Here is a 70,704-nt window from a genome sequence, read left to right as displayed (position 1 = left end):
GTTCTTGCTCCAAGCAGAAGTTAGGAGTGAACTCATAGGATCTCTATAAACTGACATGTAATCAAACTGAAATCAGCAACTGATTTGTCTGAACATAGAAAGGGAAAATGTGAAATATCTTTAATATATGGGTGGTTGGGTAGACTAAACGACTGTCACAGAAAGCTTATCTGTAAACACTGCAGAAAGTCTGACGATTTTACAATAAATGACTGGTTTCAATCAAACTATAAAAGTAAAAGGCTTGGCCCACAGAAGTAATTTCCAGTCCCAGACTGAAACAAAGGGAAGTTACAGCAAGCTCGAGTATGCTTACAAGAGCTGAACATTTGATTCTAGAGCACTGCAGCAGCCAGCAGGAAAGGGCTGCAGGAGGCTGGGTGCTTGTGCCTCTGTGCCTTGCTTGACAGCACTGCCTAAGGAGGGGTGGGCTGCCATAGAGCCCATGAAATGCAAGTCTTCAGGGAATTTTAAGCATAGAAGACAAAAAAAAAAAAAGAAATTTGCAAGGCAGCAGAGGACTGGGAGAGAAGTCAGTGTGGTCTTGTCTACATCTAGTTGTAACTGTGTAAAAAGCTGTAGAATTCCTGCTGCAGACACTAATACCACATGGCAGAGCTGCAGTATAAGAACTATGCCTACAGTCATTCTCTTCATTATTTTCAGGTTTCTTCTTGGTGGCACAGAGCTGAAGCAAGGCTAGCAGCCCTACATTAGTGCACTGAACTACAGAGCACTGGAGGTATTTTCACAAAAAGCAACTTTTAAAGCCAAACAAGATTTGGCATAGCACCTTACACATTAAAAATCAGGATTTCAAAAATTTCTGTCACCTCATTAAAATCTCCACTGTGGCAAGACTAGGGAAGAAAACGACGAAGCTGACAGAGAGATCTTTTTTGGGTAACCTGCAATATGCAGCTACCTGGGGAATGAGTATGTGCCATTCTCAGCACAGGGCTTTGCTGGAGCACCTGTGGTGATTCCAGAGGCTTGCAAGAGCATTTCAAGTGCTCACAAACAGTACCACACAGCTCCTTCAAGTTCAAATTCCACCAACTAGCTTATACTATATTAGTTATACTTTGCAGAACTCATCTTCAGTCTCAGCAACATTTTCTTCAAAGCACCACTCAAACATTCAGACTCACCATTGTCAGGAAAATCCACCAGCACCAGAGGTTTAGGTGCAAAAAGGAGACAGGAGAGTTCTTCAGCTTTATTTGAATAAGGGAGAGTCCACCAGGGCACACACCCGAGGGTTTTCTCTCAGGGTTTTGGAGGGCTCAGCCTCCTTTTATCCCAAACTCCCGGCCCCAGGCTGCCCTCTGCCTTTCCCCATTGCTGAGGCACTGGGAAGGTTCAGCCTTCCCAAACCTCCTGCCCCACATTCCAGCCCTGAAGCCACAGTTTTACCCCAAAGCTCACAATTAGAAGATGTACCAGGGACTCCAGTCACAGCTCCACAGAATGTTCAGTAATTTATGCAAAGTTGAGCAAAGTCAACTGAAGGGACTGAAAATCGTTTCCCAAATGACTTGGCCAGTCCAGGACATTCCCTCATAGATGTGGTCTCTAAAACATTTATGGCTGTGCAAGTTACTGTAACCCCTTCCCTCTCCTACAGGGTATAAGATAAAACATTTAATGTATTTTTCTCCTTTGCTTCCTTCAACTTGTGTTCATTTTACTTCAATCAATTCTATATAAGCAAGGAGTCATTCCATCTCCACTAGAGCAAATAGAGCCACAAAGATTGAAGTCCCCCATCCCATGAGCCACAACCTTTAACTATGAAACTTAGCAAGAAAGAAAAATGGTAGGAAAAAAAAAAAATCTGATTTATTGTTCGTGGCACCAGACATGAGCCTTGTCAAACAGCAAGCCTAAATGTCCAAATCAGGTTGGAGACTACCATATTTAACATTATCAACCTTCACAACCTTTTCAAATGCCTTCCCTGTAAATCCTCAGAGAATATAAATTATTTTAGTTACTTAATTCATTTTGGAAAATAACAACAAAAAGTAAGTAGGAAGGATAAAAAAATATATATATAAGACATAAAACATAGTACTAAACTAAACAACCTAAAAAATGATAGCAAAGTAAGAAAGTAAAAAGAAAAAAGAAAGAAAAAAATCAAGAAAAATATGGTTTTATGATGCTGAATTCAGATTTGTTTAAACTCAAGATTACAACAGGGCAACTAAACAGTGAACAGGTAAAGACAGAGTATGGCACAAAGCAAGTGGCATTGAAGTTGAAATTAAAAATATCATTCTTCATCAAACTGTTTTATTCTTACTGCATGTGCTGCTCAATTTCTCTAGCTCATCATCTTGAAAATCTACCCAAGAAATCAATACATGCCAACACATCACAAAACAAAATGAGCTAAAAATGAAAGAGCAAGTTATTCACAGGTGGTTCTCCTGCTGTGGCCTACGTTTTTCTCTCTCTTATTGCAGACATACAAAACAATACACGTCTTTTTAAAATACAGACAGGAAGACATGCACATACACAGACAAAAATACTGAAGTGTCAAGTTCTCATCTCTTAAAAAGCAAATGTAGGCAACAAGACACTTCTCAGCTTTTTCACTTCACAAAATGCTGAAGGTATGCTGAACAAACTCTGGATATATTTTCAACCTATTTTCTTGAGCTCAACCCAAGTACTGAACCTTTGCAGACCTGGCCATTGCTTGCCTACCTTTTTTATTTTTTAATTTCAGTAATTTCTTGTGCATCAGTATAAAGACATTTGAATTTACATAAGGATATCATAAATTGGATACAGCAAGAAGAGATTCCTTCCTATACCTGGGTAGTGTCCGTGTGGCTCGTTCATTAGAAAGCTTGATTGATTTAACCTGTTTCTGGGCATTTATACACAAAGGATATCTGGTCATATTAAATCCATGACTTTTATACACAAATACATCGTTTTTTTGCCTGAACTAAGAGATCAGAACAGTTATCCTGGAAGGCAGTAAGAGTCTCTTTCAGCAGTCCAGGAACAAGGGGAACAAAGTCCTGCAGCAGCTCAAAATGGATGGTATTTATTGCATGGGTAGGGCTGACATTTTCCCAGCTGCCTGAGGAATCTGAATGTCCAGTTCACATAGTGCAAACAACAATTTTAAGAGTAAAGCAGAAACTCAAGGCTCAATCAATCTTGCTTATTCAGGCAAAACTCCTCATGAAATTGAGAAAATATGAATAAGCTTCCATACAAATCCATTTGCTGAATTAACCTCTGAAAAGTTTTCACTAATCCGTCTGTTGATTCATTCTGCTCTCAACTGCCTTTGAGTACTCCTGCAGTTGAATATCTGCTTACTAATGCTTAGCCCAGGTTTAGCCTTACCATCCCTCTCTTCTTCTGTGGGTAGCACACTTTCACAATTTCCCCTCATGTTCACTGACATGACCTTTTCCTTCATTTGAACAACCCTGTCCTACAGTGTCATCACACCTGCACTGAACAGCAGGATAGTGCTAGGCAGGCCCAGTCATGTGAGCTGTGAGACAAGTACACTCAAAAAGGTTTTTGTTTTTTAACTGTTGGAAAAAGGCAGCAGAAAGAGAATATGAAAGTTCTCCAGAATCCAAAAGATAGATGCAGCCCAGGCAAGGATGGTGTCAGCTTCAGATGCTGCCCCCTCAGCCTGCCTGGATGGCTCAGTGGATGGGCCGTGTCCAGAGGAGCAGAAACACCTTGAGCATGTGAACAGCAGCAGTTTGAGAGCTCTGCTGAGTCTGCTGACAGATCTACATGGTGTGGATCCAGTGCTGGCTCTGAATCAAATGCACCTTTCTTGTGCAGCTGAAGAGCAGTAAGACAGGCAATTTTATTTGGTCTGAACACTGACACCCACCTTGAAAGAACTTGATCAGTATTTCCAGTTATCTGCCTCGAGGCTTTTGTGCTTTTCTGAACAAGAAGAGTAACTAAACTTTCAGAGAAGGTTGCTCTCAGGCTAAGAAAAGGGATTAGTTGTTATGGACCGTAATTAAATGAAAGGCAGAGGAGGAGGATACGTCTGTGTTTGTTTGTGTCAGACAAGGAAATGTAAATAGGAGTCCAACACCACACAAAATTAGCATGGTCACTAGAACACCAATTAATCACTTCAGACACCTTCTCTGTCTCCCACACCTCCCTGCCTCAGCAGTGTCATCATTTACACTGTGAAATGTTGCTAACTAAAAACAATCTGGAGGCTTAATGGCCCACAGATCAAGAATCTTGACGTGTTGGTGTTGTTTTCTTGCCCACTGCCCCTTTTACACAACATGTAAATAATGCTGGTCCATCACCAAACACTTGGTAAGGGTTTGGCTTTTCACTGGAGGACACAAAACACACATGTGGCCAGCTACTAAAGGGGACCAGGAGAAAAATGGTTTGTGAGGCTGCAGACACAGAAAGGGCACTTCAGTTGGTTGGCAGTAAGGGAGAGACCCAACCTGATTTCACATTGCACTTCTGTCTGCACCTTTTTAACACAAAGGCACTCTGAGGGCAAATTCAACAGTCAAGAAGCACATCTGTAGTTCTGCTGATAGCAAGGGTATAGAAACAAAGATTAGAGCTCTCTTTGTCAGCTAAAGCTTCAGAATTAAAATTCTCCTTTGCAAGGAGCCTAATAGGCCCAAAAGCTGCTACAAACACCTCTCTGAAGCTGATCAGTATGCAGGAGCAGAACAAATTCACATAGGCAAGTTTTGCTGTAATCAGACCATTAAGCTTTTACCTTGCATCCATAGTCAGGCATCAACTCATCTATAGCCAGAGAGATGTTTCTTCAAGGGTAACAAGACTGTGTAAGAGGTTTATTCTTGTACCCAAGAGATACACATACTTTAGATAATGAAGTGGCCACCTGGAAGGACAGATAAGTGATCTGGAAATCCTTGAAAGGTCCTATATTTTTTGACACTGGTAGGAATTTCACAAATCTTAATGGATAATATAATTATTTTTCTTATTATTGAAAATTGGCTCTATGTATAAATACCTCTGAAAGCAATGAGAACCAGTCACTCTGCAGATGGCAGCTGTTCATCTGGAAATCTTTAAGTTCCAGTATCATTCAGAAGGAAAAAAGAGAAAACAACAAAAAACCATCACCCTCTCCACTATGCTGTACATATGAACTGCTAAAATAATCAATAATCCAGTTTCCTATTTTTATTAAAACACTGTCCAGCTGAGCCGTGTAAATCATGTCTTTGATTTGTCTGTTTCTTTGTTCAGACTGACTAAAATACTTTAAGTTGGCAAAACCCAGCTCTCAGAAGAACAGAAAACAAGTTCATTGAATTATAATTTGTTCACAGACAATTCACATGCTACCCCTTCAACTCAACTGAAAATCAATATTATGAAAAAGTAAAGCCAGATGTTTGTTTTATTGCCACATGCTACAGACCAGGAGATTTATTTTACCTAGTTTGGACTACGTAACTCTAGGGATGAATCTGAAGAAGGTACAACCTCTGATGCACTGTCCAGCTAAGCAGTGTTTGGATTCAGTTTATGTTAGAATTGGGTTTAACCGTTTACTTAATTATTTAGTTATAAACCCACTTAAGAGCTTCTACATCAGCAGGCAGCTGTAGGGGTGGGACCCGAGGTTACAGGATCCACCTTTCCCTGCTCAGCGTGCTCAGCCTCAAGCATGGAAATTTTCATTCCACATATGAGGATATTTGACTTAGCACTGCTTGAAATAATTTTGACTGTGCTACCTCAGAGCACAATGGGTTACTTCTGCTTGGTCTAGTATCTACAATATTATAGGTCTGAAAGACTAAAGAAGAAGAGAGAAAGACTTTGATATGTTTTTCCCATGATCCTCATCTCAGTAATATTCTTATGGGTAAAATTGCCTAAGGTTTTCCTGAGCAGAACTGTCTTAGATTAAATCTTTTCTCTGCTCACTCTGTTCCAGCAATGGCATCATTATGGTTCTGATAAGCTCATGTGTGGTTTAATCCCAGCTGGCAACTCAGCCCCAGCAGTCACTCACAGCCTCCCCTGACTGGTGGGATGGAGGAGAGAACCAGAGCAGGAACTCTGAGAAAACTTGGGGATTGAAATAAAGGAAGTTTAATAGGCAAAGCAGAAGCCATGCACACAAGCAAAGCAAAGCAAAGCAAGGAATTTATTCACTGCTTCCTATGGCCAGGCTGAAATTCAGCCTTCCCCAGGAGAGCAGGGCTCTAACCTGTGGAACAGTGATTTTAAAGATAAATGTCACCATCCCAAACATCCCCCCTCTCCTTCCTCCCTGTTTCCCTGGCTTTATATGCTGAATATAACACTTTATGGTCTGGGATATCCCTTTGGTCACTTGAGGTCAGCTGTCCTGGCCATGTCCCCTCCCAGCCCCTGGTGCACCCAGCCTCCTCCCTGGTGGGGTGATGCAAGAAACAGCAAAGCTCCTGACTCTGTGCAAGCCCTGCTCAGCAATAACTGAAATATCCCTGTGTTATCAGTACCTTTCCCACCACAAATCCAAAACCCAGCACATACCAGACAATGTGAGGAAAATTAACTCCACCCAGCCCAAACCAGCACAGTTGGTATCTCACTTCACAATCCCTTTTGAATATGCATTTATCATGGAAGAATTTTTCCCCTCCTTCACTGTCACACAAGATTGAGCTGTTAAGACAAAGTCCAAATAATTAAAATAATAATTAATATAATAATATAATATGTATAGTTTATAATTAATATGATATAGTAATAAAAATAAGGTGTGGAAAAGATTATTTGTGCAACAGAAAAAATATTTGCAGAAACTTGAATCAGTCCTAACTAAAAGAAGTATTCTCCTCCTCCATCCACATAGAATGACACACTACTATCTGTCTTCCAGAATAATATGATTTAGATGTTTCTGTTCAGGATCATACAATCACAAATGTCAGAAGCAATGACCTGATATGGCCTTTACTGTTTTTCTTTCTTTAGGCCTGGATTTCTAATCTCTTTAAAACATCCAGAATTCCCAGCATTGTATTAGAGTGTGAGTTTCAATCTCAGAATTGAAATGAAAGCAATATTCTTTATACCTTTATTCTAAAGGAATAAATTATTCAGACCATACTCCAAAGCACCAGCTTTCCTTTGATACTCTCAGTCAAGCATTTGATAAGAGGCAGGACTTGCACATGGGGCAATTGTCCCACAAGGCCCAAATTCTCTTCCCAACCACCACTTTTTCTGCATGCCCTCCCTCAAATCACCTCCTGAGTTTCTGCAGCATCACACATGGAACAGTTAGACCTCCTGAGTCATGGAATAAGTATCAGTCTTTGTACTGTTACCCTATAAGATGGGTATGGAAGAGCACAAAACCACCAGGTTTTCCTCCCAGCTTCCCACTCACTACCCCTTAGAACAGCAGCTGCTGATTACTTTTGCTGCTCTACACATCAGCTCATCCAATATGACTTGACCAACCTTTACAGACAGGCCAAGTGAAAATGAAGTCCCAGCTGTCCCTTTTTTTCTGAGAGTAGCTTCCCAGTCCTAATGAGGAATATTTTAAACGTGCTGGTAGAATGGTACAGTAAAAACCCCAGACCATCACTGCTTGCTCCATGGCTAATGAAGCCATCCACTTGCACTGCTGTCAGTTTAGGAGCCACCCACTAGAATAAAAAAGGGAAGACTAAGAGATTACCCATGGTTTTAAAGGCATTTCATTAGAGCACATCTTTGGTTATAAATTACTGTTTACTTGTCAACTGGTTTCAGAACACCCACAAGGTGTTCTTTGAAGTTAACCTCTTGGATTTATAGGCTTTTATGCAGCTGTTGAGAAACTGTTTGATCTGAAAATCTGAGTCTTTTGAAGTTGAGAGCTAATGAAAGATTATTCTTTTTTTGACACTGATCAAGTAGTTAATGAGATAAAGTGATGGAAAGACGGGCTTAATAGAATATGCAGGTGCATCAGTGTGAGTTTTTTTTGGTACAGATTAACAGCAAACCTGGCCACACTCAGGGCCACATGAGTCAAAATCATAACGAAGAAGAAAATTAACTGTAGTCAGACACAGGTCTTAACCAGAATTAAAGGCATTTTGGGACTCTACTCTTAAACTCCCTCACCAATGCATACAGAATAGAAAATTGAGCTGTTAGGGATTTGTCCTGTGCTGGTTGTGTGTGCCAGGGTAGCTGGTCCCTGATACAGGGCTGATACACCAAGAAAAGGGCATGGCTGAACAAAATGAAGATCTAATATAAATGAACTCTACACATGCTCTTAATGTTCTCAAAACCTATCACAGAGCTTTTATAATGCCACTAACACTCCAAGTAGTGACTTTTGAAACCAAGGAGTGAACATTTTGAACTTTTTTATTAAAATATACTGCTTCCCAACAGTAAAGCTAATACTAAGTATTTGAGATACAGAAACATCCTGCTATTTTCAAGCAAAATCCTCTGACAATGGAGTGCCCTAGTTCTATGTACCACTGGCAGAAGTTAGCTCTTCCAATTCACATGGGATACAGCACCAGAAATGTCAAGACACAGGAAGAAAAGTCATGCAGTTACAGGGCAAATTTTAAGTGGTTGACAATAAGCCTAAGAAGTAAAAATCTAGGTAGAAGATTAACTTCTTTTATTAAAATACAAATAGTCAAAAAATCATAGCTTTATTTACTATGAAATGAAATGAATTCACTTTCCAGCTGTGTCTATCTTGTCTTCATTAGGTTTTGTACAAGTCACCTGTCTAAGTGAAAAAAAGATATCTAAAAATACAGAAAATACTTTTAATGCCTTTTTAAATAGGGTCATATTCTACAAAGGATGAATAACAGTATTGTATGTTTATAGAAAAAAACCCAACAACTCAACTTGTTTTCCTCTTAATTCTTGCAAAAGGATACTCAGACTACTTTGAGCCTTAAATATAAAAAGCTATTGATACAATCCTCATTTATTTGTGTTGTTCTTCAGCTCAAGCACAGTGTTTCCCTTAAATCAGCACCTGAAGATGATGAATCAGTCAAAACATTTGGTGAGCAAATAAAATGCTGAGAGGTAAGGAAAACAGCCCTATAAAAAAGCTTGCAATCCAGCTTGATAACTTTTTGCAGTCTACTTTAGCCCTCCTGAGTCACAGTAAAATGGCAGAGGATTTCAGTTCTGCATCCTGTAAACCTGCAATGTAAGTGACAGAAATGGCAAACAGAAGCCATGGAGGGAAGAAGTAAGATACTTTAATTTCTTTTTATTAGTACATTCTTGTTGCAGCCTGCAACCTCAGGATCTTGTCCAGGGAAGCAGCAGGGTTCTGGGGACCAGCATGAAACACCAACGAGACGGGCTCCCGTTCATGAAACCATTTATTCAGCATGAGAACAAACTCAGGTCCAGAACAGAGAGCCCCGAACAGAGGCACAGCAGGGGTTTTTGAGGGACAGAACCCCCGAGGGTTTACACCTTTGAGGGTGGAGTTCAGGGTCAGGGACCATTAGAAACACAGCAAGGGAGAACCCCCCAGGGACTCAAACCCAATCAGAACTCCTGGGCCGCCCTTCACAAGGGGTTTGGGGTGGAACAATGTTAACTCTTTGCCTCCCTGAGGCCGCTGCAACATCTGCTCCTTTTTTATTTTTTTTTTTATTTTTTTTTTTTTTTTTTCAAATTTTAATTAGGAGCTTAAAATGTTTCCAAACATACACCTTAAAATCTCACTTCTTCCACAGAGCACCCACTTTGCTTTGTGGGACACCAATAGCTCAATCACAAAACACATTAGGCAAACAGAAAAAAAACAAAATTAAAAAGAAACACTTAAACCTTGGACCACGCCGGGCAAATTAAACGGTGATGGTACTTAATACAAACATAATATTTTTTTTGTTCAGTCTCTTCCAGTTTAGGATTCTTTGTTAGGAAGGGTGCAGCACATTCTGTTCTGGGGCAGCAGTGCCAAGGACATTTGTAACAGAACTGTTACATGACCTCAGCAAACAAGATAAAATATAAACACCTACTAAAAATAACAATAAAAGAAGAGTAGGGGAAAAAGCACATCTAACATAATTTAGAAATCACAATACAAACTGTAAATGCAATCACCTTTAAAGAAAATAAATTAGTTTTTTGTAGTCATTCATTATTTCCCAGAAATAACCTAATAATTGCTAACTAGGTTTGTATGTGTTCTTACAAATGTTCCCCAATGTCATAGTTAATAAACTGAAACCTCAGCCCAATACACATTTCTACCCTTTGATAGACTTGCACAACCTATGCAGTACATTTGTTACCAATATATCCAGAAAGAGAAAAAACCTCCCAACCCCTCAACTATCCAGTGCCCATCTAATCCAGCACCTCATGTCTGATAGCAAACAATGCCAGCTGTTTCCAGAAATACAGGGAATCACAGGATATTCCCAGTCTGAGGGGCCCATGGGGTTCATTGACTTCAGCTCCAGTGAATGGCCCAGACAGGGATCCAGCCCAGGATCTCGGCATTATTAACACTGTGCTCCAACCAACCAAGATCATCGCAAGAAATCCCAAGGTGAACCCATCCTAAAACATAAGGAAAGAGATTTCCTTTTCTCCTTGAGATAAATACTGCTTTATGTTCAGCTTTCTCCAGCAACAATGGTTAACTTGAAGTACTGAGGATAGAGTAGTTGGATTATAAAATACCATGTTAATTACAATTTATTTCAGGGTTGCTGTGTCCAATACCTCACCTTGACTACAAAACAGCCAGTTCTGTATTCCCTGCACAGAGGAAATGTAAGACTGTTTGAGATGTGATGGAGAAGCAGGAATCGAGTTCAAAGTGCAAACTGGTACAAGTTGGTTGGCCTGATTTGCTTTAAGTGCTGGTGAAATCTGTTATTGCACTGACCTTTGGCAGTCTCACTCGTGCCTGTTGTCAGTGAGAAAGGAGGTGGTGAGAAGAAACATTCATGAATATGCATTCAAACTAAAGCTGAATTTTGATTTGGCTGCATTCATAATCCATTTGTATTCATTTCTGTGGATGATCAGATGCCAGAGATTTATTCATGAAAATGAACTAAGCACTCAGTCAACAAAAGGGAATTCTGAGAAGCATTTTCAGTGGCAAGGCCTACCAATGGCTGGTGACCTACACAAGTCACCTAATCAGGCAAGGAAATAAGCAAAAGGAAAAAAAAAAAGTGATTACCAATACTCATAGTGAGGTGTTTATAGAGGAGCTGCTAATCAGTACCAGTTCACTGAGGAGTGGAAGTTCAGTGGTCTGAGTTCTGTCCTGGATCTATCCTCAGGCAATGTAAAGCAGTAATAACCATTTCTGTGACAAAGCAGTTGAAAAGCTACAAGTAAGAGACATGGGACAGGAGATTTGGCTGTCAGAAATAAAACAGGAAACTGTGCAACTCTGTGCTGTCCTTTCACAAATGAAACATAACAAAAAGGGAAAAAACAGACAATTATTTGTTATGACAAGTTGCACAAAGCTAAAAGACATCTTAGGCAAGGACTCAAACACATTGTGATTTCAGGTTAACTGAATATCTGCACAGTGGTAAGGCACAACCTAACTGTCCTCAGCAAAGAGATTATCTCATATAAATACCCTCTTTGCATGCTAGACACTTTCTAAGCAATGCAGAATATCAGATTGCAGCAGGACAAATGGCAACTTGGCTTAGCCAGAAGCCATCAGGGGAGTTACATCACACCACTTTCTTCTCCAGATTATATGGAAATCCAAGGACTGTGCTACAGAAGATTTAAGTTAGAGCAGCACAGAGCTTCAACTGTAAGACTCTTACATTTCGGACTTTCAAATTCTTAAATTTGCCCTTTACTATAAAAAGTCAATGATTTCACCAAGAAAGTTTGATTAGTTTCTTTTACTTTCTGTAATGAAGTGCCATCCTTTTTACACTTGAAAGGATCTTTGTAATAATGCAACATTGATCTTTTGAATACAGATGAGCTAACCTAGATAATAGGATTTGGTACCCGAAAGAAAAGGCTCTCAGTATATATATCTAAGGCTTCAGTGCCATCAAGAGGATTTCAAAGATAAGGCACCTGTTCTTGAGCAAATGTTTAGGTGAGGCAACTTCACAATACCCTTACATTTCCATTATATTTGTAGGTGATCTTTCAGTGCAAGTGAAAAATTCCATGTTATAACTGAGAATGAAGTGAACACACCCACATAAGGGAGTGATGATGCAGAACCAACCAGCAAGAGGAAATGAAAAGGAAAAAGCAGCTGTCAGCAACTTCCATGGATATTAAGTTTGGAGCTTGTCTTCTGTTTGGTATCCTGACTACACCATGCTGCCAACTTCACTGACTGTAAAAACATCTTCTGGAAAGAGGAAACAGTTTGGGAAAAGTGTTTACAGCAATTTCGTGAACAGAAAGGAAAAAGAGGGATTTTTACTTCTTTTTAATGTATCTGTTTCTATATTTAAAATGGAGTTTCACACCAGAAACTGTAACAACAACAGTGCCCAGTGGAAACCTGACAAATTATCAGCAATCCTAACAAGTCACCTCCATGTACCACTTTCTTAGAGTGCCAAAATACAAATTAGTCATTGCCAGCAAACAGAGTGCAGAACTGGGCACCAAAATACTTGTGTTTTCTTCCCAATTACACTACACATTTACTGCATTTATTTTCTAGCCAGCATAACAAATCTACACATTTCCTCTTTCATCACTTTCTTTTTTCTGTGCATTAACTTTCGCAACCATCATGTGACAGGAACAATTTCTTGTCATGTTCTCATAACACACTTCCATTGCTAGGTCTGTTTCACAATCTATAATGATTTTATTTTAATTATTTATTCTATACTGATTTTATTTTAATTCTCTCCAAATACAGATTGAGTCTATTCTGAGAAGGAAAGCTCTGCAGACAACAGTCTTAAAAGCAATCCACAATGAATTTTGTGTCATCCATGACCTGTAATATAGAAAAATGTTTAGCACAAATCCAGTCATATTAAGGAAATAAATTTTTTAAAAAATTAAAAAAATAAAGCTACTTGTACCTCACAGCACCTTGTTAAATTCTAACAAAATTCAAAACCTTTTCCTCCTCCTCCAAGAAGAAAATGGAGGTTTTAACATCTCATCCAAGCTCTTGCCAGGCTGCTGATGGAACAGCTAGAGCCAAACTCAAACTGTGCCTCAACACCACTTTCAAACACAGCTCTATTCCAAGGGTGGGCAGAGCCTTTGAAGAAGGTAACATCAAGAGTGCTTTCAACTGACCTTTTAAAATCTTTTTATGATATAGCCCATTAATACACTTATTGGGAATACACTTTGCACCAGAAAGATTTGTATTGATCTGGGTAATTTCAGCTGGAGTTTTTCTACACAGAGCAATCATTTTGCTGGTGACAGCACACCTGTGTCTCCATTTCAGCATCAGCTCCCCAGGCTCTCAGACTACTGAAACACAATCATCCAGTATTCAGAACATCAAGTGCTTCTGTTAGACCATGATAGCAGCAGGATATCTCCTGATCTTTTCCTTTGCAAGTGCCTTCAGGCAGCACCTATAGATTGGTAGTTTAAGAAGAAAGACAGTCTGAGCCATGGCTTTAACTTGTAAACAGGATCTTTGAAAGAGCAAAGGTGTGAGTTTGTTTCCAGTAAAGCAAACTTGCTTTGTTATTTGCTTTCGGCATTTTTGTGATAAATCTACAGAGTAGGAATGGATTTCCTGTCTGCCTCTGCAAACTTCCCTTTACTGAATGCAGCAAAACTGCCAGAATTTAATTTTCAATGTCAACATGTGTCAGGGTCAAAGACAAGGGGTCAAAAGTGCATTTCAGGATTAGGTGCATTTCTTTTCAATACTTATGCAATCTGCTAAAGTAAGTGAAAACTAAACACTAGGATTTCCAGGGTGTCAAGAGACAGAACAAGAAGGCCCTGGGATTTTGTTCCTGACTGCTTTATTAATGCACTTCTGTCATCATGTATGAACAACTGACACTTCCAGACGAAGCAGATGAAGGATCCATTTAAAACAGAGAAATTTCACACATTATGAAAATGAGATTGTTTGTATTTAAGCTAGATAAAAAAAAATGAATCCTGTAGAGTTTTTCCCACAGTGTATTTTACAAGAAAACTCCCAAACGGATTGTGTTAAGGATTTTCTTACTAGTTGAGAAAACTACAGTGTATCATGCTTGATGGCACACAAACTTTCAGACTTTGGGCATTGTTATTGCTTCTCAGCCATCAAGCATAAAAGGAGCAAGTAAACTCATTACCACCCCCACCTGCCCCCCAAAAAATGATCCTATTGCCTCCAGACATTTCACTCTGCCTGTAATCTTAATCTTTACGCCTGAAATCCTAATGACGAGTTTGGCAGGTAGCATCCAGCAAGTGATGTGTGCTATCCACTAAACATCGCCTGTTTCACAAGCCCGGCATCTGCGGGGGAACGAGCGCCCTGCTCACGCAATCAGCACGTGTCCATCAAACCGACAAATGAAGATAATCAGCTACTGGCCGCTTGCATCAAGGTAAACACATGAAGAAATAACAAACAATATAAATTTTAAATCGCCCGTCTTTTTCCAGCGGCGACCGCGGAACTCCCGCGGCCTCAACAGCCGGAGACACCGCGCGGCAGCAGCGCCCTCGGGCGGCCGCGCTGCGCAACTGCACCGGGCTCCGCCAGGGGGGATTCGGCCCCTCCATCCCCCCGGGCTGTGCCCCTCGGATCGTCCCCCCAAAAAGGGAATTCATCCCCCCAAAAAGGGAATTCAGCCCCTCCATCCCCCCGGGACTGTGCCCCTCGGATCGTCCCCCCAAAAACGGAATTCATCCTCTCCATCCCCACCCCGGGACTGTGCCCCTCGGATCGTCCCCCCAAAAACGGAATTCATCCTCTCCATCCACCCCCCGGGACTGTGCCCCTCGGATCGTCCCCCCAAAAAGGGAATTCATCCTCTCCATCCACCCCGGGCTGTGCCCCTCGGATCGTCCCCCCAAAAAGGGAATTCATCCCCCCAAAAAGGGAATTCAGCCCCCCAAAAAGGGAATTCATCCTCTCCATCCGTCCCCCGGGACTGTGCCCCTCGGATCGTCCCCCCAAAAAGGGAATTCATCCCCCCAAAAAGGGAATTCAGCCCCCCAAAAAGGGAATTCAGCCCCTCCATCCCCCCGGACTGTGCCCCTCGGATCGTCCCCCAAAAAGGGAATTCAGCCCCTCCATCCCCCCGGGACTGTGCCCCTCGGATCGTCCCCCCAAAAAGGGAATTCATCCCCCCAAAAAGGGAATTCAGCCCCCCAAAAAGGGAATTCAGCCCCTCCATCCCCACCCCGGGACTGTGCCCCTCGGATCGTCCCCCCAAAAAGGGAATTCAGCCCCCCAAAAAGGGAATTCAGCCCCTCCATCCCCCCGGGACTGTGCCCCTCGGATCGTCCCCCCAAAAAGGGAATTCAGCCCCTCCATCCCCCCGGGACTGTGCCCCTCGGATCGTCCCCCCAAAAAGGGAATTCAGCCCCAAAAAAAGGGAATTCAGCCCCTCCATCCCCCCGGGACTGTGCCCCTCGGATCGTCCCCCCAAAAAGGGAATTCAGCCCCAAAAAAAGGGAATTCAGCCCCTCCGTCCCCCCGGGACTGTGCCCCTCGGATCGTCCCCCCAAAAAGGGAATTCAGCCCCCCAAAAAGGGAATTCAGCCCCCCAGAAAGGGAATTCGGCCCCTCCATCCCCCCCGGGACTGTGCCCCTCGGATCACCCCCCCAGAAAGGGAATTCATCCCCCCAAAAAGGGAATTCAGCCCCCCAAAAAGGGAATTCATCCCCCCCCAAAAAGGGAATTCAGCCCCTCCATCCCCCCGGGGCTCTGCCCCTCGGATCGTCCCCCCAAAAAGGGAATTCATCCCCCCAAAAAGGGAATTCAGCCCCTCCATCCCCCCCGGTGTCGAACACCCACGTGTTTGAATAACTGAGGCAAATACGGGACTTGTCCAATATCCCGTTCTTGTCCCTGGCCACCTGTGTGTTTGGTTTACGGCCGCAAAGACGGGGATTTTCCCATGTCCCGTCCTTATCGCTGACCTCTGGTGTGTTTGGCTAATGGCAATAGTGACGGGCATTGTCCCGCACACTCTGCTCATCACTGAGCGCTTGCAGCAAGCCCTGCTCACAGGCAGGGAGGGGCTCTCAGCCTCAGACAGGTTTGAAGTCAATGCAAACACTACCAGAGCTCCCAAACACTGATTCTTGAGCGAGTGGACAACTCGAGAAGGAAAGGTTGTTGGAAACCCTCTTTGATAACTTGCTTCAGTTTCAGTCTATTCCATCACCTTCACACTGCACAGGGACCTTCAATTAAACAAGATGACAACCCAAACAAAGCAAACGAAAACCCAGAAACGAACAGAAACAAAGAGAAAAAGAAAGCACCAGAATCAGGAATAACTCCCCCACCCCCCCACCCCAACACACATAAAAAAATACAGCTTTTTCATGAGAGAACTGTTCCAGATATTTGTGGAGATAACACATTTTCCAGGACAGGCTGGTGTGAAGAAGAGGCTTGGGGAGTTCCTCCAGGAATAGCTGTGCCTGCTGTTGCACTGGCGCTGGGCATTAGAGCAGGGCTCTCCCCCAGCCAGCATCTGGAGCTCACTTCTCTGGACAAAAACTTGCTTTACACAGATTCCACCCTGCTAAGATTCACAGGCTGTTTGCATCATTACCACGGGTTAACCTGCACCACTTAATGCGTTATCAGAAGACATTAACATCTGTCCTGTATCAATTCTTCCTTTTGTAAGGAGAAAGAGCACAAAGAACTCCTTCTGAAGGCTCTGAGCTAGCTGCTGGCTGTGCTTACCTTAGGGAACGAGGCCAAGCGAAAGGGGTGAGGCTTTTCCCCACGGGAAGGAAGAGGTTGAAAGGAAAGATGTGTGCTCATGTCCCTAGAAACAATTCCATGGGTGAAGGTGTGGGTTCAGCCACCTTTGGGATGGCTCTGAATGTCTCTGCTGCCTTTGGGCAGCAGCTTTGTTACCGGGCCCAGACAGCTTGGCTCCTGAAACAGGCAAGGTCTGCACGAGGCTCAACTTGTGACCTTTGGGGTAAAACTGTGGCTTCAGGGCTGGAATGTGGGGCAGGAGGTTTGGGAAGGCTGAACCTTCCCAGTGCCTCAGCAATGGGGAAAGGCAGAGGGCAGCCTGGGGCCGGAGTTTGGGATAAAAGGAGGCTGAGCCCTCCAAAACCCTGAGAGAAAACCCTTGGGTGTGTGCCCTGGTGGACTCTCCCTTATTCAAATAAAGCTGAAGAACTCTCCTGTCTCCTTTTTGGACCTAAACCTCTGGTGTTGGTGGATTTTCCTGACAAGGAATCACTCTCCACTCTGGAACCTGTTCCCAGCACAAAACCAAAACCAAAGCAGCTTCTGGACACTTGGCCTTCGACTGTAAAAGGGGTGAAACTGGCTCCTGGAAACTTCATCCACAGTTTCGTGCACATCACCCGAAGCACTAAGAGCTCTCACAGGTGTGGCTGAGTACCAACACCAATAATGACCCCGAGCCTGACCTGAAGTCTTGAGGAATGTTACTGGTTTTATTCACCTGATCTAATAGGGATAAATGGAGGGAGCAAGTAATGGGTGACTTCATTACTGCCAGGGTGCTTGATGCCAGGCTGAACCCCTTCCTGTATCCCCAGGTTCTGTGACAGTGGATATTCAAGCCTCTGCCACACAACCTGCTACCATGATTCAGGTTATATCAGGACAGTCCTAGAGCCAGTGGGGGTTACTTAAATGCAATTGAGAGAAACATAAAGCCTCAGGGGTTCACTGAACAGTCTCTGAAAATCAGATGGGGAATTTTTGTACAAGAGTTACATGATACTTATACCTGTTGTCTCTACCTGCTATAATCCAGTCCACCAGCTTTCTTTTCTCAAGCTATGTTTATGGGCTTTGAAAATGAGTCATCTTTCAGTTTATGTAGAATTAAAATTTTTCCCCTCCCTCCCCATAATCCAGATAAATGATATCCACTCTAGCTGTCCTGCCTGCACATTTATCTTGCCTAATCTTTTTTTCCAGGATCCATGCTGACTCCCCTTAAGCAATTACATATATCTAAATGTTCTGTGTGCATAATTGCTCCCCATGCATTTTCTGCCTGAGATCAGATTTACAAGCCCACAGTGTTCTCAATCTTCTTCTAGTCCTTCTGCTTCTATTATATGCTCACTGGTGCCCAATGCTGTGCTTTGTCCTTTAATAAATTATCAGTAAAATACTTTAGAATGAAAAAGTCAAAATAGCCACCATTAAGACTCAAGAAGGGAAGCATTTTAAGTTGTTTCTCTAATCTTACCCAGCCTAGAGTCTTTTTTATTCCTATAAGCCTTCTTACTTCCCTTGCCAGGGAGAAGCCAGAGGGGCTTCCCATGGGGCAGGCAGGCTGAGCTCCTCATCCTCTGGCCACAGCCTGTCCCCAGCTCTGGGGAGAAGGGGCCTGGCAGTGGCCACAGTCACATCTGGGGGCAAAGGCCCAGGGAGTTTTCCCCCAGCTCTTCCTCACTGAGCCTCCCCTGGCAGCCCCATCCTCGAGCTGAGCCCACAGTGCAGGCAAGCCCAGCCCCAGGGCCAGGGGAAGGGGCTGCAGGGCCCCCTCAGAGCCCTGACATGTATCTGCAGTGTACCCTGCTGATCTAAATCATGGCTCTGACCCTTCTCTCCACTGCGAAGAACATGACCTTGCATTTTTCATATCTCTTCAGTATTTGTTCTGTTTTCTGTGTCACCCCTTGCAGTCATTTCCATACTCTCAGCTTTCTGTGTTTTATCTCTTCCTACTGGAAATCCTCTTCAAAAATCAAACAAGAAAGAGACCAATCATAATGTAAATCATAATTTTATTTCATAAAATAGAAATAAAAGAAAGTCTGAATACGAAAGTATTTTGCTGAACTTCCATTCAACTCCACCTGTATTGCCCCAAAGAGAGGAGGAAATAAGTATTTACATCTTGTTCTCATGAAAATATAAGATTAATGTTACACATTTTAACATTTTAGTTACTGAGTTAAGCATATCTTCATTTACACTCATGTATTTGATTTCAGATGGAGAACTCTTGTTTATGGTTATCTTGTACTTTCAATGTGCCTCTATGCTTTTTTTTTTCTTCCAGTATTCATTGCCTTTGTGTATCGTTGTCATCAGTGAACATAATTGCATTTTTATTGGAATAACTATGCACTAAAGACTTGAAACAATCAGGCACAAACTTGGTCCCTGTTTTTTTTTTCCTTCAGCTAATTAGAGATTGTCCCCCAGGATATCTGGTGCTCTAGGTCCTCAGGGAGAAAACCAGAAACCACTTCACCTGTGGTTACCAAGCAGCTTTTCATATTGTCTCTTTGATATTCACACACCTGGGAGGGATAAAAAATACTCCTGCTGTTACCCACTGGGCTGTATTCCTGTATTGCCCTTTCCTGCAAGAAACAGTAAAACTATTGCAGGACCAATGATTTACAATTTAGATTAACTACTTTGAGGAAATATACCGAATATCACACAGAGGAATGTGCTCTGCTTTCATTTGGACTCTTCTATTAACAAATTCTTCCCTTCCTGCCATCTTCATTCACAAACTGAATTTGGGCAAAATAAAGCCTCTTTATATACAAGGTCATGTTAGTTAATTTTCAATTCTTTAGACCTACATTCATTTTTTGAACCTCTATTGTTGCAAAGCATTTGCTGCTCAAAATACTTTTCACCCTTGCTAGAATATAGAAATATATAATTCATCTTGACCTTGTGCCTTGTCAGCTTTTAATACTTATAATTGACCGTCTGCTCCAACATAGTCATAAAACCTTTTAACGTCTCACTTACTCCAGTTTCCAAAATTTGACCTTCTCCAGCCTTTCTCATGAATAATGGGCCAAATAAACTCACTTAGACTACTACCAGTGTCTGTTCCCCTGTTTAGATCTGTCTGAATGGCAGCCTTGTTCTTGAACATAACAACTGCTGCTCACAATTTGGTGCCATCTGCACACTTGCTGAGCTTGCATTCCATCACCTCTCCCAGGTTGTGGATTTGTTCCATTTGTTTCTTCCAGCTGTTACAGAGAAGGACTCAATTTTCTTCACAGTAGAAACGATGCAGTTGGCATTCTCCTTCTAATACTTCTCTCAGGTATTTTCCCTAGATATGAGTTCTTCAGAGCTGTTGTTGAACTAATTGAACTTCTATAGGATATTTGTGCTACCTCTTTATATCTCCTGGGTCAACAGAACTAAGTGGCTAGGACTGATATACAAATCCAAGCTTCTTGTTTAATGTATTCCTTAACTTCAATTCCTTTTAAACTTTTTTTTCCCCCAAACTTTATTATATATATTATATATATATTTATATCCATACTACATATTTACTTTATTTGTCCATCCATCACTCAGGACTTTCAAAAGTACTCTCTGATTTACCTATATTCTAATGACTCAGAATAGTGACTCTAATAGTGACCAAGATACTCGCTATTAGATAATGATCAGTAATTCTGAAAATTAGACCTTTTTCTTGTTGAGTTAAAAATAAAAACACACCAGTTGAATCAACTGGAAAGACAGGGAAGAACCTGGTATTTGAAATTGTTAAGTACTCGATTGTTTTGGAAATTTCCCACAAGACAGTGGCAACAAGTACAAGCAGTTGTGTATCAAACACACTAGGCAAATATAGCATGTCTATAAACGGAGGATCAGAAACTCCAAGCAATTAAAATTCCTACTGATGACTAAAACAGATTTGTGTGCTGGAGTGCTGGTAGAGGGAGGAAGAGGTGAGAAAATGTTTATATGTACAGCCAGGCGTTAAAAGTACATCAACCCCAAAATTTCAAAGAAGCTTTTCTTGGACATGTCTGCCAAGTGTGTCTTTTCTGTTTTCTGGAAGTTGGCCACCCTGGAGGACTCAGAGCCTGTTCCCACAACTGCTGTCCATGCAGGCTGTTCCCTTTGCTCAAACATCAGAGCTGTGGTGTTGGTCCAAGAGGACTTTTTCCCATACAGTGTTTCTTTAGTCTCTGCTTGACTTTTAGGCACTCTGATTTGTTTAAAGTAAAAACTACAAACTTAGTCCCTCCTTTGCCTTCTAACAATACAACAGCCCCATAAAATGCAGTGTAAGCCCTGTTTGCATGCATTGTTACTTGTACAACATTGTCACTGGGGCTGGAGTAGGAGCCATGGCTTTGAGGATCTCATCAGGTCCATCCCCTGTGATTGCACTCACTGCCATCACCAGTTCCTAGACTGCACTGAAAAGATTTGGAACTTAACTGCTGCACTCTTTGATACCAATTTGAATTACAGTATCCCCAGTATGGTACTATCAAAACTTAAAAATGCATGGAAGTCCATAATCTGTATCCTTATTCACCTCTCATCTAGGTACTCCCAAGCACTGATGCTTAGAAGTTTTATCCTGTACTTACATGTAAGCATGGTAAGGAACCCTACTGAAGTCAGTGGAGCATTAAGGACAGAGAGAAATCTTTTCTGCAATAGTTTTCTTAATGTAATTCTTAATCCCTGCTGTCTACATATTTTTTCTTTTTCCATACCTATTAATGACATTTTTTCATGCTGGCAAATGCCCTGTGACATTACACAGCAGTCATTATTTTGGAAGCCAGTGTCACTGAACAGCCAATCCTACCCAAGAGACCTTTTTCAGGTTATAAAGAAGCTATTTTAGACAGAAGCCTCACTTCTCTAAAGTTTTAATTAAATGCTAATTCAGGCAAGTAACTGAATAAAGTTGTTATAAAGTAAACAAGCAACACTGCAAAGCCACAAGTTCCCTGAGCTCAAAGCTGCAACTCAGGGACCCTCAAGACAGCACTAAGCTCACCATTGAATGTATTTCTTAAGTCAAAAATTTCATCAAAACCAGAGGGTATTATAGGAGGCTATATATTTTCATCTTGTGATACAAGATGTTGTTAATTTAAGTTCCTGTTACACTGCAATTGCTAGATGCACAAGCAGTTTCATGAGTGACTGGTTGTAAAGTTAACACATGAAGCAAATAAAGATGTGTCACTTAAAAGAACATCCAGCTTCAATTTAATTACAGAGTATGTGGGATCAGAATGGTTAAAACTTGAGTAATTTATGTCATTTGTGAGTTAATGTAAAACAGCCTCATGTACATTAGGGCAGAAATTACTGATGTCATTGGAGATTACGTTACCTGCTCTGCCAGGTGCCCAACAGGCACAGGTCACAGCTCTGCAGGTACCTCCTGCAGGTACATCTGGAATTTCTTAAAGTTGCTAAGACATAAGCTGTTGTAAAAGTAAGAAAGAAGAGGCTGAAAAGCAAGAAAACAAAACCACAAGAGCCAGATAACAAAGGGCAGTTAAACACCTAAACTGTAACCAACCCTGTGCCCTAAAGAGCGTGTGCAGAGCACATAGACAAAATAGAGGCACCAATGAAAAAATATTTTTGCATGAACAGTAGTTTTAAAATGCATAAATACGTGTATAATGTAAACAATAGCTAACTTCTGTGCAATCATATTAGTTCAATAGTCAAAACACATTTTCCTTCTTCAGTTTGTTTGCAGAAGCCTTAGCAAATTTGGAACTTGACTATTAGCAAACTGGAAATTTAGAATGCAAGGAGGCAGCTTAAACCCTAAAAGCAAAAATTAACAAAAACTGCAAAATGACCAAAAATTTGCAACAATTTGGTTTATAACTTTCATGAGCTTCAAAGTCCAGCTCTGCACAAAAGTCCTTGGAGATTACATCACTGGCACTTACACAGAGTTTCTATTGAAAAGCAAACATTTCTTACACTTGTGCTTCCCAAAACCACCAGGAGATTTCTTCAAATGACTCAAATATTGTAAAGAACAACGAAAGTCAGAGGGTCTACAAAAGCTTACAAAGTTTTATTAGTGAATTACACACTTGGCATGGAATTTGATACCAGTTAGTCCCTGACCTCCTACATAAGCACATGGCAGGGGGTTTTACATAAAGGAGAAGGGTGAAAGGGAAGAGAGAGAGAGAGAGAGAGGAAGAGATTAATTAAAGAGAGGGAAAGAAGAAAAAAGGGAGAAAAAGAGATCACCAGTCCTGGCTCCAGTGCTGATCCAGGTGATGGGGTACCCAGGGTCCTGGGCTTGGTCAGGGTACCTTTCCCTAGATAAGGTTTCCCTGCCCCAGAGAGAAGTTTATCACTTTCTATGCAAATTAGTTATCCTAAAGTCCCTTCTTCTAAATCAAGAAATAGGTCAGAAAGCTTTGGGATCTTTTTAAAAAATGTAAGCACTTCTGGACCACATTCCCATGCTTGTGCTGTATGTATTGTGCTTATGTTCAGCAGCCAGAACAAGGATGTTTGTCCCAGAAAAGTGCTGCCCAACCCCTATATGGCCTCTTCACCAGACACCAACAGTCCTTGGCCTGCTCCACAGCCATCCAGCTATCAGTGTTTGAGACACACATCAGCCCCTTCTCTGCTGGGCTTCTACTGCATTGTTGCAGCCTGAAACAGAAAATGAGACTTTAAAACCAGTGACTTTTCTTTCTTTATGCCCACTGCTGACAGACAGCAATGAATAAATGAATATAAACCTCCAACAACCCTCAAATGGATCGAGGACTGTGTATTGCCATACTTCCACAATCTCTAACCTGGCAGAAATTGGCACAGCTGCTGGAAAAAGAGGCCACTCCTTCCTCCCAACGCCAAGACTGTCTCATGCAATCAAAATTATTTTGACCCTTGAAAGTTCCTGGCCCCTGTGGATGCACACAAACACCTCCACTGTCACACAGTCAGAAACAAAGCCAGAGACACAAAGGAAAGAGTACGACAAGTTCTGTCAGCAGCGTATCTTTAAAGTGATTGGAAAATGACAGTGTTAGTTTCACTGCCTCTCACAATATTTATTGGTGCTGTCTTAGATTTCTATAACCAGAGGAGGGAAATGTCATCCAAGGTGTCTGTCCAGTAGCAAAATGCCTCAAGACTGCAGTCTCCAAGGGGGATGCTGAGGACATGGATCCCCTCTGACAGGCTATAACTGGACAGCGGGACTTACTTGCTCAGTGTGCGAAAAAAAGTTCAAATATTTCAATTTTGTCCTTCCAGTAAAATGCCCAACTCATCTCACTAAGGTCCTTTATCTTTGGGAGAGAAGTCATCCTTTTTTCCTTCCAAATTGCTCTCTGCAAGGGGAAGGGACATAGAATCTTCCTGATCCAGCCCTGAGGCCCAAGATGTTTCAGGGCTCATATTTCAACACCTTCTGTATCTTTTGTGTGTACATTTATCACATCTCCAAGGCAGTGACACTGACAGAGAAACTGATCCAATCTAATCCAAGCCTGAAAATAATTACTGAATTAAAGAGGGGAAAAGCCCCCAACACTGAAAGGGCACACAGATTTCAAGAAGTGCAAACAGTTATGATTCAGATAAATAAATCCTGATGGTAAAGAAAGAATCAACAACTGTTTCTCATGCTGGCAATATATATTTATTGTAATTTTGGAAATAGGTTACCATGTGTGTATCAGGACTTCAGACTAAAAACAAATTGGGATTATGAATGCTTAGCATATGCCAGTTGAAATGAAATGACTGAATGTGAAGCTGACCTTTACAAGACCTTCAATTGGTCTATTTTTGTGTGTCTCCCCCATACACTTAAAAAAAAATTAAATCTAAACATCTTTCCCTTCCCCTTCATTTCAGCCTCAGAAAAATAAATGATCATCCAATTGCACCTTTTACTAGCTCTACTAATAATCTGCTAGCAATATCAGAACATTTATATTGTTGATTCAACAACTTCAAAAGGAAGCAAAGCTTTACAATGTTCTTCCTCCACATGACCTGGCTATTGAGTCTAGCTTTAAAGACTGTCTTATATTAGACTATTGCAGTTTTATTATGCTTCAAACCTTCATCACATACACCTTGCTGTTCCAGAAGAAGCTGCAGTGGTGTTAGGTCTGACAATCTGTGCAAAAGCCGCTGCAGTGCTACAAACTATTTTTCTTTTTTTCTTTCCTCTCCATCTCCCATGTACTGACTAACAAAGATCTTCCATTAGTTTAACAAGTTGCAAATGCTGTCCCCACAAAGGGAAGGGAAGGATGAAGATATTTTGTGTTTTCATACAAAAAAACAAATAACCACCCAGTAAAAAATAAAAAAAAAATCCTTCAACTCCAATCCCCCACCCAAAAAAACCCCAGGTCAAAACTAATGGTTTCCCACCATCCTCACCCTCCCCCATAAGTCACCATGAAAACAAATGCATACAACTTACTGTACAAATACAAAGCTGCAGGCATTCAATTTACAGAACATTCTGAAAATATTTCAAGCATAAAAAGTACACTTGGTAATTGCAAAAATAAAGCCTCACTTTTTTAAAAAACATTTTGATCAGAGCTCAAGCAAAACAAACATTTAAGGATTCCTACTTCAGCTTAACTTCCTAAGAACACCACCTTCAGAAATTAAAAAAAAAAAACCCTCAGATTTTTGGTGATAAAGTAACTGACCATGTCTTTTAATGAAGAGAAATGGTATATACAACAATGGCACAGACCTTAAGCATCAACAATATATTTCAGCCAAAAGTAAGTCAGCAAGTGATCCGAGTCATTCTTAGCATCACACAGTACTCATTACTAAGAACCTCAATCCACCAAGAACAGATACTAAGTTAGACTGGTACAAATGGAGGGAAAAACCCATGACATCAAATAGGCTCAGTTTTTGTCACTGAACATTTTTTAGGCTAAGTTTCACTAGTGCAAGACCATTTGTTTACCCAATTAAATGAAAGCTCATAAATGTCACAATTTAAGAACACTCATACAAAACTATTTTTTCTTTTAAAAAAGTGCCACATACCATACTTTTACTAGAAAAGTTACAAACTAATGGAAGACTGTCTGTCTCCATCTCTTGTCAACAAGGAAAGGCCAAAGTGATTCTCTGATCCCAGCTCGAAATGGCGTTCTCTGACCTATCCCCAGCATCTCCAACTTGGAGCAGTCCAGCTGAGCATTCTTCGGACGAAGAGCACCCACAACTGGACTATCAGTAATCTAAAATCAGAAACAGGAGAAAAGCCCCACACCAGTAAGCAATCAGAAGTGACTGAAAAATACTTGTACATTAGAACTTTTTCTTCACAGCTTTCTGTACAGATATAGATTAACCCTCCCAACTATTTTGTGGGGTTTTTTGTAGTTTGGATTTTTTTGCTATTTACTTGTTTTATTGTTAACTTTATTTCAACACATCAGGCCATGTGAATTGTCTTAAGGGAAATTTTTCTCACTCTCTTTACTGCAACTATTTGTGTTTTTCAACATTTTATTCATATTTTCACTCTGTGATTATTGTCACAAGGTAAGGAATGCTCCAGAATGTAAATGGAACCATGTCTTGATCAATATACTCAAACAGAAAAAGAGTTGGACAGAAAAAATTAAGACTAAGTGTTCTCCATTGTTTTTCTTCCATCTTCCAAGTCACATTTGAGTTCCAGTGTTCAACAATTCTGAATCCTCAGAATTTATTTTGTACATAGATAAAATCTTCCTGACCTTTTATATGCCCACCACATTACAAGTACATCTTTAAGAGTAGTCTCAAGTGTCAATAAAACTGCAGGAGGTGTGTTTTAAGCAAAGCAAAAATAATTTGTAGCTCTTAAGTAAATGTATTCAGAAATAAATCTGGACATTGCACAGCCTTTACAGAGCCCTATCTTCAAGTTAATGTTCTATCAATCTTTAATATAAAAGTACAGATTTGCTTGTGACTAAGGGGAACTGATCTGCAGAAATATCATTACACTACAGACTGGAACACTGGTGACTGACCAACTGACTAATTTTCCTAATTCAGCAGGTCAAAGCAGCTCTTGTTCTCCTGAGCTTGATACCAGCAAATCCTCTCAGCAACAGAGCTGCTGTACTGGACACAGCCCATGCTGAAGAGGAAGCTCACTTGCACAGCCAGCAGGAGACCTGCTACTTGCAATGATCAGGCACATCTGTCTGCCTATATGTCCAACAACACATCACTTACTGGTCTCAAGTGGCTGCTGGGAAGGTTGAAAGCATCTGCAATTGCACAGGCCATCTCATACTTAGTCATCTGTTCATTGCCAGACCAGTGAAAGGTACCTTTTATTGATGGGTCCTAGAGAAGAAAGAGGAAACTCAGATGAAAGGAAGCAGCCAGCAGGCCCTCAGGCTAATTCCTGTGCAAGAACTGTGCAGAATTAGTATCCAGCAAGACCCTATCTCAAAAGGCATCTTACACTACCTCAGAGGTGTTCTAGAAACACATGTACCCTTTCAGAGAACACCCAAGCAGGGACTGAGATGGGAAAATGGTGTTTACTTCTATCTGACCTGACTTCACAAACAGCTTGTGTCCTGTACTGTAGAATGAACAGGAGGGAAAGGAGCTGCCCACCAACCAAGCAAGATCAAAGAGATGGGGAGGAGGAACTCAGCTGTTCTGTGATGTTCACTCACTCAAAAACAAAGGCAAAAGGCATTACACACATTCTGAATGTTAAGCTGCAAACCCTGTACAACTCCAGTCAAGCTGACTGCACCATGTCCACGGTCCATGTTTACAAAGTTACTGTATGAAAAAATAAAGGCGGTTGTTTACTGTTTGGTTCTGTTACCTTGTGAAGATGGTAATCTGAAGGTGCTGTGGTGAACAAATACAAGGAAGTAATTCAGGCCAGGGGCTTTGTTTTCCCACTTCAGTGTTAATACAATAAACAAAGGCATATTTGAGAATTACATTCAAACATATGATTTTGTTTAGTTCAAACTAGCAATTTGTAAAAGGCATATCAGAATGAATTCAACATTTCTAATTCTCTCTATACCAGAAGACACAAAACAATTTTCAGAAGGTTCTAGTCCCATCCCTTGAACCACTTTTGTTTCAAAGACCACAATACCCTTATAGTCATGCAAAGATGCTATAGTATTACAGCCAGTTCTTTCCTCCCTCCTAGCACTCCAGAAATGCAAATAATCCAGGTGATGTGCAGTTCTCAGTTGTTCAGAAGCAAAGCTGAGAACTCAAATGGTTTTCACCTTGCAGAGGCTCATTTCTTGCCACTCTTACCAGCATTCTCTTCTCTGCCAGTTGTCTGCAAACAGCTGCTACATCCTTGACATTGGTAGGAAATCTCTGTTGCCAGTGGTCCATGTTGGCAGATTTATTACTGAACTGTACTTTATCAAACATTACTGTCACAGCACTTTCCTCCAGTCTTTCCACCTCTCCATACAAGACAGGAATCCTAAGTACTGCAGTTTCTAAAAGAAATAATATTTTAGATCATGGGTGGGAACAAATGCTGCAGCATAATCTGAAAAGTGGAAGTGTTAAGAAATATGCTGATCATATTAAGCATCTACAAATCATAAATAAAATGCAAGTAGTATGTTGGCTCACAGAATAGAATTTTAATTTATATCAAAATCAGTTTATAAACACTAAAATTTTAGACATTATTATATTATTATTTATTTTCATTTATGCCATTATTTCCAGAAAGTTAATAAGCCTTAATTAATTGCATAAAGATGCCTGTTTGGATTAAAGCAAAAATTAAAAAATTTAAAAAAACAACTACTCCGTGCAGTTACTTCAGCACTTGCCATCCTCACTAGGTAAGAGCAAGGAGAAAAAATCCTACTAATCACAAGTCATCATATTCAGGCATCAATTATAAAGATTTTTCACCCACCATGCAGAAACCTCCTGAATAAAGGAGGATATTATTTAAAATAATATTAAGAAAATAATAAGGAAAAAAGATATGACTTTTGAAATAAATTAAAAGCTTGACAAACAATGAATAGGTTCACAGAATACAATAGTAAATAATGTAAATATTTAGTAATAATAAAGAGTAAAAAAATAGTAAATAATAAGATTCCAGGACAGTGATTTGAGAAATTAACAAAATGCAAAGAGAAGCATATTTCATGATGGAATATATCATACTAGTATATCTCTATCATGAAGACTCAAAAAGCCTCTGAGAAGAAATCCAAGGCTATGACAAATTACTTAAAAGTAATAGTTTTGCTGAAAGAGAAAACAAAAAAATCAGAACTGAAATTAGAAGTTGAAGTCACCAAAACATTGCCATTCTTAATACATTTGGAGGGAAATGCTATAGCTATTAGAGAGACAAACAGAAAAAGCTAATACAGAAATTATTCTCAGAGAAGTAAACCACAATAAGTACTTAGACAAGAAAAACAAATAGAAAACCCAACATGACACTGATTTCCTGCTGCTTCTAGAAGCAGTTATTTGGTCATTCAGCAGGTAAGTACTTTCTCTTTAAATACTAGTTGAAACATCTATTTTTTAATTGCTTTAAAAATATTCATTCTTTGAGAAGACAACTGCTTTCCTTTCATTCTCATCTCTCTGGGACATGGAGAGGATCAGCCTCAGGACTAACAGCTCTTAGGACCTCTTAACACTTTGTAGTTTTACAAGCATGACTATATACATATACATACATATATATACACACATACATACATACATATACACACACACACATATATATATGTGTGTATCCTGTTTTAACCAAGGTAAAGTATCTTTTTAAAAAAAATGTTAAACCCACTTACGGGAGATTTCTGCATTTTACAACAGAAATGGACAGGGCAGTTAACACAGCTACAGATTTGACCAAATGAATTCTACCTACACCATATCAGCAAATTAGTGGTTGGAACAGCAGTACATGGAAAATACATGTATTTGTATGAATCAAGAGAAGTCATATATTCTAACTCTTTACTCAGCACCATCTCGACACTCCTCCTGCTAATAACACCACTGCTGCCTGACAGATCCTGCTCCAAAAGTTTACAAAACCAAACTGCAGTGTTGAGCTGGGGGAAGTGTCTGGCAAGATACCCACACATACTTGGATTTGGTAAAGTCTTATCTTCATTAGCAATCTAGAAGAGGGAGCAAACAGCATCACAGTCAAATTCAGAGATGGTATTTAATCTAGAGGTGGAGGGAATAACTTGTCATTTAAATTTGTTTTTACTTAAACAAGACTTTTCTTATCAAAGTATTTTTTTACAAAGTTTCTTTCTTACTACTAATGCCACATCCATCATACACAGCATATTTACTTACTGGAAGACCATCACATTAATTTAACAATAGGTTGTTAAACTGGTTCTCTGGTTGGGAAGCACAAAACCAGAGTGTATCATACTGACATATCAGAAGCCTCTTCTGCATGTGTACTGAGATTATTTTCTTCAGATTTTTTGATTAAAAAAAACAAGCGCTTCTTTCCTTATAATCTTTGAATGGACACTAACAGTGTACTAACTAGAAACAGCCAAATCTCTCTTTATACAAGAAACAAATCTTTAATTAAAGGGAACATGCTCTTTTCCCTTAAGTAGAATTTTTAAAATTACGTTTGTATATTTTGTATGCCAAATTTTCATTAAGAAAAGACATAAACAAATTTTAAAAATCCTGTTGTTTAAAACAATAAATATGTTATTAACCCTTTAGAAACTATTACAAGAAGGAATCTGATGTGTGAAGGTGAGTAAAACCAACATGAGTGGCCTGTTGGCATATGTAATAGAGCAGAACCCAAAGAGAAACAATGCTTCATGTTGATTTGAGCTGTATTATTACTGAATCACATGTCTGGTTTTCCCTTTAAGCAAACATACACTGACAACACTTGCAATGCATCCCCATAAATAACTGCAGCTATCTATTGAATGAAGTATTTTATCTTTCTTTAGGAACTGCAGATTCACAACAGACAAAGGCTCTTGAATATCCATCAGAGAGAGACAATTAACATGAATAAAGACTGGAACAGGTAAGAAATAAAAGCTTTAGTCAAGATATAAGCAAGAGGGATTGCTCATGAGCAAGGAGACCAACTCCTAATCACATTCTTCTCTGAAATTCGTTTCCATGGTTTTGCAACTTCATCACTGGCTTAAGTCTACTAAGCTAATATATAAGTGAGTAAAAATAGAAAACCTATATTAAAAATAGTTGAGTGTCTTACCTTCATTGTTTTCCAGAACTGCCTTTTCGCCCTCCAGTTTGGTTTTACCATATAAATTCAGGGGATTTGGTACATCAGTCTCTTTATATGGAGGGCTTGTTCCATCAAATACATAGTCTGTACTAATGTAGATCAGAAATGCTCCAACTCCAGCTAAGAAGAAAATGTTTATAGATAATTTATACTAATTCATACCTTCTTTGAAATCCCAACAGACCCTTAAATCCTCCCAAGGATCTCATCTTTCATGCACATTCATTCCTGCTGTTTTGTCTGTTCCCTGATCCTTCAGAGTTGTGCACACCACTCTTACGGAAAACAGGTTGACAGCACACTGATGGCAGAAGTGACATTCACACTTGTACCATTTGCATTGATGCTCCTGTATAAATAGATGCAGGATTTTAATAAGACACCAAATCCATGAGATGGTCTCCTTACCTGCCTCCTTTGCTAAGTTTGCTGAAGCAGCCACATTGAGCTGAGAAGCAGCATCTGGTTGACTTTCTACAACATCTGGCCTTCTCTCAGCAGCACAGTGCACTATAACATGAGGCTGGAAATTAAAGACTAATTTTAAACAACCAACATATCAAGAGATGGCAGTTGCACCCTAACTCTAGCAATGACACCCCTCAGGCAAAACTAAGTAATAAAGTTATTTTTAATTACAGCATTCTGTAGGAATTCTGAGGAACACCTTTTCTTTAGTATCTTTTTACTAACAATACTAATAAAAGCATGCTGTTTCAAGATACGAAAAGCATTTATCATTAATTGTGCAATTATGGTCTCCAGTAGCTTCAATTTTACAGCAGCTTTGAAATGGTGGGGATTTTTTTCTTTTTAACTCAGTATAGTAAAATATATATTAATATAAGATACATCTCTCACACACACAAGGGTACTAAAAATTTTTAGGTATAATATTTACACATGGCTTACTTGATGTATGCAGATTATTAAGATAATATTTACTCTTCTACAGAATAGCACCCTGCATAATGTATTTCAGGTTTTATATATTCCTCTTGGCACTCAGTCTGAAAAACCAGTGAACACTGCCCACTACAGAGAATTACTGCTGTTGTATTCAAATATTCCTCCACTTCCCCAGAACTGCATGTTGACACATTATTGTGTCAATAAATGTATCTTCTCCTTTCCAGTCTGCTAGCACTTACAGCTGTGCCTAGAGCCTGCCTGTGGTGAGCACAGCAAAGAGCAGAGCCCTCTGTACCTACAGAGCAAACCTCTGCTCTGGGTGGGGCAGAACACACAGCTGCCCCTTGTCAGAGCCCTGCCAAAGCACCAGCCCCACTCACGCCCCAGAACTCAGCAGCACTATCTGGCAGCTGACTACTGGACACATAAAGTACCCCTCCCATCCACTTTACACTCCAAAAACTTACTTGAAAATCATGGATAATGTCATGAACTGCAATAGAGTCCAGAAGATTAATCTGTTCAAATCTGGGCTGAGCTCTCCTGTATCCACAACCAACTGCGTTCCAATTATTTTCATTGAATTCTTTAAATACAGCTCTGCCAAGAAGTCCCGTAGCACCAGTGATCAAAACTCGCCTACTGGGAACATCAACATCTTCCTAGGGAAATGACAACAGGAAAAGTTTTGTTTCTACTGTAGTTTTTACTATTTTTTCTTTAAAAGTATGCAAGACTACAGTCAGAGTACTAAAAAAGCTTCTCCTGAATCTTTTGGAGTGTCTCATGGAACACCAACATCTGGGAGGACCAATACTGAAGCAGTCATTTACTTAAACTTATGTTCAAAGGTAATGAAAACAAAACTTCAGTGAGCAACTCACTTACTTCTACAACAAAATTCTAGTAAAGACAAATTTTTAAGTTCATTCAAAAGCTGATAACTTTGTGCAATCTAAAAGGAGGGAAATAGCTTCTTTAGAAAATGGACCCAAAAGATGTAACATTTAGGGTCCAAATCCTACAACAAATAATTCTGGATACACTGTGCCTGTTAAAAGCTGTAGCAATACAATACAAGTTACTGTAGTAATTAAAATATTTTATATTATTATTAAATAGAAGAGTAATTAGTTGTTATTCAACACAATAGTCTATTAATAAGTAAAACCAAGATACGGATCTCTTGTCAGTTTTACAAAATGCATCTGGAAGTGATTTGACAATTTCAGTTCTCAAACTATTCAATAGACTAAAGCTGTACTTTAGCTCCTGCACATTTTGGTACTTGGGACAGCTTGTGAACATTAGTACACACAAACTTCATCCCACCTCTCACCAGAACATCAAGTTTTCAAGACACCAAACACAAGATCCATGTTTGTCTCTGAAATCTTTATTTTCCTTTGATGTTTTCCTTCTATATCTGCCATAAATAACCCCAAAATCTGCCTGCTAAAAACAAAAATGAAAGCATATCATTACCATGCCTGTGCAGAAAAAACTTTGGGTGTGCAGAATCCACAAATCTTGGATTTCCTGACCACTTTACACACAAGGACAATTTGTGACAAATTACTATAATTCCTGTAGAATTATACTATCATAGAATGTTTTCTGCTATGCAATCTCAATAGACCAGTAATTTCTAAGCACTGTACCAGACTGCTACTTTTTGACTGCAGCACAGGAAGCCACTTCCAAATTACTGTCTTTCACCCATGAAGTTACAAAGCTTTTGTTCCATAAGGGTATAGGCAGAACAGCATGATGGAAACAGCCTACATCAAAACAACTGTTTCAAGTTCCCAGCACAGGGCATGTATTTTTCTGAACTTTAAATCTCCAGATGAAGGCTGACTTATTCCCATTAGTAGGGGATGATAATTGATACTTTATTTCTGGACAATTGCCTGAAAATGACAGACTACAGCAAGTGATGTTCAAAAAGTTACTTAAATTTTACCTGAGAACACAAGCTCATTTACCATCTCTAAAGCATGAGCAAGACCATGCAACTACTATTTTATTCTGTACTTCCCTTAGCAAAGTCTGCACAGTGTCACAGGACCTATGATCAGGGCTTCCACAGCCAGAGGTGCCTGCTAAAAAATATCCACCAATTGCTGCAAAACAGAGTCAAAAGGTTCTCTAAAAACACAACTGAATATCTGCAGTAAGAAGGAAGTGACCAACACAAAACCAAGTGTCATTTGCAAATTTGATGTTTTAAAGCCTCATTCATCTAAGTTTGTTTATTTTACATATCATAAAGATGATGTTACATCAGCAGCACAGCTTGAACTGGACACAAACACAGCTTTCACCAAGCACATCTTGCATACTACTGCTGTTGTCTGCAAGACTAATTGATTCCTGCCCCTTGTTTCTGAAAGACAAATGACAGATGTTTCTCAAAAATCCAACACCAAGTAATTACCAGTTTGAACCTCTTCTTGACAGAAATTTGAACACTACTGTGATAAACAACCTGAACAGATGAACTCTTTCCCTGTATGCTGCTTTGCTCCTTCACAGGACACGACCAAGCTGCAACAGCATTTCTATAGTCTACCAACACTACTGAAACATACAGTTTTGAGGTTTCTAATGCAGCTACCCATTTATTGTCATCTGATGTCCATATTAACCAAAAATAGCAAAAAGGCATTGTGTTTAGAAGTCTCATGCACATAAACAAGTTACATCATTATCAGATTAAAAAATAGCATTTATGAGGCACCAGATCACTTTGTAGACATTACTAAACTATAAAATAACAGTATAATTTATAAAAAGAACAAAACACGATGCATTTCAAGCTGAAAACCAGAAACAAGTGCTTTTAAAGTTTTTTATAAAGCTTTTCAAGTTCTGTATTTTTCTTTAGAAAATCATGATGAATTCAAACCACCAGTTTAAGGAATGGCCACTAAAAGCCGGAAGCTACTGGTGTAACAGATTTACAACATAACACAATGAGATCCAAGTCACTACAGGGAAGGAAACGTGAGACTGAGCTCTCTCAGCTCTGACATTCCCTGCAGCCACAGAAAACAAAAGGCAAAGCCTGTGGCTTTCCAAAGGCTCAGAACGACAGGTGAATCTACAGTCGCGTTACCTGGACTTGTTCTGTCTTTCCCTACACGCCCAACCTCACTGTCGCGGCAACTCACGTACACCTGTGGGGCACCACCGACCCCGCCCGGGACAGCAGCAGGGACGCTCCTGCCAGAGGAATCCTGTGTGCAATTCCCGCTCACAGCCGCTACCGCCGAGCCCTTCCCTGGGCCACGGGCTCACCGAGAGCGGCACGGCGGGCTGCCGAGCACCGCAGGCTGCCGAGCACGGCGGGCTGCCGAGCCCCGCGGGCTCACCGAGAGCGGCACGGCGGGCTGCCGAGCCCCGCGGGCTGCCGAGCACGGCGGGCTGCCGAGCCCCGCGGGCTGCCGAGCGAGCACAGCGTCCCCATGAGGACACAAAACAACCCAACTCGCGGAGCCCGCGGGCGCTCCCAGCTGCAGTTCTCAGGTAGCTGCGGCCCCTCAAGGCGCAGCCCCAGCGGCCGCGGCCCCGCGGCGAACGCGTCAGCGCTCCGGGCCTGCCCGCCCGGCCCCGCGCTGCACAGCGGCACAGCCGCCCCGCGGCGGGCTGCCGGCCCCGCCGCCCTCACCTCCACGAGCTCGCAGCGTCCCGGCGCGAAGCGGATCCTGAGCTCCTTCTCCCGGCCGACCATGGCGGGGCCCGGCGCTGCGCGAGGGAGGCTCCGCGCCCGTGCTGAGCGCCGCACGGCAGGGGGCGCCCTCTCCGCGCCACGGGCCCGACGCACGCGCCTCCCGACGCCGCGCACTCATTGGCCGGGGAGCGCCGAGGGGGCGGGGCCAGGACGGGTATTAAAGGGACAGGGAGGGCGCACGTGCGGGCCGGGAGCGGGCGGGGTGGGCGCGCGAGCTGTCAGTGCCCACAGGCAGCCCCGCCCCGCGGCACAGCGCCTCACACCAACAGCGCCTCACACCAACCGCGCCTCACACCAACAGCGCCTTACAGCAACAGCGCCTCACAACAACCGCGCCTCACACCAACAGCGCCTCACACCAACAGCGCCTCACACAGCGCCTCACAGCAACCGCGCCCCGCAGCGTGCCTCGTACAGCGCCTCACAGCAACAGCGCCTCACACAGCGGCCTCAGAGCAACCGCTCCTTGCAGCGCCTCACAGAGCGCCTCACAGCAACAGCGCCTCACACAGCGCGCTCAGAGCGCCTCACAGCAGCAGCGCCGTACCGAGCGCCTCACAGCGCCTCACACAGCGCCTCACAGCAGCAGCGCCGTACCGAGCGCCTCACAGCAGCAGCGCCCGCGGCTGGGAAAAGCGGCCGCTGTGGCCCCGTAACGCTCCCGGCCTCAGCGCGGCGAAGGGAAGCAGAGGGGCCCTGTGGTCCCGGGGCACCGCAAACGCTGGGGCTGCCGTACCTGCAGGGCTGGCTCCGCTTTTCATGGTCATGGTGTTTTAAACAGTAATAAAAGTTACTGCAATATGTACTGTGTGGCGCTGCGTTTTAATATTTGACCACATTTCGCCTATTGAAACTGTGAACTTTTCTATTGTGATTTCTCATTTGTAAAAAACAAAGGGGAAGTTCAGAATTAGACCAAAATATCATAGTATCCTGCATATAGCTCTGTCACGTATTCACTATAAATCACTTTATTCCTCCTTTAAGAATGGAGAAAAATAAGCATTTTCAATTTGCCTTTTTCCAGAGTTCAATGTAAAAGCAACTGGTAAATCCCACAGAGGGGGTTGTTTTTGAGAGCACAATTACTGCTTACAGTACTCATCCGATATGTGTAATTATATGCTTACAAGGTGACAGATTTGATTTCTTTTTTAATAGAAGTTTTGAAGGTAACAGGATACTGTATACAAAGTTTTACTGTACCATTTCTGACTCACATTTCTGACTGTGCCTAGCATTGTTTTAGCAAAAGAACTGAAGTTAAGTAGATGCATAAAAACTACTGGCCAAAACTCCCTCTAGCGACTTCACATTTGTATCTATGCTAATGAATTTATTTCAAATTGACTTGATTAAAATAGTTTTAATTAGTAGTACTCAAGGAAGAAAACCAGAAAAGTCTACCAAAATTTAATAGAACCATACTAAAATTTTATAGAATATTGTAAATCACCTTTATTTTTGACAAACAATGAGCATTTAAAGGACAGAAAAAGTGCATATGCATAAAAAAATTAAAGTACTTCATCCAGTTTCTGCCTTCATGGAATGAGACTGAAAAGATGCCCTTTTTTCCCATGTAACAAACTATTGACATTTAATTCCTTTCCATTAACTTTAGAATTCTATTTCAAAATATCAGTAATTTATAGTTTGAAATCAAGAAGAACAATCTACCAAGAAATACCAAACTGTTTAGCAGCATGGAGGTAAGACCTGATGTCACATCATTTTCTCCCAACACAGCCTGGAAGAGCTCCCCTGTCCATTTTAACAAAAATACCATGATGGGGAAATAATAATTTTGTCTTTCGGGTTCAGAGCAAGAGGAATATAGCAAAAGCATAACACTGAAATCTCAAGCTACAATCATAAATGAGCTTGTAAAATGTCTTACCATCTTTGTCACCACAATAAGTTAAATTATATGTAGTTTTTGTATCTCCATTATATAATATAATCTATTTTTTTCTCAAATATTTACCTCAAGTCAGAACTCGTATTCTATAATAATAGTGTTCTACCTACACTTTTAATTTCTTTATTATTGTTACATCCACTTTATGAAACACTATGATTTTACAATAAAAATTATATTGCTGTCTAGATCACAGTCACTTAAGCATTATGCATCCCTGGGTGACTAAATGGACCACTCATTAAATTAACATTTCAGACTGTAATTCAAAGAGACTAAAGCATAATTAAGTCTCCCTCTCTCCTCCCCATTTGCTTTTCCCTTGATTTTGTAACCAAAGTGTGGTAGCAACCTGTTAACGCAAATACCCAGAGCCTTACCTGCTCCATTTCCAGCAGCATTTCAGGCACTGCCAAGCCACAGAGGGAATTACCAGCCTAGGAAATCATTGCAGTTCAACTGTGCACTTGTCCCTTTGTCTGCTGTGCTTGCAGAGAACACATGGACTGAGAGCAGCACTGGCTCTGCTGACCTTTGAAACCAAAACAAATCCAAGCCCTATATCACATGTGGCTCTAAATCCTGTAAAGCTTTTGGTCTGGTCTCAGTGGTACCATTTAAGCAGCTCAGTATGAGCTTAAATTTTTACCTCATAACAGCCAGCATGAGCAAGCACAGCCATTGTGTGCATGAGACCCATTCAAAGCACTGGCACTGAGTCTTACACAGTTTGTCTTTTATAGCAAACCGTAGGAGGGCTCTAATTAGGTGTGGCAGGTTGAGAATTCTAAGAGCTCTTCAGGTTATATTTCAACTAAGCACAGAACAGCTCTTGCTACAATAAAGCAAGATGAATGATCAGAGCAGTAACTTTTGTGTTAAATCATGTATTTTTCAATTAAAAAAAAAAAAATCTTCCACAACATGAAAGTAATGGATTCCTGAAGTGAATACTAATGTCAGTTGAGCTACAAATGTCAAGGTTTCAGTTTTTAATACTTCATTTCATAGTGCATGAGAGCAAAAAAGCTTCCTAGACTGAAGCTGACAAAAAGCCCTCAATTTCCCCTTGACTCCCACCCTTTGCCTTTCTCCCCACTCTGCTCTACATGATTTATCAATGTTTCAAAGTTCAAGGACCACCCTTGCTGTAAGTCTAGAAGAATTATTTAATAATATTTATTTATAAGGGAGTTTCCCTTTTCTTCCTGTCAGTATAAGCACACTCATGGCAGCTGTATCAAACAAGGATGTAGCAACTCCAGTCCCGTGACACCTGCCATTCTTGGCTTCCCTTTGCCTATTTGTACTTTCAGTCAAAAAAAACTCCAAAAAAACCTTAACTCAGTGTTTCCATTTTTATGTTTCGAGTTTGGTGGAACCTTCCATTAACATTCCTGTTTCCTCTACATTTATTTTTTTTTTACTCCATTTACATCTTTCAGACAAGAAAGCCTTCATTTGTTTCTCCACAAGGAGAGAACTCCAGTATAAAATACTACTGGCAACTTATCAAAATGTCTCTCAACACTTCAGGCTGTATATTGAGTGCTCTCTTAATTAAAATACCTGAAACTAATCCTCATCCTCAATCTTCAGAGGATCAAGTAATCCAGCAAATACACAAAGATGGCATTAACAGACATCTAGCAACTTCTTAACCTTGGACTTAACATGCATTTTTTTGTATATAATTTCCTAGGAATTATGAAGTCTCTGTAAGCTCACAGTGTCAGCATAAATGGCAATAAATTCTACCAGCTAAGCTTTGGGTACTGCCTCTGCAGCACCTCTGTGCAAGACAGCTGCACAGACATACACTAACAAAAACACAATTCCACCTTTGGCTTAAATTCAATATTTTGTATTAAGAAAATCAGAGTATTGGAGGTTGTACGTATTGTATAGTTCAGCTAAATAATTTCCATAAGACTAGAGAAAAACTAGAGTTTTTGAGGCAAGACTGACATTGGGCTTTGTTTTGAAGACAAGATTAGAAAAAATAACATTAGATAAATCCCACTGTAACGTAATTTTGTGTTTTATTCCTGGTTTCCAAAGTAAATTGACAAATTCTTTAATTTAAAATTTTTATTGTGCTAAAATGTTCTTAATTTTAAATGCAGTTTAACAGACTCTTTCCCCCTTGCCAAAGTGCCAGTGTGTACAATGCATGTGAATTCTGAAGGTGTCCTCCCACCCAAGTGAGAGAAGTTCTGTTGTTATTTCCTGTAGCACTGATCACTTACAACAGCTGGCTACAAAGACTTTGTGGCAGTTGAAGAGTCCAGTGGACACAGCATTGCTGTTAAGACACTAATCTTAGTCACAATGCACAAATGTTCTGATAAATGCAGTCAATTTGACTTTGACCTGAAAATATTCTTCTGAAGATCAACAGCTGCAGCACCTAGCCTCAGGATTTAAATTCACATATACTGAATATAGATCCTGTAGAATATTAAAATTAAGTGTACAGTCACATTTCTACACTGGTTTCATGGTGTGTATGCCACAGAAGTAAAAGGATCTCTTGGCAGTATTGCTGCCATTGGTATCAAAGCAGCTACAAACAATAAAATTAATTTAACATGGAATTGTATACATGGGATAGATTTAAAAAAAAAAAAACACGTCAAAAAAGCACATAAAAACAAAATAATAAACAAAGAAAAAACACCAAAAAACCCAACTTACATGAGATCTGATTTCATTTGTAATCTATTCTCCAGTGCTTAGTCTCCTTTCCCAAATTTAAAATGCTTTGTTTAAAACCTAATTAAGCAGCCTCAGCATATCCAAAGCATGCAACAGTGAACACTTTTCAGAGTTCATGCCCATAATGATGTTACTAGGAGTTAGGAAAGTGCTGTCACCTGTTGCTTCCCAGTAAAACACAGTTTTTCTAAAAATATATAGTTTTAGATCATTTCTCCAGGGCTCCTACTGATTTGCATTATATACAGCATCCAAGAAGAAGCAGCATTCCTTGAAGAAGCAGTCTGTTGAAGTCTCCAGTAGCACACAAATTTATGGGTGATTTATTTTCTTAATACCAAGATTTCAAATTTTGTTTTTATGACCTGCAATGGAAAATTGTTACTAAGTCTGAGTTTTTCACCTATTGGTCCCACCACATTAAGTAATTTCTTGTCTCCTGGAGGGTAGAAGGCCCTACACTGAAATCTCACAAGGCAACACAGGATTTCAGACGCTGGAACAGACACTCTAATGAAACTCTCTTCCCTACTCTGCTTCCCTTGGTGTGTCCCCATGCTCTCTCCATCTTTTCCTCCGCTCCACATTTATCTGCAGACTTTTTGCATCTTACCTTGACACCTGCAGTGGTCTTGCCAGGTAGCAGCTAAAGAACCAGGGTGCAAAGATTGGGCTGAGCCACTTGTACCCCATGACCCATGCAGGGACACTTCAGGTCACCTCATCAGCAGGAAAATGTCAACTGGTAACAGGAGGAAAATGGCTCTGCTGACCTGGCACACCACCTATTCCTGACAGGTTGTAAGGATCTGGCTGAAAAGCACAGTAGCAAGCTCTACACTGGGAGTGCCCCATTGATGCAGCCTCCGACGTCTGCTGTGGAACAAGAGATGCCATTCACCTCCTCCAGATCCAGCAGACCATGAAAGACTATCATATCCTCTTTGGTTAAGCTTAAGAGGTACAAAGGCTACATCAATATCAAACTTACCTTCTTTTAAAGGTGTTTTTGGAGGAATATTTTCCTTGCTATCATGCTGGAAAGCTTTGGAAGGATCAAAACGCTTAATGCCCTGTACTGCATATAGCTGCTCCTGAAGATGTCTGCTGGTTTGCTTTTCCTTGGCAAGCAATGCACGCAGTTTTGAGACATCCTAGAGAAAACAGTACTTGGAAGTTAGATTGAAGAACAGGAAAAGAGCCTGCTTCATCATTTACTGAGGGAACCATTTTGCCTAATGCCAAACATATAGACAATTACTGGTGGCATTAAAACCCAATCCAAACATACAGGTGTAGAGAATTGAGCAACACATTCAGGTACTGTGTAACACCACTGAGCAGTATGGCAGTCTGAAACTTTCAGCAGACAGTTTAAGTCTAGGACCCCCAAAAAAGGTAGGAAAGGCCAACCAAGCTAAGAGTAGAGGTATTTACTGCTGATCCCTCTGTATGTTGTAAATTCAGTCAAAAATAAAACTCTTGCATTTCTGGAGGCTGGTGGTTTATTGTAATCTGCTTCATGCAGGGAATTTAAGAACCAAGAAATAAGTAGCTTGCAGGATTAGTCTATAAATATTTAGAGCAACAAACAAAGGCATCAAGCACATTAGTAACTTGCAGATTTCTAATTTTCATTTCACAAACCTGCTTCAGGTGGGTATTGTCTTCCTTGAGCTTCATAACATGCTTGATTTTTTGCTTCATGTTCTGATGACCAAGTAGTTTAGCGTATGCATCACTCAGTTTATTCAGTTCTTCTTGGGCTACCCCATGCTCCTCCAGGAGTGCATTCTTCTCTGCTTCAAAAGCATCTAATTGTTGCTGAAATACATTTGAGTGTCTTAAAAAACTTTCAACTACACAGAACTTTTTACTGAACTGAAATCTACCAAGGAAGATTAGTTTGGGAAGGTGAATAGCTGGCTCATTAGATAGCAACTTAGGAAACCACTGCAGAATAAATGCCTTAGAATGAAAAGTAGCATATTTACTTCTCCAGAGTAGAACTTGAGCCAACTGCAAAAGTCTTATGGTCAACAGATACTAACAAACACCTACTTCACAACATACCTGAAAAGGCTTAACTTTGTTATGTAAATCTTCATACAGTTTACGCCAGGTCTTGATCTCTTTCTTTAAGCTAGAGGTCACATCTTCACTTATGGTTTTCCTAAAAAGCAAGAAGCACAGTTTTATTATGTTCCTTGTTACCTCTCAGCACTTCTTCCCAATAAAACTTGGCTGTGCCATAATATGCTGTTTGAGAAAGTCACCTTGATCTTTCTGCTTCAAGTTCTCTTTTCAGATCTTGAGTTTGTTCCTCAAGTTTCTCCTGAAGTTTATTCATTTGTGCAAGGCAAGACTCTTTTGTTCTCTCTGTTTCTGCTTCTTTTAGTGCAAGCTTGGTCTGGACTTCTAAAAGCATCCTGAGGAAAATACCTTAATTTCTTAATGAGCCCTTGATTTTTACTTTTTCTCCACTAAATTAAATCTAAAACCCACAAGTAACCATGGTTGAAAAGCTGCTAGTAGAACGGAAATAAAGGTTTGCACAGAAGGCAATTAAACTTAAGATGATCAACATTGTTACCATTTTCTATAAGGATGCAAGCAATCCTTTTGAAGCAAAGATCACATTGCTCATTTAAGGCTGTTCAATGGCAACAGCTTTTAGCAGGGACAGTTTAGTAAATAGGCTTTATGTGCAGAGATTTGTTCAAGCAGGAAATAATCAAGACTGTTCAGTGTGAATGTATGCAAGACTTCAAAAAGCCCTGCACCTAAAAGCATTGACCCCTCTTCAGCCCCAGCTGTTTGTTCCATCCCTTCCCTGCCACCTCAGCCAGGAAATACCTCTTCAGTTTTTCTTTTACCAGCTCTAATGAAACTGGAGACATTAAGCAGGTGGGAGGAAAGAAAGAGCAGCACCTTAACCAGCACAGAACCATAGAGAACAGTATCACTAAACTGCTGTTAGACAGTCAGAGAAGCATGTCCTCAAGCTACTGCCCTAACACAGCTTCTGAGGTGTTATTTCTCATCAGCTGCTCTGTGGTACCTCACATTAGGCAGAAAGAGGACCTCAGTTTACACCACCACAGTGTGGCAATTTATGGATCATTAATTGGCATCTGCCTGTAAGCAGAATGTGAGGTGACATTGTTCACACTGGAGTGGCAAAGAGTGAGCTCTGCATTAAGTACTTGCTTATCTCCCCTGGGGATCTTATTTGCATAGCAGTCACTGTAACTGATAGTTGTGAAACAGCCAATATTCCAACATATTTCATTCAAATATTTTCCTTTTCCTCTATGTTCCATATATAGACAAAAGTCAAAATAACTGATTGGACAGACCAATTTCCTAATGCATATAAATTTAATAAATTTTGTCTGACAGTATTTTCAACCTTCTGTGCTGGGTAAAGCAAGAAACTTCAGCTTACACCAAATACTGATCTGAACTTCTAGAGCATCACATGAGGTTCTAGTTAGAAAGGCAAGCCTCAGTTTGCATTCTTTAGCTTAAGGAGAAGTTTGTCTGTGTACTACCTTGCACATTCTTCATTTGCTTTGTTTTTAGTGTATTCTGCTTCTTGAAGCAACTGTAGATTCTCTTGGCCTACTTTTTTTAGGTTGGCAACTTCTTCTCGCAGAGAGGTATTCTCCAGTTTAAGACTGCAAATTTCTTCAGCTGATGTTTTCTTATAGCTGGTATTACAGTACAAATGAGAAAAATCTTGTTACTTCATGCAAAATACAGATTGTCATGTTCACACTTTACAAGAGCTTGTCCTAGCAAGTATCAAAGATTTTATAATCTGAAGATACGGTAGCATACAGGCACTGATAAATCCAAAGGCAAGAAAGAAACTGCAACACAATTCCATAAAGCTGTAAGCAGTAACATTATGACAAAATCAATGATACAGATATTACTATATTTTATAGGTATTTTAAAACACAAAGGACCTATTCTCTCTGAAGCTTATTTTAACCAGCAAAGTATCTACAGTCTGTAGTTGGCATTGGCAAATATCCCACAGGATCCTTCATGGGTGACACAAATCTAGTAATAACAGTATCACTTTTCATATATTTTCTAAACCTGAACACTTTAAGGCAAAAGAATTGCAATATTAAAATTAGAATTGCAAACAGTAGGGAACTATTATCAATTCAGTGCAAATTTTGAGTCTATACAAGTCTTTTTGCATATTTCAGTGCCAAGAACACCATCACTAGTTACAAATCTCATTGTGATTCAACACCACTGAATTCCTCCTACTGGCTACATTTTAGAACAAGAAATATACAATTTCCTGAACTACATAGTGATACTGTGTCACTATACCTGCCTAATACTCAAGAAATAAATTCTTAATGCCACCAAATACCATCAGAAAATCCTCTGCTCTAATACCATGCCAACACTCACATGTGGTGTGAAGTGCTAAGGCACACAAATGAACAGTACATTTCATTGTCATCTTAGAGATAATGCCTGTCCTATAACTTAATAAAACTTAAATACCTTTCAAAGGCAGCAATAGTCTTTCCAAGATTCTCCAGTGTATTGCTGTGCTCTTCTTGGATTTTCAATACAGCACTGCTATGCATTGCCTTGATTTGCTCCAACTCCGCATTCTTCCTGAAATAAAAATTCAGTATTGCGCTCTGGAGAGACGTATGTGTGAACATCACCAAATGCTGCTATCAGTTACATAAGGCTTGAAGCAGCAGAAATAAACTTAATTCTGACAAACTAGTAACTTCTCACATACTAAAGCACAACATCTTCACAACAGGTATTACTAAGGATTTCCCCCTCCTCTTATTTTCCAAGGGAGCTATAGAATAGACTGAAGACCTAATAGTAAACTTAGACAAGAAACAACTGGTTTGAAAAACCAGGACAGAAATAGCCAGTACAACATGCACATAGTTTACCCAGCACAGCAAGGTCAGAGCACTAAAATACCAGCCTTTCTAGCAAATCCCAACTGGCTTTTTTTTTTGTTTTAAATTACAGCAATGTAAAACTGACTCAAGTTACTACTAGTAGTGATAAGATATCACTATCAGTAATCAACCATCAGCAAGAAATAACTTCAGATCTGCTCAGGTCTCTAAAACTTTAATTTGGCTCAGAAGCTCTGTTTACACTACTAATTTAATATTTTTCCCTTCAAAGCTTGAATCAGAAAGTTTCCTTCACAAACCCTTTCAATTCTTCCTCCATCTGTGTGAGTTCAAGACCTTGAGATTTGATTTCTTGTTCCAGTTGCTTCACCAACTTTTCAGCTTTCTTCTCCTTCACATGCAATTTATTCAGCTCCTTCATGGTACCATTCAGCTCTTCTTCCAGAAGATGTCTCTCACTTGTTACTTCATCTTCAAACTCCAGTAACTTCTGCTGCATTGATGCAGATAACTCCTGCATGTCAAAGTACCACAGATTTTAAAACTACCAGTACTTTCTGGGTACTAAAGGACTAATTTGCAGTGTTTACATTTGAAATCTATGGGAAAAACTAAAAACCCCATCCCACCAGCAATGATTCTTAGACCTATTAGGCCACACAAGCTCTTGCAGGCCAATACCCATTTTGCCTTATTAATGATAACTTAATCTGTGGAATGCACGTCTCATGCATAACCAAAACAACAAGTTTCAGTGCCAATCCTTGGGATTACAATCTATTTTTAGACTAATTTATAACCTGTATTTACCTTCTCTTGCTGCAGCTGAGAGATGATCTCCTCATGTTTCTGAAGCAGTTTTTGGTGCTCTTGTTCCACCAAATCATTTTTTTTTTTCAGGTCTTCTATTTCAGCATTCATACTCTGGAAGTGTCCTTTGGCCTCAGACAACTCTTTATCTGCATAGAAAAATTGTAAATATAACACAAGTTACCTTCTCTATCTTCAAATAGCTACAATACATACCATTTATAATACTTCCATTCCATCTTTGTTTCTCCCTTGCCTAACTACCAAAAACAAGGAAAGAAAACCCCCCAACAAAACAAACCCATACCTACAACCCATCTGGAAACACCTCAAAATTGGCTCGAGGTATACCACTTTAAAGTAATTTTAACAGCAGAAGTGTTTGGACCAAGCAATTAGCCTTCATCAGAAGAGCAGTATGGCAAGGAAAACAACTACATGAGCTCCCCAAAGCTTCTTCCACAAGCTAGCACAAAGAAGGCAGCTGGTACAGAAAACTGACTGCATGTGTCAGACTGCAGTTGCTGGTGTTGGGAGAGAGGGAGTAAGGAGGTGAAGAAGGATCCATGTCACATTCCAAACACCTCAATGAACCTGTGTACAAGCTGCTAGCAGTGAATTCACACAATATTACACTGCTTCCCAGTGAGGAGTAAGGAACAAGAACTTCTTAGTATCCACCTTTCAGATTAAAGCCACTCCATTGTATGCTATCCACCCAAGTTATCCTCCATGGAAACACCAATTCAGACTTAACAGATGTCAGATGTGAAGTGATTCCCTGTTACTAAAATCATGCCTTGGTGTTCCTAGCTGGAGCTCAGACTTCTTGCTTGGAACAAACCAGTCTTAATGGACATTTTAGAAAACACCTATTTGAGACGCTTTAAGAGAGGTGAGTGATCTCACATATGGAACAGTGTACAAGAACTAACAATTACCTTTATCTTGTTGAAGCAACTGACACCTCTCATTAAGTTCTTTCATCAGTTTACATGACTCTTCCTCTTTTGCTTTGAGGGTATTCCTCAGGATCTCAATATCTTGGTCTTTCTTACTCAGTGTCTCCTCCATCTGGGCAACTTCTAGTTTGTATTTCTCAGCTGTTTCTGCAACATTACTGTAAAAAAAATTCAGGCACTTGTTACCACTAAATTTTGTTTGTAAGCTTACACATCAACACAAAGGAAAATGTTTAGGACTGTTGGTTTTCAAGAGGAAAACTGCCTTCTTGAGAGCAATTTGTTGTTACCTGAGCTCTGTAATATATTCCAGGAGTTTTTCAGTGTCAGACTTTTCTTCAATTTTCTCTCTTTCAGTAGCAGACCTAAAACCAGTTTTTATAACAGATATATTTAAACAAACTAGAGTTAGTAGTAACATATACTTTTCATCTCCCAGTTTTGCTGAAAAACTGATATTGTCTCTAAGACGTGATTCTACCCTCTTTTCATACCTGTTCCAGGTAGTCTTTTCATTGTAGTAAAGATGCTAAGCCACATTTTGCCACAATATGCCACAAACATAATAACGCATTAACATAACGCCGCTTTTGTAGCAAATCAGCATCTCCTCCCTCTGTGACCTGCACCACCTGCATTATTACCTTTGTGTATCTCAACAGCCCAGCTTGTGCTGCAGTGCCAATTGTGCCAACACAGCTTGGAAGGTCACTATCCCCAGCAACAGGCTACGTGTTAGTGCACTGTTCCTGTGCAGCACATGACATTTCTTGGGCAGAATAGAAAGTGCTAAGTTGGAATTCACTCTCTAGCTACACAGAGCTGCTGAAACCAAGAGACTCTGCAGATGCCTTTCTTCAGAGCACATGTCTACATCAAAGCAGCTCTGAGGGCACCACAATGGCTCTTCAAAGCACTTCTCTGGAGAACATGAATGCGTTCATCAAGTCCATGCCAAATGTCTGACTGCTGAATTAGGATTTCAGCTCCTGCTTTAATGCTTTTCTATTCTTGTTTATTACTAACTCAGTAGCCAGAAATGTCCCATCCATACAAATGTCCTCTTCCAACCTGAACAACAAAGACATATGTCTTCCCTTCCCACCCCATACCAAGAGAACCTCATCCATACCACACTGGAGGACAAAGGGTTGACATGATACAGTTTGTCTTTTGGAAAAAGATTAGATACACTACAGAAACAATGTTTCTATGGTCATTTCATCAAACCACAGCAGTTGTTAGAACTTCATTCCACCCTATTTATTCCAGATTACAAACACTGATAGCATCTGTTCCTTCTCAGTAGGGAGACAGCCTCAATTTTGGTTACGACAAAAGAGAAGCATGGAAACACCAGGTCATATCATCTTATCTAATTCCCTTCCTAATACTTACAATTTTTCTTGTAACTGTGCTACTTTTCCTTTCGAATGCTCTAGATTCCTTTGCACTTCCTGCAGCTTCATTTCCATGTCTTCCTGCTTTGCCAGTGCAGTCTTAAATAAACAAAGAAAAAAACACACATTAACAGTAAAATGAGATCTAGTAAAAAAAGGCATTGTGGAAGACAGTGGTGAACTGAAATTTAATCATCACTCCTGTTTAATGATAGCACCAGCTACTATGCTGAATGTGATTGCAAGTATCCCTCTGTAAAGATATCAGGCACTTGTGAAACAACTACCGCCACCAAGAGCTTCAAACTACACTGAGGATCACTGGTTTTGTTCCTGAGCAGCTCAGAATTACTGTCCTGTGCAAATGGTCATACCTTTTCCTTAGCATCTCTCATGTTTCTGAGCTTCATCAACTCCATGCACAGGCTGCTCATTTTCTTCTGCACTCCATCATCAGACAGCTTGTTAGAAAAGAAGATAAAACCATTAAGTGTATATTTGTATGAACTGCTGTTCACAAAACCCTTTCAAAGTGTTTCCCTCCCACTCTTGTGTTTAGACAGAAAGGCACAAGATCCCAAACCAGACATGCTTTATATCAAACCAGATGCTGATCAGCAGCTAAAGCTTCCTCTTGCACAGAAAGCTCAATAACAGCAAAGGCAAAGCCAAGATGCACTTTTTTGTCTGAATACCTTTGACTTTAGTAGTTCATTGCTTCTCGTTAACTCCAGAAGCTGTTTTTTCAGGCATGCAACATTTGCTGAAAGAGAGGTTTTCTCCTGAACTGCAGCACTCAGCTTTGCTTCAATCTTAACAAGATCTTCTTCCAGAGCCTGAAGTTTCTTATCCTGCTCTCCACGTTCTCTCACTAATGCACGAATCTAAAACATGAGGTATTTTCTTTATTTCCTACTATCATTAGTTTAGCCTCTCCAAGTAAACCACAGGCATAGGTATCTAAACTGTATTTACTTTCAGATAACACATTCATATTCAGAATATGCATCTGCAACTCTCATTCACAGGAAGGAAATAACAGAATCATCACAATTCTCTGTTATTACACACCATACAACAGCAGTGTTTCATCGGATTTATTTTATGCTACCGAGCAGATACAACATTAAAATTAGAATAGTCTTAGCTTTAATGGGCAACAAAAGCCAAGTCTCCTTTTTGGCTGTGACAGACAAAAAGGCAGAACATGACATTTGAGACACAAGGCATTAATTAGCACACAGAAGCATACTGATACAGTTTAGAGTGTTTCTTAAGCATTGAAAGTACGACAGTGAGCCAAATATTTCAGCTAGAGACTGTTCTATAAAACAGAACCTCTTTGGGGTAGCCAACAGAGGACTTAGTTCTGTTTTTGAAGAGACTGAGAATAGTTGTTCATAATCAGCAGGAATTAATGCAATTCCATTAGCTTTGTACAACCATAATATCTGATAATCTTTCTTTTGCACAGAGCAGTTTGTAAACTACTTGTATGCTGTGTGATGCAAAAGAGGCCAATTCGACCAGCTTGTATTTTTTATTATAAGTGGGAAACATGACAGGATTTCATTAACATAATGGATTCATACCTCCTTCTCCAGTGCCTTCTGTTTCTTTTTCTCTTTCATAAGCATAAGATCTTTTTTAGCCTTCACAATCCCATTAGCCGGCTTTGAAAGAGAGATGTGTTAGAAATCTCTACCTTCATAGCAGCTGAACACAATTAAATACAAGAGTGGGTGCTTCACAAAGACAATACAACAAAGATACACAGCAAATAAAGGGTAAATCTTTGTCTCTCCCAGCCAGGGCAGAAAACTATTAGGCTAGGATGGGGTTTACCCTTCTACTTTCTCATCAGCATTACTTTGAAGGGACAGCCCATAAACATAGGGACAGGAAGAACATTAACAAAGTTGGAGACTTTAGCACCCCTAAGCTTCATAAAAACATTTTAATACCTTCACCTCAGGTTTGTTTGCAGAATTTCATTCTGAGAATTTCATCAATACTCATGAACCTAAGTAGTACATTAGGGCTATAATTTTTCAGCTTGTTAAGTTTTTAATCTTGAAATCCATATCCTTGCACAGGACATTGAGAACTTGTACATGCAGTATCATGCCTCCCTCTTTCTTTCACCACTGGGTTTCCACTCTGCGTTACCCAGCCCATGAGAGCAGGAATCAAAACACCATCTCCTTAAAAAGGAGTCACACCATAATTACATGGTGAGCAAGACGAAAAGAAAACACAAGAGCGTAGCACCAAATATAACAAGCTGCTCTCTAGTCCCAAGTTAATTACCGCATGATTCCCAAGGATGCAGCAATTTCATTTTTCCTGCTTAGGTCTTAAGGAACACAGACACAACATGTTTCATAGTTCACTTGGGTAGATCAATGACCAATGTATGAAAAGGCTGAATTGTTCAAGCAGTCAGAGAGATTTAGCTGGGATTTAACAGTGCTACAGACACCACAGCAGAGCCTTACTGTTGATCCAAGAGATGTGAGTCTCCTTGCCGTTACTGGGGTGGGTGCACTCTTTTCACTGCTCAGATTTGTCTCACCTATAGAAGGATGTAGAAAAGAATGGTGAAGGAAGAGGGTGTGCATGCATATGGGGAGGCAAATGTAACCAAACTACAGAAGGTTAATTTATTCTACCTTGTTGTTAGATTATCAACTTCACAACCCAATACCAGCTTTACTTTTTTTACTGCAATCAGCCAGTTCAATATTAGCCCTTAGGCACTTGACAAAGTTTAGAGAGAGACTACCAGGTGACAGACAGCTTTGATATTTCCACTTCTGCCAAGTTTCCCTGCCATGATCCAGATCCATAATGCCACTTTTCAACTGAGGGATGCTTTAGATATTAAAAATGCATGAAAATATCTCTAACCCTAGGCTAATAAGTAGTTTATTAGACCTCCAGAGGTCCCCCTAGTTAGCAGAAGTCACATATAAAGCTGTTTTTGGAAGATTCCAATAGATGCTTTTACAGCTGCTAATCTGAGCTGGAAGGTAGGCAGTGAGTCTTTGCAACAAAAACCAATTTCTGAACAGCAGAGCAGTAACAGCAACTAACAATTGTAGCACCTAAAGATATCTTATCATTGTGTTCTATGCAGTTTTTACTTACTCTTCTGTTTCCTAATCCCTTGGCATGCTTCAGAGGACAGCAAACTTCCCACTCCATCTGATGGCTTTACGTTACGGGATCCTTGCAGGGAGGTACGTGCTAGAAATGACATTTTTCAGAACAGCAAAGAACAATGAAGGTAAATGACAGGGTTTTCAGCTTCGATGAGTTGAGGTTGATAACACATCTAGGGTAAATCTACAGCCAAAATCTCACTGTGAGACTCGTACATCATAAAACCCTCTCTCTAGCACTGCCTCAGCCGTGGCAAGCTCTGTACATTCCTCTTACAGCGCTGTACTCTGGAACCAGAGGCAAGAAAAGCTTGGCACCACTTTAGTTACTACATACATAATACACGTTCACTACCGTGTTTTGCACACCAGAGCTAGACACGAAGTCGGGACCTTCTACCTTAGAAGGGGACCCCTGCCAGAACTCACAGGGTCCTCAAGCATCGCGCTACTGGCTGCTCCTCACAGTAAGGGACACACTGAGGCCGGTCCCGGCCTCTCGGGCCCCGCCGAAGGGCTCGGGCCCCGCCGAAGGGCTCGGGCCCCGCCGAAGGGCTCGTCCCCGCTCCCCCCGTCCCCTCTCCTCACGTACCAGCGCTGCCATCGCGGTGGAGGAGCCGGCGGGGCGGCGCGCGCACGGACGCCATGACGGCACTGGGACCCCGCGGGCCGGCGTTCAAAGGGGCCAACGGCCGCAGCGCGCACCGCCCAGCCAATCAGCTGCGGCCGTCCCTCCCGCCTCAGCCAATCAGCGAGCCCAGCGAGGAGCACGCGCGCTGCGGGCCCGGCGGGGGCGTGGCTGGCGGTGCGCATGCGCGGGACGGGCGCTCCCGGCGGGCCGGGGCGGGGAGCGGGGCTGGGGTCGAGGGGTGGTGAGGGACTCGCTTTGTGCGGGGCTCGACTCGTTCTGTGCGGGGCTCGACTCGCTCTGTGCGGATCGCCGAGCGCTGCCGCCGTGTCCCATGTCGGCTCCGTTCGAGGAGCGCAGCGGGGTGGTACCCTGCGGGACGCCGTGGGGCCGCTGGTACCAGACGCTGGAGGAGGTGTTCATCGAGGTGCGCGTCCCGCCGGGCACCCGCGCCAAGGACGTGCGCTGCAGCCTGCGGAGCCGGCACATCTCCCTGGCCGTGTGCGGGCAGGAGCTGCTGCAGGTACCGCGGGCAGCCCGGGGGGAACGGGCCGGCGGCCGCGCCCCACGCGGAGGCCGCAGGGCGCTGGGGGGTCACGGCCTTGGTTCGGTTATAAAATACCTCTGAAACCGTCGAGTCCAGCCTATGACCGACCACTGTGTCAGCCGACCGTGGGCTTTCCTTAAACACCTCCAGGGACTGTAATTCCTCCACCTCTCGGGGCAGCCTGATCCAATGTCTAGTCGCACTTTCCGTGAAATTTCTTCCTGGTGTCCAACCCAGACCTGCCCTGGCACAGCTTTGGCTGTGTCCTCATGTGCTGTCATTAGCCGCCTGGGAGAAGGTTTGCACATCTGTGCCCTGTGGTGCCTCTCTGTTCTTTGTCCCAGGTTTGGTACAGTAAAAATTACATTCATTGGAAAGTTTTGTTCACCTGCACGAGGTTTTACAGTTGATGCCTGTTCTCCAGTACATGAAAAGAGAGCTGGAGAGGGGCTTCTTACGAGGCCATGTAGTGATGGGACAAGAAGGAAGAGCTTTAAATTGTCAGAAAACAGTGTTATATGGGATATTAGGAAGAAATTCTTCCCTGTGAGGGTGGGGAGGCCCTGGCGCAGGTTGCCCAGAGGAGCTGTGGATGCTCCATCCCTGGAACTGTTCAAGGCCAGGTTGGATGGAGCTTGGAGCAAACTGGGATATTGGAAGGTGTCCTGGCCCATGGCAGGGAGCTGGAATGAGATTCATTTTAAGCTCCCTTCCAATCCAAACCATTTGGTGATTCTGTGAGAAACAGAGATATAAATTCACATGGATTTTAATATGGACTGCATTTCAGTGCACAGTTTCAATTGCTCCAGAAAGCAAAAAAAAAAAAAAAAAACCAAAACAAAAAAAAAACCAAAAACAAACAAACCCACAAACAAACAAAAAACCACAAAACCCAAAAAAAAACCAGCTTAAAAACAGATTTGCTTTCACATTTGCAATGAAGTGCTTATACTGCCTGTACCCTGCATCAGAGCTAGATATTACTCCTGGCAAAAACACCTGCACTTTCATGACAAGATTCTTAAAAATGGCATTACCTGCTGAAAAATACAAGCATTTTCAATGACTTCAGATACTGAAACAATTAAGGTATTAAATGCTTCAGTTAAAAAAATAATTGCACAACAAGTAATAATTCTTTGACAGGCTACATACAAGCATATACTTGTAGGGGCAGATCACTCTATTCATGTGCAGCAGAATACAAAGTGGTTAAATTGTGAATAAAACTATATAACTCAATGTGAACTAGGTACTGAAGAGGTTTTACTAATTTCTAATATTGTACCTGTCTTTTGCAGGGTAAACTTTTTGACTCTACAGTAACTGATGAAGGAACGTGGACCTTAGGTAATAACCTATATGTGAAGTGACATTATAAAAGCAGTAAAACTTTTCAGTAGACACTGCAGAATAGTTTACCCCCTCTTTATTAACGGGAAAGATTATGTTCTTCCCATAGCTTTGTAAAAAGGCAGTCACTATTGCTGGATTAAGGAACTGAGGTATTAAAAAAGCACTTGAAGCTAAGGTTAATGAGAAAATGCCACATCCTGGAAGGTTGTAATCAATGGGTTACAAACATTTCCACACAGAAGTTTTTTGCAAACCTTCTTTTAAAGGTAAACAGTTATGGTACAATTGTGTGGTCTATGACTCTCCATAATTATTATTTTTTATGCATTACATTTTTTGAATGAGTAACAAAATCTACAGTCCAAGAGAATCAGAAAGAAATTTAAAAACCACACTAAGGTTCCTACATATAATGAGGGAAAAAAAAAGCATAAATACTGTAAAGTGTTCAGACTATTTTGGGGTTTAGCAATCATATTTGTGGACTGTGCCTCTCAGTGTTTTCCTATGAAGGAATTTCTTTTCCATTCAATATTTATTTTAAATATTTATTGATAATTTAGTAATTTAAGCATTAAAATTAGAAGTGTTAATACACATTGTAAAGCAAAGCCCTTTTTCAGTATACAAATAGTCTTCAAAATACTTCTAATGCTGTATTTAGTAACTTCAGTAGAACTAAACGCCCTGCACATTTACTTTGGAACATGCTTCTGATATATTCTCTATGGCAATACACACTCTGTTTAAATAATCATCTGTTCTTATGTTGCTAAAACTTAGTTCTGGCTTTTGTTGATAATAACTCTCTGTAAAGCCTGACCTCAAGTTTTTTCATTATTGCCTTAGCAGAGTTGTCTATATAAATAGATTACAACTTTGTTGTGAACATCTCCAAGAGGTTACTTTGCAATAGAAGTATGAACTGTGTTTAATCCTTTAAAACAGCTTCAGCATCTTACAGGCCAAAAGGGGAGAGATGACAGTACAGGCTATCTTTGTTTCAGCCTTTTTTTTCTTGTTAATGTTTATTTATTTATCAAGAACTAGGATGGCATTTGCATTAAGAATTTAAATTACTTCACGTCTTGAGTTTGTTAATGGTGAATTCACCAAACCAAGAAAAGAACCAGCATGTAGGAGTGAGTTTAAAGGTTGCTCTATGTGTTTTCATTCAACAGAAGACAGGCAGCTGATACGAATTGTTCTAATGAAGACAAATAGAGATGCTGGAAACTGTTGGACATCTCTGTTAGAAAATGAATATGCTGCTGATCCTTGGGTACAGGACCAGATGCAAAGGAAACTTACACTAGAGCGATTCCAAAGAGAAGTAAGTTAAAGGACCATAATTACTCCTTATGTTTTTTGTTAGCACACAGAGGTTATGGCCAGAAAAACTGAGCAAATGCGATGGAAATATATGCTTTAGTTCAATACCTATAAAATGCTTACAATGATTTATCACTGTGCTTTGAAGAAATTATTCTGTCTGCACTCTCTCTGCAGGGTTTGTGATAAGTTCAGGTGAGTTTGGAGGTGCTAGTGCTGTTTTACTAATTGCATCTTCCTAACAACTTTTCACTTGTTAGGCTACACACAGCTTCTGTTATTATCTAGAATTATGACATAGCCATATTTACAATAAAATTCGAATATCAAAGTACTGGATATGTTTGTTTATAATGTAAGATGGAGTGGAATAGTCAGCTGGAAAAGATGTTCCTTGCACTTCCACTAAAATTGCCTAAATTGGCACACAACTATTCCTGTACATGTCTGCAGAGCTGTACAATTACAGCACTTTACATACCAGATGAATCAGCAGGCTATGTACTGCAGCAGAGAACAGCAGTTCTATGAACCGTGTTATCCATCAGGGCACGTACTTAGATTTCAAAAGGCAGTTTCAAAGGACACCAAGAGCCAGATCTCTTTTTTAAACTTTCCTTAATTTATTTTCTGGGAGGTCTGACTACTTGCTAAGTCAAGAACAGCATTACAAAGTTACTTCAGCAGTGGGCAACCAAACTGTGACAATTCAGAGTTTGTTGATGCATTTTCCAGGAATTTCAGGGCTGCGATAAATCTATGACAAGATAATTGTTATGTGTTCTTGTTACAATGGCAGAATATTAACAAAAAGCATTTTAGGAGTTTTGTTTGTGGGTTGTCTGAGATTTTTTAAAGCATTTTTATTCTAAATAATTTACTTACTAAACAATTTTTCATTTTACTTCCATCAGAACCCTGGATTTGACTTCAGTGGGGCAGAAATTTCTGGAAACTACAGCAAAGGAGGACCAGACTTTTCTAGTCTTGAAAAGTGAACTTTTTATATGTGATCCTTTAGACAATTTACATGTTACAGTTAAGGACTGGAATCATGTAACTGTTGAAGACTTCAGTGATCTCTTTAATGGATTGTTGTCAAAAGTAATTACTTCAGTGAAGAGAAGAAAGATCTTTTCCAGCAGAATGAAGACAAAATGTTACCAGCTGATTTATAAGCTGTGATACCTTTATAATACTAAGACACAAATTATAGAGCAAGGTGTACATAAAAAAGCAAGGTCTTTAAGCAGAATGTTTGGTTTGGGTGTTTTTCTCTTTTTAGAAACACCACAGTAAATGAATCAGTTATAAATCTACCACTTGTCTTTATGCAAGGATATATTCTTTTTCTTCCTTATCTACACTGGGAAATCTCCCCATGCACCAGGCTGGGGCTGATCTGCTAGAGAGCAGCTTTGTGGAGAAGGACCTTGGGGTCCTGGTGGACAATGAGCTGTCCTTGAACCAGCAGTGCCCTGGGGGACAAGAAGGCCAATTGTATCCTGGGGTGAATCAGGAAGAACATGGCCAGGGAAGTGATCCTGCCCCTCTGCTCAGCCCTGGTGAAGCCAGATCTGGAGTGCTGTGTCCAGTGGGGCTGCTCAAGACTGGAGGGACATGGATCTCCTGGAGCAAATCCACCAGAGGATGTGGAGGCTCTGGAAGCTCAGGAAAGGCTTTGGGAGCTGGGGCTTTTCAGCCTCCAGAGGAGAGGCAGCTAAGAGGGGACCTCATCCCTGTCTGTCCCTGTCTGCAGGGAGGGCTCAGGGACCACTCAGCTCCATGGAGCCCAGCAACAGGACAAGAGGTAATGGGCACAAACCAACCAACCTTTGTTCTCTATTGGATGAGGAAGAGAACTTAGTAACTGCAGATGAGGAGAAGGCAGAAGTGCTTAAGCCTTCTTTGCCTCAGTCTTTAGTGGAAAGTGGCTTGTCCTCAGGACAACTGTCCTCCTGGGTTGGTAGATGGTGTCAGGGAGCAGAATGTTATCCAGGAGGAGGCAGTCAGAGAACTGCTGAGACACTTGGATATTCATAAATCTATGGGCCCAGATGAGATCCATCCCAGGGTGATGAGGAGCCAGCAGGTGAGCTTGCAAAGCCACTCTCCATCATTTACCAACAGTCCTGGCTCACTGGTGAGGTTCCAGATGGCTGGAAGCTGGCCAAAGTGATGCCCATTCACAAAAAGGGGTCTGTGCTGGGGCCAGGTCTGTTCAATATTTTATTGATGACATGGATGAGAGTATTGAGTCTTTCATTAGTAAATTTACAGATGACGCTAAGCTGGGAGGGCGTGTCGATCTATTGGAAGGGAGGAGGGCTCTGCAGAGAGACCTGGAACAGTTGGATGGATGGGCAGAGTCCAGTGGGATGAAGTTTAATAGGTCCAAGTGCCAAGTCCTGCATTTTGGCCACAAAACCCCCCTGCAGTGTTGTAGACTGGGGATGGTGTGGCTGGACAGTGCCGAGAAAGGGACCTGGGGGTGCTGGTGACAGCAGCTGAACATGAGCCAGCCCTGTGCCCTGGTGGCCAAGAATGCCAATGGCTCCTGGCCTGGATCAGGAATGGTGTGGCCAGAGGAGCAGGGAGGTCATTCTGCCCCTGTGCTCAGCACTGGTGAGGCCACACCTCGAGTGCTGTGTCCAGTTCTGGCCCCTCAGTTCAGGAAGGACCTTGAGACTCTTGAGAGTGTCCAGAGGAGGCAACGAGGCTGGTGAGGGGCTGGGAACACAAACCCTGTGAGGAACGGCTGAGGGAGCTGGGGTTGTTTAGCCTGGAGAAAAGGAGACTCAGAGGTGACCTTGTCACTCTCTTCAACCTCCTGAAAGGTGGCTGTGGGCAGGTGGGGGTCGGTCTCTTTCTCCAGGCAGCAACTGACAGAACGAGAGGACACAGTCTCAAGCCATGCCAACATATTTTACAGAAAGGGTGATAAAGTACTGGAACTGTCTGCTGGGGGAGGTGGTGGAGTCACCATCCCTGGATGTGTTTAAAAAAAGACTGGATGTGGCACTCGGTGCCATAGTTTAGTTGTGGTGTTAGGGCATGGGTTGAACTCAGTATCTTGGAGGTCTCTTCCAACCTCATCATTCTGTGAAACAGGTGCCCAGGAAGTTCTACCTGGACAGGAGGAAGAAGTTCTTTCCTGTGCAGTGACTGTGCACAGAACAGGTTTCCCTGAGATGATATGGAGTCTGTCTTACTGGGGTTAATCAAGAAATATCTGGATGAAATCCAGTGTCATGTGCTCTGGGATGACCCTGCTTGAGCAAGGAGATGGGACCAGCTGATCCCACCCACCGTCCCTTCCAACCTGACCCATTCTGTGATTCACTACTGAGGAACAGATATTATGAGATATTTACCATTTACTCGTGTTGTTGTCTAATTGTTCCCATGAAGCCTCAATATCTTATAAAACTAAATTGTGAAAAAAAATATCTTCATTATGTCTTACCTTCTTGCCTGGAAATTTTTTCTAGGTACTGTTCAGTTATGTCACATTTATAGGCTTCCTACTAAGACATTTCATAATGAACAAGAAAAAAGCTACTTAGTTAAGTACATTTCAATGTTTAATTTAAAGGTACTTATCTTGAGACAGGACAATTAGAATTGCACATTTCATCCTCTCCCAGCAGGCTGACCACACCTTTGAACCACTTTGCACAGATCAGCACAATGCCCAGGCAGCACTGACAGGTGTGATATCCAGTTACATGTTTTGCAGTGCAATCACACCCATGAGCTCATGAGAAGACTTTATTTGTCCAGTAGAGAGCTTTGGTATGGAGTCTTCTGTGAGAGCTTTAACTAGTTTGAGATATGCAAAGAATAGTTTCCACCTCAGCTGCCATTACAGAGAAGGGTTGGCTGGCTAACACCTCATCCCACACTCTTGATCTCTCCCTTCTCCACTCCATCAGTTCATATGACAATCAGGTTTAACAGCCTGTTGCCAACAGCCTCTGTCCCACAGTGATGCAGAATTCAAGAGGACATTAGCAACACTCTCCCAGAACCTCTTTTCATCTAACACACAATAATACATTCTTATTATTCACTTCCTTGTTAGCACTAGAAGCATGAATGCCTCAAATAATGACCTGGTCTTCAGAACAGTTGTGTTTTACAGAGCTCAAAGAGACCAGAGTTGAAGAAATCTTCAATGTTTCTCGACTGGATTGCTCCTACACACATGCCAAGACGGGGAACTAGCCCTGCTCCTACTGTAACAGTGTGCCTGTTCAGCATCAGCATTTACCTCTAGTACAGCAAAACTCTGGAAATCTTGTCAGATTTAGGGCATGAAAGGGTTACATGTGACCCAGTTATTTTTCTTAGTCTTCATTAGCTATCACCAAGCTTCTACACTCAATGAGATAACTCGTGGCATTGGTAAACTACAGCTCTTACAACGTACTGCAGTTACTGATGCTGTGCTAGTGACTGTCTTTCCTAGAGAAGCACAGTAAAGTTTCTCTTTTCTCCTGCTCTACCTACTCAACATGTCCAGTGGCTATCACATAGGCTAATGTTTAATGTGTTTAACATTAGGAGACCAGTGCCCATCCTGGCAAGAACATGTGGACAAGGCACTGCCCGAACAGCACACCAGGTGAGCTGACAGTCATTTGCTGTTGTCGTCAATACTGAATGGGATTAGTCTTTCTTTTCTTAACCCACTGCAGCACTGCACATCAGATTTTCCTAGTATTGCATAATCCTCAGAAAGTGAACCAGGGTTTAAAAATGAATACCTAATTCAGCACCTGTAATTACTGTAAACCAATGTTAGATTACACAAGCTGCTCTACAAACTACAAGGTGTTAAAATTCCTTGTACTGGGATTGTGTTATTTCACTGACTAGTAAACAGTCTACCAAGTAAGACTGAAAACCGACTCCTATTGACGTCATCATGAAAAGAACTGGTATTTGCTGGAAGGATCTTTAGTCTGAAATGTTACATATTCTTTCCATGAGTTGAGTTCTTCATTATTAAGATCACGGTTCAGACTGTTTCTCAAATACTCATGTGCCTGTTGACAAGGTCACAGGATGGTCTTTCCATTTTACTGTACTCCTGTAAAAAAACCCAAACAAACCAGTCAACAGAAGTGCTTTCTTCAAGAGCCAAACAAAGCATGAGATCTTAATTCAGCAAGACAACAGTAAGACGGCTGTTACAGAAAAATGTGTAGCCTCTTGGAAGTAAAATCTAGGTAAGGAAGAAGTTCACCATTTTTACAGAGTAAAACAACAGTAACAGCAGTAACTGCATTACAGGTTTTAGCCTTCACTAAGCAGTTATAGAAGTAAAACTGAATAAACTGTCTTACTTTTAAGTGGCTTAAGTGAACAGCTGCAAAAAACTTATTCTAACAAGCTGTTTTTCTTTTTGGGATAGGAGCAAGGCAAGGGTTTTTTTCCCCTTTTCCAAGCTTTACTCCACATTTTAGTGTCAATGCGGTCCCAATGTCTGTAGAACATTTCTGCTACCAAAACAGCCATCAGTTATTTCTCCATACCAGAAGGTAACCTATAAGGACTCTGGAGGTAATTAACAGTTAATTTTACTTCTACATCATCATAAGTTGATTTTACAATGTCAGAAGTTGATTTTAAAAGGACTTACCCATTATGAGGTGCTCTCTGGAATGGTAGGAAGGTGTGTTATTCTGTAATAGCTATGTTTAAGCTGCCGAGCTGTACGTCCAGACACAATCCATTTTAATTTCTGCACATTTGGCTTGGAACATTTGCTTGAGGAATATTCCATAAGGCACTTAAGCACTAGCTCCTTCCAGAGGGTCAATTCTCTGTTGCTTATCTACATAACAAGACAGAATGTCCTATGTTAATAACTAGTTAAATCTTCACTTTGTACATATACTTTCAGCTTCTCCAACATGATAGGCAGCCAAATATCCCAAACCAAATGAAAAACAACAAAACCTCACAAGAAATCCACAAAAGAAACCAATATGCCAATGCACCTGTCCCTTCCCCACTGTGTAGACCTTTCCATGCATTTTTTTTCCACCCTTCTCTGAAATTTTACCTGCACATACCTTGGAATGTAACTGCAGAAATTCCAATGTCTCCGTCAACTCCAGCAATTTTTGTTCTTCTATTTCTAGTGCTATAATAGACAGTGCCAACACCGAAGGCTGGAGAGAGAGAAGATGTTTCTAAACACTACTTTGTTAAGTTTCAGCAGGTTAATTTTCTTTGAACTTTCAAGATTTTTACCTTGGCTTTAGAAAACACGATTCTGCAATGACAGGCCTTAAGCTGTGTCTCAAGTCTCTCAAAATTAATTCTCCTGTAATAAAAACAGATGAGTAAATCTAGTGAATGCAAGCTTGATCAAGGCAGCATTGCTTTGGGAACTCAGAGAAGCAGCAAGAATATTCGTTATCTAAACAAAGGCCTCATTTGTCCCAGAACTTCTGGGGATACATTGAAACAGGTGCTCAGTTTTGGCAGTCCCAATGCCAAAAATAAATCTTGTGTTACACTGGGGAAGAGCTGCATTATCAACGCAGGCTTAACAAGGAATTTCAATGCTTACTAGCAAAAGGAATCTTTTTAAAACCAGATTTTGCAATCTTTACAATGAGGCAATACTTTGCTGAAGCATAAGCAGAGATTTATTATACCATCATTATTGAGCAAGTTTGGTTTTCAGCTCAGAGAGCAATATTCCATCTATGCAAACAATATTTAAAATTACAATAACATTAAACCACAGATGCTCACATTTATGACAATTACCAGTAAGGGAGAAAGTTTGTGGGATTTTTCAAGTACAGAAAGGCAAATTACTCAATCAATTTCCCTGCTTATTTTTCTACATTCTATATTCTCTGGTCATAGATAGTCATAGCAAAATCAGGATTAGCTATTGTACCTTTCACAGCTTAAATTCTCATGAATGAATGAATGATAGAGCTGTAGAAATTGGAAGGCTGTAATAGCTTTGACTTTCCAACACAATTTCTCCAATATGATTTTCTCCATTCTCATCATATCAGAAACAGTGAACCTATACTGGCTTATTCGAATTAGGTCAGTGGCAAAGGGCACATTTCTCTCTTCTTCTGATGCCTTCACAGCCAAGTAGAAGCAGCTGAGGCCAACACAACCCAAGTGTTTAGGCTGTACCTAAAGAAAAGTGAAATGTTATTTTCAAAGAAGGCCTCTGATCAGCTATTATAACATACAAGTATCAAACTGTAGGCACAGATCTATTTAATCAAAAAATTATGGGGGACAAGGGGTTGTTTTGTTTTTTGGAGATTGAAAACCAAGTCTTTTATCGTACATTCTTATCTTTATCTAAACCAAACAAAAAAACAGTTACGCACTTTAAATTGCATCTCATTCATCTAAAAAGCAATATTGCAGGACAATTTTGATTAAAGTAGAACTGGCCTGTTTAAGTTTCTTAAATAGCCTAATAGGAAGCTTTTAGGACTTAAAGTGTTGTACATATTGGGTGACAGTAAAAAATTGGGAGTTTCTAACTGTATTTTAAGTATATACACACATGTATATACGTACATATAGTCTTATTTGATTCCATAGACAATGTAGTCCCAATTTTTACTACTTATTCTGGATTCAGAGGTCTTTGAAATCATCATTTTCCCATCTATTCCATCTAGCTTTCTCATTTTTGTTTGAACACACAAAGAAAACAAGCTTTTGTTCTTGTCCAAATTGTACAATGGTAATCCTGTCTTGTTAGACAATTAAAAACAACCCAGGTCAGCATATCACATCTGCACAGGAGAATGCAGTGCTAAGTAATGTTTGACCAGATTTTAAGTGTTTAACAGCATCTTGATATATACAAGGCTTATTGACTGGTTGAAAATGCAGTTAAATAAGAAGTAATTTCAGATGTTCTTGTATCTATGCAACAGGACAGGGAGTCTGTCCTGGTCTAAGCCATTAACACATCCTGTTTCCTAGTCCATGGGCATCCTCCAGTTTTTCCTTCTCCAGAGGTAACACGTTTTTTAACAATACCAAAATCTGAACGGAGAACACAATTTTTTAGCTCCATTCAATCAAGAATCTCTGGAAGGAGCTTAAGCTTTTATCTAAACCCAAGACATTCTAATTCTAGCGTTGAGTAGGAACTAGGCTGAGAGCTTATACTTTAAAACCCCTTACCTTCATTTTCGACAAGAATCTATCTAAGAAATTCACAGCTAGTGAGAACGTCTCAGTGTGGAAGCCAAAGAACTGAGTTAAGCTGAGGAGATCTTTCACTTGGAAGTCTCGCAGTCGTGCGGTCATTCTCAGGCCATTGTCGTGGGCAGCCTCGAGCAGCCTGAGGCCGGCGGCCCGGGGCTGAGCCCGCAGCTCCTGCTCCAGCACTGCGGGGAGCTGCAGCAGCAGGTCCCGAGCCCCGCCGCTCGCCAGGGTATCGATCATCTGCCGCGACAAACAACGCCAGCCAATCAAACAGCTACAATGCGGCAAACTCACCAAAACCCTCACAAACTCTAGGGCCAAGGCGCAGCGGCACCAGCAGCCCGGGCACACATGGAGCACCCCGGCCCCACAGCCCGGGAGTGTGCGGGACACGGCGGGGCCGCGCCGGCAGCGCCTGCCGGGACATGCCCGGGCCTGCCCCTCACCGCCGCGGGGCTCCGCCGGCGGACGAGCAGCTGCGGGCTCCGCCGGGGGATGGAGGGACAGAGGGACAACGCCCACCCCATGGCAGGGACAGGAGGGAAAGGAGCGGACACGGCACGGGGAACCCAAACGTGCAGCCGGCGGGACGGGAGCCAGCCGCGCGCCCTTACCTTCTCTGTGCGGCGGCGCTCCCTGCCCGGGAGGGGAGGGGCCGGGCGGGCCGGAGTGTCCGGAGCGGGGCCGGAGTGTCCGGAGCGGAGCCGGGCACAGTCCGGGCACAGTCCGGCCCCGCGGCACCGCCGCGCACCCCCAGCCCGCGAGCCGCCGCCGCCGCCCCGCCCGCGCAGTGGCGCCCTCTGGCGGCCCCGCCGCGCCGGGTCCCGCCCCCCCCAGCCCGCCTGCGCCCGAGGCGGGCGCGCGCCCCGCTCCCATTGGCCCTCGGCCGGAGCGGCGGCGCGTGAGGGATGGGCGCGTGAGGGACCGGCCCGTGAGGGACCGGCCCGGCCCGGCCCCGCCGCCGTGTGGCCCGAGGCCGAGCCCCGCACTGCCCCGTAAAGCCCGGCCCCGCTGCTCCCGCCCCCTGTAACACTCTCGGTCTTTGTAGTGCTGGGAGCTCCCCGAGCGTGTACTCAGCCCTGGTGCAAATGGCTTTTAAAGCATAAATGGCTTCTGAACCCTTGCGATGGCTCCTGGGTTTCCAGGCCAGGGCAGGTGCTGTCTCCCAGGGCTGAGGGCTGGCGGGGTTCGGTGCTTTACTGCTCTCACCTCTTGCACGCCTGAAACCTCTCAGGTACAAGGCATTAAAGGGTTCATGTCTTTAATGCTTTCCAGCCACATAGACATATTTTGGTACATTCTTGGAAGATGAGATTGTCACCAAAACTGCAGGAAAAACAGAAATCCTCCAATAGCACTCTTAGTGTTAGAGAATCAAGGCGTTGCTTTATTCTGGCCAGGATGTGCAACAGAAATAATTTCATCCAAACATAGCCCGGGAGTGCAGAGAAAAACATTCTATGACACATCCAACACTCAAAGCAGCATTGAAAACTGTTCCAGGAGCTGAAAATACTCCATTCCTGAACAGACTCTAGGCAAGTAAAGGGAATTGCATACTGCCAAGCGCTTTTGTTTTGGGCATGCTTGAGGCTCAAGACATTTTTTTATTTATTTAATAAATGTTCCATTATCTGCTACTTTATCCAAAGTACCAGTCCCTTAAAAACACTGAACAATGGCTGAAGAATCCATTTTGCAGACCATTATGATGGAATTTCAAATGGGTTCAAAGTAAGTTAAGTTTTTCCTTAAAACTGTTGAGGCATTGTAATAAATGCAATTGATTCATGCTAATTAAATTGTAACTATTTGGAAAGTTATTATTAGAAGCAATCAAAAGAATCAGTGTAACAAGGCAGATGCACCCCTTTACAGATGTTACATGTTAAAATTGAGGTACAGGATGTAGTTTGGAAGATAAATGATGTCCCAAGATGAAAACGGCCTTGAGATGGACAAAATTAGAATGACTTTAGGCATTGAGCCTAAACATCAGTAAATGGAAGACTAATTAGTAGACTTATATAATGCAAGGCTTAGTACACATGTGCAAACCTGTAAGGTTATCCAGAGGACAATGAGGAAGAGGAGAAGCCTTCACCAAAAGACCACCAAAGGAAGGCTGAAGACCCCCTAACAACAAGTGAGGCATGCGCCATGAAGAAAAGTGACGTAAAGTCAGAAAAATTGGAAATAGGAGGAAATTTATGGGAAACATTAATGAATGTGTATAAGCATACAGTATATAAGTTTAGCTTGAAGTGCTTTGTTTTGTACGTGAGGCAGGGTGAGGAGCCCTCTCCGTACCCCGGTCGGTTTTGTACGTGAGGTGGGGTGATAAGCCCTCCCCATACCCCAGTCTGTTTTGCTTATGCTTTAATCATACTTAATTACTGGCAGATTGTATATATAAACTGTAATTTTTTTTCTAAATTATTTTACTAAACTGTATTCTTTTATACCAAATTACTATTCAATTTACTAAATTGTATTCATTTTTAATTAAACGGATATTAACACAAGGGACCTAGTTGTCAAAATTCTAATTTCATTTATAACAGGTGTTATTTCTAATAAAGCCTAAAATTTTCAAGGTATTTTATGAAGGTTACTGTGAATTGCTTGAAAGGCTTATAATTCTTTTGAGGAGTGAACTGACCTTTACTGGAAAGCAAGGTTTTTAGTATGGCAGACCTCTTAACTGTATTTGATCTTTTCCCTCTTCAAAGAATATACATGTTAGTATGTGACTAATACATTAAGTGATATATAGCTCTGGACTATACAGTTAGATACAGTCTAGATTAGTCAGATTATTAGTCAGATACAGTTATTGAACATGTACACATCTTGCTGATGGCAGCTCTCTGGGAAGCCCCTGCAGTTGTGCTCCTTCCTTTGAAGGACCATAAAAGGAGGACTGTTTCATGGATGCATGCTTTATCACCTTATTTACTCAATATACACATCAAAAGCCATATTCATACTACTTTCTTCTTTTGTATTTATTGGGGATTTATTGTGGGTTTAATTCTTCCTATTACTTACCTGTGGAAATTAATTAAAATTTGTTTTATTGGAAGAATCTTCGTACATCAGAAAAACTTCCTGAAGGCAAGACTAGAAAGAAATACAGTTCAACCTGCAGAGATTTTTAAGAAAAATGTGTTTTTCATAGCAAGAGCTTGGATTTCAGGAAGGCTCAGTGGAAGTCAGCATGAGGAAGTCCTTGGGTGTGAATGTGAAATTACCTAATGCCATGCCTGTGCCTCTTTTCCCTCTAAAACACTTGCATAAAATCTAAGTTACTACTTGCTGTCCATTTCCTTTCCTTCCTCAAACCTTTGCAAACTACTTCTTGAGAGAGTGCATCTAAAAGGCGCTTGTTTGAGACTCATTATTACACCCTTGATTTGAGTGTCTATTAGACAAGAAACAGTAATTTGTGAAAAAAATGAGAGTGGAAACATCAATCCTAGGTCTCATGCCACAGTCCATCTGAGAGAAAATGAATTGTCTTTCGGTGAACTCTAAACTGTAAATCAATCTGTTGCTATTGGATGACATTCCCATATAATTGCCCATGAATGCAAACTCAAGTACTTCAAGTATTCACAGATGCAGCACATCAGAAATAAAGATTATAGTAAATCAGATGTCATGAATATGGATATTTATGTTGCCAGTAAATAGTCTGAGTTATCTAAATTAAAATTCAAAATTATATATTGCAAAGGAAGTGTTCTTTTTTTTTTTTTTTAAGAGTTGGAAAACATTTGCAGTATTCTTCCTGTCATTGCTATGCACATAATAATCATGTGAAGCAAATGATACTTCTTTTCATGCTGCTTGTTTTAAATAGCTTTTATTTCTCAAATTGCTCTTAAAAATAGAAGAAGGGAGTGTTGTAAAAAGCAGCATGGGCCATGGATCTGGTTTGAAGCCATTAACATCAGGCAAAATCATGGGCCTGTTTTTTTGTTCTTGCAGTAAGGATTCTGGACTGAAGTGATGGCATGGAAAAGCAGTTCATGCCAATTAAATATAACATATAAGTTATGATTTTAAAATGTTTTTTGGTTTTAGGCACTTGTCAAATAAAAGTCCAAAACACCTTCATGGGGCTGCTGTAACCAGTTGGGTAGCAGCTTGGGATGTGTCTTGCTCTGAGTTGCCAGATTTCATGCTGCAGTGTCTGAAGTGAGTGCACATATTCCATCTGCTCTGCAGGCTGCTGTGTGTGGGTAGAAGGTGCTTCAAGAGAGGGACTGCAAACACTGAGAGCACCAGGAACTTCTGAAATGCATTGCAGCTGTTCCCATGTACCTCTGGCAGAGATGAGATAGAGGATTAAGACTGGATAGTAGAGATGCTACATCTTCTCTCCTAGATGTCTGTTCTGCCTCTTCAGTGGTTGTCTTGCCTGAGACAAGGACACACAATTTTCTTGGTCTGGTAGCTGAGGACACACGTTGCCCCCAGTGTCTGTGGCTGTGCCGAGCTGAGAAGTGCTGGGAGTGCTGCAGGGGTGGGTGGTGAGCCTGCCATAGAAGCAGAGTGGATAGTTGCAGGAGTGATATTTTCACCTCTTTTCTACTTAACCTGTGTCAGACATCTTTCAGAAATCTCTGTGTCTAATCCTCACTGCCACAGTCAGCACCTTCAGGGCTTAATTATGAGCATCAGTCTCACCTGAGACTTCCACCCAAACTCCTTGCCTGCGGATCCAAGAGCCTCAGTTTTTAAGCTCAAGGCATGGTCCAGGAGGGACTGTGGCTGGTCTTCTCCCCTGCTTGGCCAGACTTGTTTACTGGATTCCCACATGTGCCTCGAACTTGCTGTGTCCCCTGGTTTGTCTGATGATGACAGTGGAGTCCATGGCTGCCACCAGGCTGCCTCTGCTCCTGCTTTGGTCTGGTGGCTTTGTAGGGTGAGGTTCTGTGCTGCCTTTGCCCCAGGGTTGGCCTCAGCTTTTTTGTTACCTTCTATGGAAAGAGAACTGTATATCTTCTGGCACTCCATTCTCAAGACAGCTGAAGAAATTAATGCTGGCTTTTCACTCTTTGATGTTTTATGACCATAGCATCCAAACATAAAAATTCTTAAAATTATTTTTTCTGGGATTTCAGTTAAAAAAATAAATTACTGTAACAGCTGGAAAGGTTTCTGCCTGCCTCTTCTCTCATGTTTGTTCCCTTATTGTAATAATCGTCTTTAGTTCATTAGCATAATTGTACAGAAGTGCACACAAGACTAAGAAAGGCAAACAAAAGGAAAGAGGTGAAGCTTCTGAAGTACAAGATCCTGTAGGAGATTTACTTTCTCTGCTGTTGCAGATTCCCGTTATATCAAGTATGTCATAGGAGAGAGTAAGGATCTCTGAGATGTGCTCAAGTACAAGAGCTTGGGAATAGAGGTGGGAAGCAAAGGAGACAAGTCTTTAAGTCACTTGGACCTGCTTTAGGGAAATTATGTTCATAGTATTAAGTTCAGTTTAGGCTCAGGGGAACTGTAGAATTCTGATTTCAAAGGCACCATTTCAAAGCTTGCAGAAATCCAGATTCTTGAATGTGTTTATGCATCTAACACCCACTCGCCTTAATGTAAAGAATTTAGATGTCTAAACTTCACTGAAGAAGGGTCACAGTGACCAGAGGGGGCATCAGTTAGCCCTGACAGCAAGTGATTTGTTTGAAATGTAGATTAAATTAATTCAAAAGTTTCTTTTGACTTTTGCCTTACATTTCATTGTTCAGATTTTAATCAGTAAAAACCCTACAGGCCAAAAAGAAAGGCAGTGAGCTCTGCATTTCCTTGCTATAAATCATTTGAGAGGAGGACACTTTGTCAGACCATGGAGATTGTAAAACTTTCCATAAATAAAAAAAGACTTGGAAAAATAAAAAACCTGGAAAGGATTTAGGCACTGTAATTACCTACTGATATTCTTACACTGGTCTTAGTCAAACATCAGCTGCATGTTTTCTTCTCTCTTTATTTTCTTAATTAAGAAGAATTACATGATAATAACAGGGTATCTCTTTTTTCAAACTAGGAAACTTATTACTGTATACTGTGTGAAATTGCTGGATTGAGGAGTCTGTCAGGGGTTTCTCTACCTTGACTGCAAAGACAATGCCCAAATCCTTGTTTTGGGTAGGGATAATGGCAGTCCATTAGCTATTTTTTCTTTATTACTGCACTGGAGTAATATGTAATCTATATGCTAGTCTCCTGTCTGTATCTGGTATCTGTGCTGTATGTTTGCTTATGTGAGCTCTTTGAGCTATTTTTGTGATGCATGGATTTAAAAAATGATCTTTTACCCCAAAACTATTGACATAATTCAGGGAAATCTTTGCTGTTTCACACTCTTTTCCCCCAGCCTTTATTAAGAGCATCAGCAAGCATTATGAGTATGACTGGTGTGTAGTTGGCTGCCCTAGAAGAAGTTGTGGATGGGGTATGAAATCATGGATCTGCAGTGTAAACTTAAAAACTAGCAGCAGTCCTGTACCCTTCATGGTTATATCTTCTCTGCTGATAATTTTCAGCCACTTTGGTGGTATTTTCTCTCACTTTGAGAAGATTCAGGACTGCTTTTTTATGAAGAGTCATGTCAGCTGGATTTGGAACACAGGGTAATTTGTTGAATAGACAGGGAAAGCTGAGACCATGCACTTGTGATGATTAATAAGCCTGCAAAAGTGTGTGTGTTTTTTTTTTTAATCACCATGAGAGGAGCAGCCTGGGGAAAGTGTCAGGTTCCTTCAGTGAGAACCACTGGAAATACTTAAGTCATTACAAGAC

The 70,704-nt window shown here is 41.2% G+C and overlaps 4 protein-coding genes across 6 annotated transcripts; 1 reads left to right on the top strand and 3 right to left on the bottom strand.

Moving 5' to 3' along the window:
* Positions 1-22,736: 22,736 nt before the first annotated feature.
* MAT2B (methionine adenosyltransferase 2 non-catalytic beta subunit) lies at positions 22,737-36,000 on the bottom strand. 2 transcript variants are annotated; one of them, XM_058848348.1, is made up of 8 exons: positions 35,843-36,000; positions 32,637-32,831; positions 31,666-31,780; positions 31,225-31,377; positions 28,260-28,453; positions 27,192-27,305; positions 26,004-26,200; positions 22,737-23,615 (listed from the first exon to the last, which is right to left on the bottom strand). In XM_058848348.1, the coding sequence occupies exons 1-7, from the start codon at positions 35,903-35,905 to the stop codon at positions 26,030-26,032; spliced, it is 1,005 nt and encodes a 334-aa protein (XP_058704331.1). In that variant the 5' UTR covers positions 35,906-36,000; the 3' UTR covers positions 22,737-23,615; positions 26,004-26,029. The 2 variants fall into 2 exon arrangements, with proteins under 2 accessions (XP_058704331.1, XP_058704330.1); XM_058848347.1 differs by lacking the exon at positions 22,737-23,615 and having other exon boundaries at positions 24,594-26,200.
* A 3,192-nt stretch (positions 36,001-39,192) lies between these two features.
* Positions 39,193-52,511, bottom strand: HMMR (hyaluronan mediated motility receptor). Of its 2 annotated transcripts, XM_058848345.1 has the most exons (18): positions 52,398-52,511; positions 51,792-51,890; positions 51,140-51,216; positions 50,234-50,314; positions 49,337-49,525; positions 49,016-49,102; positions 48,640-48,740; positions 47,532-47,606; positions 47,221-47,399; positions 46,280-46,428; positions 45,769-45,983; positions 45,081-45,197; positions 44,099-44,257; positions 42,821-42,973; positions 42,618-42,717; positions 42,192-42,368; positions 41,536-41,698; positions 39,193-40,909 (listed from the first exon to the last, which is right to left on the bottom strand). In XM_058848345.1, the coding sequence occupies exons 1-18, from the start codon at positions 52,450-52,452 to the stop codon at positions 40,890-40,892; spliced, it is 2,196 nt and encodes a 731-aa protein (XP_058704328.1). In that variant the 5' UTR covers positions 52,453-52,511; the 3' UTR covers positions 39,193-40,889. The 2 variants fall into 2 exon arrangements, with proteins under 2 accessions (XP_058704328.1, XP_058704329.1); XM_058848346.1 differs by lacking the exon at positions 42,821-42,973.
* An 89-nt stretch (positions 52,512-52,600) lies between these two features.
* On the top strand, positions 52,601-56,923 carry NUDCD2 (NudC domain containing 2). The gene is made up of 4 exons (XM_058848351.1): positions 52,601-52,956; positions 54,285-54,333; positions 55,521-55,672; positions 56,586-56,923. The coding sequence occupies exons 1-4, from the start codon at positions 52,768-52,770 to the stop codon at positions 56,667-56,669; spliced, it is 474 nt and encodes a 157-aa protein (XP_058704334.1). The 5' UTR covers positions 52,601-52,767; the 3' UTR covers positions 56,670-56,923.
* Positions 56,924-59,237: 2,314 nt separating this feature from the next.
* CCNG1 (cyclin G1) lies at positions 59,238-64,615 on the bottom strand. The gene is made up of 7 exons (XM_058848349.1): positions 64,506-64,615; positions 63,868-64,131; positions 62,597-62,850; positions 61,936-62,008; positions 61,755-61,853; positions 61,319-61,513; positions 59,238-60,766 (listed from the first exon to the last, which is right to left on the bottom strand). The coding sequence occupies exons 2-6, from the start codon at positions 64,129-64,131 to the stop codon at positions 61,322-61,324; spliced, it is 882 nt and encodes a 293-aa protein (XP_058704332.1). The 5' UTR covers positions 64,506-64,615; the 3' UTR covers positions 59,238-60,766; positions 61,319-61,321.
* Positions 64,616-70,704: the final 6,089 nt, after the last annotated feature.

This window comes from Poecile atricapillus, chromosome 13, assembly GCF_030490865.1.
Source record: "Poecile atricapillus isolate bPoeAtr1 chromosome 13, bPoeAtr1.hap1, whole genome shotgun sequence".
In the NCBI taxonomy this organism is placed as follows: Eukaryota; Metazoa; Chordata; class Aves; order Passeriformes; family Paridae; genus Poecile; species Poecile atricapillus.
Note: the sequence above shows the minus strand (reverse complement) of the source record. Positions and strands in the feature narration are given on the sequence as shown.

Excerpts from the sequence above, each read along its gene's own strand:
- MAT2B (XM_058848348.1), bottom strand. The coding sequence starts at position 35,905 with ATGGTCGGCCGGGAGAAGGAGCTCAGGATCCGCTTCGCGCCGGGACGC. Across the intron at positions 32,832-35,842 it reads GACGCTGCGAGCTCGTGGAG|GAAGATGTTGATGTTCCCAG; the intron begins GTGAGGGCGGCG and ends TCATTTCCCTAG. Across the intron at positions 28,454-31,224 it reads AGTTCTGGAAAACAATGAAG|AAACTGCAGTACTTAGGATT; the intron begins GTAAGACACTCA and ends TATTTCTTTTAG.
- CCNG1 (XM_058848349.1), bottom strand. The coding sequence starts at position 64,131 with ATGATCGATACCCTGGCGAGCGGCGGGGCTCGGGACCTGCTGCTGCAG. Across the intron at positions 62,009-62,596 it reads GAGAATTTAAGCTGTGAAAG|GAGAATTAATTTTGAGAGAC; the intron begins GTACAATAGCTA and ends TTTTTATTACAG. Across the intron at positions 61,514-61,754 it reads TTCTGCAGTTACATTCCAAG|ATAAGCAACAGAGAATTGAC; the intron begins GTATGTGCAGGT and ends CTTGTTATGTAG.
- HMMR (XM_058848345.1), bottom strand. The coding sequence starts at position 52,452 with ATGGCGTCCGTGCGCGCGCCGCCCCGCCGGCTCCTCCACCGCGATGGC. Across the intron at positions 49,526-50,233 it reads AGAAGGCACTGGAGAAGGAG|ATTCGTGCATTAGTGAGAGA; the intron begins GTATGAATCCAT and ends CTCATGTTTTAG. Across the intron at positions 42,974-44,098 it reads GCAAATGAAGAATGTGCAAG|GATGCTTTTAGAAGTCCAGA; the intron begins GTAGTACACAGA and ends TATTTTCCTCAG.
- NUDCD2 (XM_058848351.1), top strand. The coding sequence starts at position 52,768 with ATGTCGGCTCCGTTCGAGGAGCGCAGCGGGGTGGTACCCTGCGGGACG. Across the intron at positions 54,334-55,520 it reads TGAAGGAACGTGGACCTTAG|AAGACAGGCAGCTGATACGA; the intron begins GTAATAACCTAT and ends TTCATTCAACAG. Across the intron at positions 55,673-56,585 it reads TAGAGCGATTCCAAAGAGAA|AACCCTGGATTTGACTTCAG; the intron begins GTAAGTTAAAGG and ends TACTTCCATCAG.